This window comes from Lutjanus erythropterus, chromosome 19 (genome assembly GCF_056507025.1).
Source record: "Lutjanus erythropterus isolate fLutEry1 chromosome 19, fLutEry1.hap2, whole genome shotgun sequence".
In the NCBI taxonomy this organism is placed as follows: Eukaryota; Metazoa; Chordata; class Actinopteri; order Lutjaniformes; family Lutjanidae; genus Lutjanus; species Lutjanus erythropterus.
The window spans coordinates 3,482,154-3,543,398 of NC_139335.1; the positions used below are offsets into that span (position 1 = coordinate 3,482,154).

The window sequence follows — 61,245 nt, forward strand, 5'->3', positions numbered from 1 at the left end:
TAAAATAAGGTAAATCACATAATTCATGTTCAAAATAATATTTTATTGATAATAAAAACAAGCAAGCAAAAGTTCGGGTGTCATTCTTAATCACTACATTCAAGTATAAAATCACCTTCACATGCATTTCCCTTAACATCCTTGAGATTGATTGCATCTATTGCAGTCACAACATGAAAAACAAACCCCCTCATGTTTCACTGAGCAATAAATTAACTAGAATAATGTGCTGTAATTCATGAAGAAAAGGAAAATAAACAGCATGTAGGTGTAGTTTCCCCTCTACAACATCACATAAGGCTGCCTGGAAAAGACGGCATCTCTAAAGGTCCATATTTAGCACTGTGTTGGTTTGGCATCAGATCAGTTTAACAAGAGTTTCACACATTTAGAAGGAGGGAAAAAGAAACTAAGAAGAGGCTTTTTCTTTTGTTCTTCTGGCACAAACCAAACAGCGTCTGTTAAATTACATTTGAACTAAACACTGTCACCCTCTGGTAATTATGAAACATTTCCTGGAATGCAGAGTCACGGGTCTTCCTCATGGATCTGGATCTAATTACGAGCACTTAGTGTATGATGAAGGAATAAGAAAACAAGACCAAACAGGAGAATGTCGGACAAATGTCAAATAAAAAAGAGGAGGAGGACTTCAGTTTCTCGATCATGTTTCCCTTTGAGCTGCTCTGCTCCCCCGGTCTGCTGAAGTGTCTTTAAATGGAAGTCAGCGGCTCGATGCTGCAGAATATCTGTCGTGAAACATTAATCTGAGGGTGGTGATTATCTTGTGACTGCAGCTGAACATGTGGGACAGACAGGGGAGGACAGCAGAGGACACACCTTCACATCAGAAGGCAGAAATATTATGACAGATGTGCGCAGCTGCAGGTGGCCGTTTTGTCAGTACTTCATGTAAGGATGAGGCTGGAGTTGTCACCAAATCCCACAAAAAGGCCAAAAACATTAATTTTATCATTTTCTCAATAAATTGATTAACAATTATTTGACAGAATGCGACAAAACTGTATTAAAATGAGGCACTGTAAGGCTGCAAAGATGTTCTAATCCACAAATCTGGTTCTCCAGATGTTTTTCTACATCATCATGATTTTTTTTTTTTCAGTGAAAAAGGGAAGTTTACTGCAAAAATTATCATTTTGTTTCATCAGTTTTGGTCTTTTTATGGGATTCTGTTGACAGGAGGAAAAATGTAGAATATCACCAGACTGATCCTTTAAGGGCAGCCTTGGTGATTTTTGAACCTGGACTCTATTTTCCTCATGGTTTTGCTCTTTTGAAATTGGTCCAGTTGACGTTTATGGACCACTCTGAACCGTCGAAGTGCGTCCAACAAAAGTGCCTGTTTTTTCCACCGACAGGCTCAGATTGTTATAATAAGTGTCTGGCAACATTATGGAAAAGATATCGTGATGTTAACGATTACGATCCTTTTTGTTCAACCAGAAACAGACGATTTGTGAAACATCTTTGTTTCATACAGATCCCTGAAAAAAATAACACATCATGATCATTTTAATGTGGTTTTCGATGAAAATGAGAATAATTCATATCGTAAAAATCATATTGCAATTACAATTACAGAATCAAAATGGTTCAGCCCTAAATCCTTTTGTTTGCTGCGCTGAATTTAGGAACCCGTCGCTTCCTGGTGGATTTTGCACATGTGCACCTCTCAGGAGAGATGGAAGGAACAGGAAGATGGCTCACTCTGCTACCTCCATCATGGAAAAACCATGTTCAGTTCAGATCCACAGCATTAAAGAAACAACAAACTGCTGACAACTAAATTCACTGGCAACTAGTTTTGTAATCTCTGCCTCAAAGATGATTTTGCAGCCTGTTTCATGGCTCACGGCTGCAGACGTTTCTCTCAGCAGTGGACCAGTTTCAAAACTTGTCGTCGCATCAGACACAAAAACACGGGATCACAGAGTCCAGGCTGAAAACCACCAAAGTTTACATTTAAGTCAGTGTTGGGGGAAAGTTTTGGGGGTAACGCTTCAATTTCCAGGTCCCATAATTTCATGATGATCAGGTGGTAATTACCAAGTGAGATATTTGAAATTTGTCATGAATTACGTCCAAATGTCATGGTTAATCATATGATAATTAGCAAGTACCATTTTCATGTAGTGGGTGGTAATTACAAAGCAACATATTTGAAATTTATCTGAATTTGCCTGCAAATTACCCCCAAAATTCATGGTAAGTATGCGATAATTTGCAAGAGTCAGAAATTTCAAATATATCATGTGGTAATTAGCACCTACTGAAAGTGGAAATTGAAGCGTTACCATTTTGGGCTAAAACCTGCAGCTCATTCACAATAAAGTCAGCATTACTCGTTAGGATCTCGTCCTACAGGCACCAGCAGAGGGATCAAGTGGATCCGTCTTTATGTCGTTCTTAGCAGGCCACGAATCAAAAGTGCTTCTTAATTGATCAACAAACCTCGGTCCGTCATGCCCCAGAGAAGTCAGTTTAAAGTATATTTTCATCATTTGTACTGATTAATGTGCACAAACTAATATAATAAGCGCCACAGTGAGGTATATCTGATGTGCACACGGTACCTCCTCTTTCCTTTTGATTTAGAACAGAGAAATGTTGACATTAATGTTTGGTTCCTGCAGCCGCTGCCGGGTAAAAACATACCACAATGGCAGGCTGGGATACGTTCACCGTCATCATCATCATCATCATCATCATCATCCCTGGGTGATTTTTCCAGCTGTAAGGGGGGGGTGACACACATCCAGCTGTGCCCTCCTCATCCTCAGCAGACGCAGGTCAGATGCTGTCATAGTCCGACTCTCGCCGGCTGGACTCGGCCATCCCCTCTGCCATGAAGAAGGTCAGCGAGCCCAGAAACCCCGTCACCACCAGGATGAGCAGCTGCCAGTGCAGCAGCAGGTAGTTACTGTAGAAGAAGGCCAGAGCGGCCATGATGGACTGCAGGGAGAAATACGACATTATGATGCGATCGAGAAAGAAATTTAAACTCAAATAACACTCAGAGGGACACTGGTCCTCTGGAGCTGAGAAGAGATTCATCTGCACTCCATCTATACTTTCTGTTAATCACAGCACAAATACAAAAAAAAAAAAAAAAAACAAATTTAAAAAAACCTCACCTGTATGAACTTGAAGACGGCGAAGGCAGGAGCGCTGTTGTCACGGAACATGAAGCCGATGATGCTGAGGAGCTGCGTGTTGAAGCAGCTGTCGCCTAAACCGAGCAGGAAGCTGCAGAGCAGCGCCACCCCAACACTGAGTAACACAGAGATTACAGTCAAAAATACATCAAATAATGCAAACAGGATTCGTTCAATCGTTGATTCATGAAAGATCCTGCAGGGGCCTGTTTCAGAGAGCGCAGTCCAAATGACTGTCTGTGGATCAGTGTCTTATATAGATTAGTCTGATTTAAACAGTGATTATTGCAGTAATGTTTTGTCTGTCTTTACATTGATGACAGACTGATTATAAAAACTTAAAGTCCTCCAGTACCAAACTAATATCTAACCGGGATTTCATGCGTCTGAAAACTTTCTTTGTTTCAATATGTGTTTTGATAAAAGCTCATACTCGAACACATTAATGCGACTGTATGAATGAGGAAATGAAACAGGTGTCTCAGCCAGTTTGATGAAGAAAACCTGAGAGAGAGCAGATCAATTAAACTCTGGGTCAGTAACTTTGGTAACTGTCTTTCTGAAACAGAAAACCCAGAGTTTCCTTCATCTCAGGCTTCACAAACCCAGGTCTGAACAGAACCTCTCGTCTGTTTCTGAGAGGCTGTGGCCTTTGTACCTCGGGCTGATGAAGGCCTGCAGATCTGTTCCTGCCTCCGGGGCGATCGGAGCGTCGCTGGCGATGTTCAGGAAAATCAGGTAAAAGGCCACGAAGTGCGTGATGAGCCCCAGCAGCACCACTGGGTTCCTACCAAACCGGTTGCACTTGTTTAGCATCCCAAACACGCCCCCTCCTGGACAGACAGAGCAGACAGACATTCGTGACATTCCTCAGATCATTTCCTCTCTGCAGAGTTTGAACCGTCACCTTCTTCAAAGTCACACTTTTAAAGAATCATTAAGGTGCATTTTCAGTCAGTGTTCAAATATTACTCTGCTATAAACAACCAAAATTATGTTTCGTGATTAAATTCTACAGAAACAGGCAACTAAAGGAAAACAGAACAAAGTTTCGTCTTTCAGAATGTGTCACCTGCCTGTCAGCAGACTCAGTATCCTGTCTCTGTATATAATCCATCTGCACGTTTTATTTCACTTTATACATTTATACAGTTAATTCTTTATCTCTAATGTTCAATATACTGTACACTTATATCTTACACTGTGAAATCATACCGTGCAATAAGATCTTCACACTGTGAAACCGTCCTGTAAAGTCTTGTTTCCTGTTCAGTTATTAGTTTTCACAGTGTACAGTTTCTATTATGTTTATTAGCATAATGCTACACACCATGTGTGCATTATATTTGTACAATTGTCCTGCACAGTTATGAAAGGTGTGTATAATGTTTATAGTTCTGTGTATAGTTTTTAATTAATCTTTTATATTTTACTCTCACAGTTAGGAGGTTTACTTTAAAATGTGTTCTGCTACAGTCTGATAATTATTTGTTAAAAATGTAGTCAGTAACATAATCCAAGTATCACAATAATCAAGTACTGTAACTTGATCATTTTCTGTTATTTCTGGATTACCTCAATATAAATTATGGTAAAAATGGTTTAGCCTAATAAAGTGTTTTTAGGGCTGCAATAATCGATTGATTGGTCATTTATTTTCTCTATTAATCAATAAGTTGTTATGTCCAGAATGTCCAAAATGACGTCCTCAAATGTCTTGTTTTGTCCATAACTCAAAAAATATTCAGTATACTGTCACTGAGGAGTAAAGAAACCAGAAAATTTGAGAATTTTGAGGAATTTGAGAAGCTGGATTCTGAGAATTTGGACATTTTTTCCTTAAAAAAAAACTACTACTAACAACTAATTGAATAATCAACTAATTGTTGCAGCTCTTTTGCAATGTCAACTGCCATCAAGACATTAGATTAAATTTCAAGTGAAGACCCTGAAGATGGAGATGAAGACAGGACCCTGCACCCAGGACTCACCTAAGATCTCGCCCACACCGATGCAGATGCCGGAGATGCCGATCAGACTCTTTGCGTCTTGTCCGAACCGCGTCATGGCTCCGATACACGTCCCGTACACGCCGCTGTAAAAAGTCAGCTCCAAGCCTGATGGAGCAGACAGAGCAGCAGTTAAATTCTCCACCTGCCATGACACACTTTGAAGGGTAACTTCCTATTTATCAGCCTGTGTTTTTTGACCGCAGAGTCTAAATGTATCACCAGGCACAGAGAAAAAAATTCCAAAAGATTCCAGATGTTGAAGAAAGATGGTCATTTTCGACTGCAGGAGTTTAAGAAGTGCATGGATAAAATAATGAAGGTGGAACTTTCACTTGCATTTGAGTATTGTAGTTGGGGAAATGAAATATAGCATTTACAAGATTTGGAGATAAACATTTGTGTTATACATTTGTGTTATAACATAATGTTGATCGTAAGCAAAGAAGTGATCATCAGGAAGTGTTTGACAGGACAGAACAGTTGTACTTCAGGTTGAGGACTGGGCTGAAAAGAAAGCTGTTTTTGTTTGAATGATTAAATCAAAGGCAACTTGTTTCATGGACTTCATGTTCTCATGATTGTTTTGATTGAATCCACCTGTGTGGGACGTGAAAACACGGCCACTGTGTACCAGTTGTATGATGAATGTTTCTAATTGTCCAATAAAAGAGTAAAAATAAAATAAATCTGTCACCACGTTAAAAAAAACCCTCTGAAGTCTCCGATCACGGCGAAGCATGTGAGTGGCTAAAGACGCTGCAGCATAAAAACGACGTCACGTCGGGCCTCGTGCAGCAACATTCACTTAAACTGTCTCTTCTACGAGAAGTCGATTAAAGATGCACCAAACACTAAAACAGGGCAGGCGTTGTGCTGTGTGCAAATAATCTGACACGTGTCAAACAGCTGGAGAGATGCGACCAAAAAAGGAGAACCAAGAAAAAGAAATTCAGCAGGACTGAAGACCACATGTTGAGATGCTGTTAGTGTCAGCAGAGAGACGCACGTGAGAGAATGAAAGAGGAAAAAATATGACTTGGGCTTGAATACATTTAGATTTATATATTTTTTTTAATCAAATGATTATTGGAAAGGGAAAATAAAATAAAAGCCTTTTGTTATTTTTTTACCAAATTATGAATTTTGTTATATTTTTGACTTTTCTGATAATTTTTTATTATTTTAAGGAGGTTTCTGAGCTCAGTGGACATCTTCAAATGACCGGTTTTGTCTGACCAACACTCTCAAACCAACCTCTGTATCTCCATGTAATTATATTTTTACAGGCAATATCATTTATATTTTATATTAGTATAGTCCAAGCTGAAAAATACCAAAGACTCCCTTTAAAACATTTTGTTTCCACCCACCTGTGTATCCTATGGAGATGCTCAGCAGCAACATCTCTTTGGTGACAAACATTTTACAAGCTTTGACTGCAAAAAAAAAGAAAAAAAAGAACAGATGTTATGAGACATGAGACAATTTGAGGGTTAAAAGATGAAGTGGAGGTCATTTTAGTAAACGTACCAAAAGCGTCCAGCGCCTGTGAGCTGAGGCTTCTGAGCGGCGAGCTGCGAAGAGGACGAAGAAAACTGTTAAAGACGTCAAGATACTGACGGAACTTTTGTCTTAAAACGCTCTGTCCCTCGACCTGTCACGCCATCGCTTTTTTTTTTTTTTTTCTTTCTGGGACTTTTTCACCTTCCAGCTCGTCCCTAAACTGGACTTGGTTGCCGTGGCGACTGTATCACAGCAGCTTGAGAGAGAAATGTAGAAAAGACTACAAAGGGCAGCGCTTACAGTTAAAGGTCACCTGTCTCGTCCTGCTGTGGGTGGGACGGCCAGGACAGACAACGCTTTTAAAGAAATACTTTCTTCCTTTTCTTTTCACAATCTATGGAGGGTTTTTTGTGGAAGTCTTGCATAAAAAAGTCAGATTATTCAGTGCTGATGATGAGAATATTGCAGAGAAGAGGCTGAAGCAGGAAGCTCTTAACAACAGCTCAACAGCTGTTACACATCTCTAATTAACCCTGTACGTCCTGACACTGGACCCTGCACTTTACTTTACTTTACTTTACTGGACTCTTTGACAAAGAAAAATCCAGATAATTTACATATATGATATTTTGTCTGTATTATATTTGATAGGTCAGAGGCATTTATGAAAATGTATGGACCGTTATATTTTTTATTTGAGAAACAAATGAATTTACTGTTCACTGCTTTTGAAAAATGTGGTTTGTTTATTAAATTCATAAAGTAACATTTTTATTTTCCCTTGTAGCTGATAAAAACAGCTTGACCATGCGAATTATGACTGCAAGGAATTGTTTTAGTGAAAAGCTAAAAAAAAACAACTAACGATTACTTTCATATTTGATTAATCTGTCGATTGATCATTTAATAGCAGTTTGTTTTAAAATGTCAGAAAATGGTGAGAAATGTCCATCAGTGTTTCCCAAAGCTTAAGACGACGTCCTCAAATGTTTGGTTTTACTCACAACACAAAGATATTCAGTTTACTGTCAGAGAGGAGTGAAGAAACCAGAAATTAGTCACATTAAAGAGGCTGGAATCTGAGAATTTTGTCTTTTTTTCTAAAAAAATAAATTACCAATTAGCCAATTATCAAAACAACTGTTGATTACCTGTTGTAGTTCTAATAATCATCATGTCTCAAAAAGTAATTTTTTAACAAGTGCTAACATGCTAATGATTGTTTGTAACATCTCAGTGATTATAAGAAAGCAGGCTGCATTTATAAAAACACATAAATATCTCAGTTTTATCTAAAGATCGTTTTCAGTCTTTAATTAGTTTAACTGACTGTGTTTGTGACTGTGGAAGGTATAATGCAAACTGAAGAGGTGGAAGTAACTTCATTACAAATACTCAAGTTACTGTAATTAAGTAGTTTCATTTTAAATTGAGGTAATCCAAAATGGAAAGTAATCAGGTTACATTACATTAATATTGTGGTACTTGGATTACATTAGACTACTTTTTTTTTAACAGGAAATTGGTGATTGTATCAGAATACGTTTTTAAAGTAACCCTTTAGGAGACAGATTTCGTCGGTGGACACTCACGCGGCCGTGGAGCAGCTGTCGGTGGACTCGGCCTGCAGCAGCGACTCGGACGCCTCAGAGGGAGCCGGTTCAGGGTCAGGCTTTCGGATCAGAAAGAAGAGGAAGCAACCCACCAGACTGATCACCGTGAGGGAGATGAACACCGTCTGACGGTCCTTGTCTGAGACACACGACATGAGTCACACGCTTAAAATGACACTCAGCATGAGAAGTCGGCACGGGAACTGGACTCTGTGACTAGAAATAAATACATGATACACGACGATGAGGCAGAGATTTGATGAGATGCAGCTTCTTCCCTACCTGTTATGTGAACGTGTCCATGCCAGGCACAGTATATGTACAGATTTCCAAAGAATAAACTGCAGAGAGAGGAGGGATGTTGAAAAAAATATAAATTAAACTGAAGATGTACATGAGACAAGACATTTCTACAAACACTGATCCCAAAAAAGTTAAATAAGATTTTTCTTTATTAGTCCCACAACGGGATCATTTTTGGTGTTACGGCAACAAAGTAGATAGTAAAAATATCAATAAAAGCATCGATAAAAAAAAAAAAATTAAGCGTTTTTTGTTTGGTAAGACATGATTTGTCTAAATTCTCAAGAATGGACGTGTTGCAAAAACAATAAAGTTTGTCAATTTGAACTTTAAATATTTTGTCTTTGTGCTGTATTCAACTGAATATATGATGAAAAGAATTTGCAAATCACTGCATTCTGTTAATTTATGTTTTACACGGCATCCAAACTGAAGACATACACCAAACAACACATTCCCACACTCAGAAGATTCACCTGAACTGCAGAAGCGCCCAAAATATCCCACTATTCCTTCCGATGGTGCTGTCAGTGGAGTTGATGGCGAGCACGTTTCCCTGCGCCGTCCACAAGACTAAAACACAACAACGAGGAAACATAAACACGGAGAAGACGTTTTCTCGAGGTAGAAACGGTCGTGAGGTTATGTCTCGTTACCTGCTGCCGCTACTCCAACAAACACAGACGCCGTGTAGAAGCTCCAGGTGTACGGGTGGATGAACATAGCGATGTAGGCGCTGTAGAGAACGAGGTAAAGAGACGTTAGAAGACTGAATCTGCGTGAAAAGGACGGGACAGAGGCCGTGTTTGTCGATGTGGGTTTACCTGTACAACAGACCACTGAAAAACATTGACAGCTGCGGTCCAATGACGGTCACCACTGAAGGGGCGATCAGGTTGGAGGCAGAGAAAACTCCATAGATGATGGCCATGCTGCGAGTGACAGATCCCAGGACAGTTATTAATGCAGCACAAAATAAAGCACTGGTTCTCAACCTGAGGTGCGGGCATCACAGGGGGCCCTCAAGACTTTGTCTGCTCTCAGGTCCTCAAACACAGACTTACATGTTCAAGTAAAATCACAATTTCAGGGTTTGTTCACCTTTTCCAAAGTAAAATTCAAGCACTTTCAAGGGTCATTTTCAAGTTTTTCCAGCACCTTACATTTGTGGTACAACACATGTGAATATACTAAATGATTATTTCACATTAAATCAGATTTTATTGTACTTTTATCAACCAGAATTATGATTTGTGATAGAATGCTACAGACGGGCAAATTAAAGGAAAAGTTCCATGTTTCAAAATGTGTCTGACTTGTCGTCATAGTTGCATGCTAAAAACTGATCAATCATTAATAATCAATAAGATATAAAACACACATTTTTCTCTCATTTATTTCTCTTTATTATTGTAAGTTTGATTTATGTAAAAGAATTTATTTATTTATTTATCTAATGAACGACTCCACCAGAGAAAAGAATGTCAAATGAGGCACAATTAATCCAATTTTTAAACTACCAATTAATTATCAATTAATATATGTATAAATGCTCAAATTTTTATTGAGCAATTAATCAGTCAATGATTAATCATGAAGTTCCTACACAATCTGGTTCAGCAAATATCTGACTTATTTTATTTCTTTATTTAAAAAGCTAACTAATTCACTCGGCAGCAATCTATTATGAAAATAATGGGATTACATTTTCAAGCACTTTATCCAAAATCCAAGCACCTTTCAAACCTTGAAAACACTGCATTAAAAATCAAGTGTTTTCAAGGATACCCAACACCTTTGCAGACATGCAATTTATTCACAAGTCTGTTTACAAAACTTTTTATAAAGTTATATTTCTTTGTCTGTGATTAAAAATAGCAGGCTACTTAGTCGTCCACAACTCTGTGATAATGAATCACTGTTATTTGTTTGGTCGGGATGAGTGTGTATCAGCTGCTCTGTGAGGCTGTTAAAAGAAAAAATGTTCAACTTAAACTAGAACAGAGACATTTAGCAAAAGGTAAAGGTTCTATTAATTAATTTAATTTTTTTTTTTTTCATTTTGAACAAGCTTTGGAATGAATCACTTTGGTTGTATGAGGCACCTGTCATGTATTACTTACAGTAAATGAAGGTCAGAAGGCGACACGCTCAGATGGACGATGCCAGGGCCGTTTAATACACTGACGTACCTCATGCAATCACACTTTTAAAAAAAAAACTGAACTGTCCCTTTAAGGTGATATCTCCTGGAAGCCTGACTGACTGCTGCAAACTGAACTCTGGAAAACTCTGCTGCCTAAAATGGTTTATCTCAAATTGAATTATCCTTCAATGATTTCTGAGTGTGACAGATTTGATTATAGAACATGCCATGAGGTCTGTACCAATGCTGAGCAAGTCTGTGTCTAAAGTCTATAAATCCACAACATCTGCCCAGATAAAAAAAGAAATATTTACCTAAATTATAAATTTTTATGTGGCTGTAAGGAAACCCTAGATTTACCTTGTGTATCCGCTCCCATGGAACTCGGTGCTGTTGAAGCTCTTGATAACTGTTTGCTGTAAACATGAAGACAGAGGTTAGAGTTACTTATGAATTCATATGTGATCAGTGTAGAATGTGCTTCGGTGAATCCCACCTACCTCTATATTCCCACACGTTTGGAAAGCAGTGAACATGAACATAAAGCCGAAGCCGAGGATAATGATGTTCAGCAGCCTCTTCCCCTCTGGACTCATTTTGCCAGATGTGTGTGAATTCCTCGAGGATGTAATTACGAAAAGAATCTACTAGAGAGAAAAGCACATCTGAAAATAGAAGGGAAGTGGAAATCAGAACATTGATGCACTCACAGCAACTGTTGTTTCTTTCTGTCTTTTTAGCAAACTTCATTCAAAAATCGGTTGTTTTATCACAGACAAACATGCCGTTAGACGACTGCGACAAGTCCATCCATCCATTTTAAAGGATAGCAAATGACTCCAAGTAAAAGTTAGACTGCCTTAAAAGAAGTGCAGTTTTGTTAATGACTTCCCTGCAAAATTATGAAGTGGATTATTTGGATTACCATTAGACCCAAGTGTGTGTTCTATAAAATATTATGACTAATTACAAGCAAAAGAGGGTATAATTGACATATTTTTAAAAGGGGCCTGTTATGGTGCTCATGGTTTATCTCTTCATGCCAAACTTCATTCAAAAATTTGTTGTTTTCTCACAAACACATACGCCTTTAAAAGACTGTGACAAGTCCGAAATGCTGCCCTACATTTATTATTGGAGAGCACACGCTTATCATTTCGGCACAAAACAGATCAACAACTTCATTTCAAAAACTAGAACTTTCAGAATAATGTCTCATTGCGCGCGGTTTGGTGGGTAAAAGCCCATGATGGTCTAAATTAAATTAAAACTGCCTAAAAGTGAGTGTTGATTGGTGATTGAATTGCCTGCCGAATAATAAAGTGGAGCATCTGGATTGTCATAAGACAAATGACGATATAATTGAAGGATATTTAATTGGGATTTGTTTTGGTATTCATTTCGTAAATTTCGTTTAAATTTCATTGAAATGTGCGATATTCAAGCGACATTACTGCACTCACTGCAACCCTCACTGTAACCAAACTTTATTCAAAAAGCTGTTGTTTTATCACAAACACAGACGCCCTTAAAAGACTGTGACAAGTCTTACATGATTCCCGATATTTATGATCGGACAGCGCACACTGATCATTTCGGCATGAACTACATCTACACAACGACAACTTCAAGAATTTCTTCTCACTGCGCGCCGCAACCTCTCTCTGTATGTTTGGGTGGATTTAAAGCTAACGACGGTCTAACTAAAAGTTAGATTACCTTAAAAGAATTGTAGTTTGATGAATGAATCACCCGCCGATTCATAAAGTGAGTCGTTTGCACTATCATAAGATCAAAAGTTGTGTTCTAATAAATATTACCGCTGACTATAAGCAAAAGAGGATACAATTGACGGACTTATAAAGGGGGGGTTGTTTTGGGGTTTTATTTCCTAAACCGGAGATAGAGCAAAAGATCAGGACAATGGCTGATCACAAGACACGGAGACGTCTTTTTGTATTAAGAAAACAATCGTAGGGTTGACAAAGCAAACAACTTACCAAAGCCGCTGAAGCTGTGTAGCTAACCCTTTGGCTGCTCCTCTTTGTGCTCCTCTTATGTTGCTAATAACATAGTTCGCTCTTTGTGGAATTCCCGAGTTCTTTAGTCATGTATGTTCTCCGTGTGGTTCCTAAACGAACTATAACATGGTTGTTTTGGTCGGGTAAATCAGGTTCTCAACGCCGGTAAAGGACTTGCTCCAAACTATAAGAGGATGTCATGTGAATCAGTCAGCTGACTCTCCGGGCTCAGAGCTGCGGGTCTTCTTCTTCTTCACTGCTTCTTTTTTTTTTTGGCGGATTGTACTGCCACCTACAGCACCAGAGGAAGTACAGCACGCTCTGCTTTACTTTAGTCTTACATAGCCGAATAAAATACGATAAATAAATAAACGACACAGAAACAAATAAACAAAACAAAACACACAATATACTGTTAGAAAATCCGGCTATATTATATATATAATAACGCCTATATATTTTTGATTTTTTTTAAAATAAAAATCTCTTCATGTTTTAGAAATAAAATTTATTTCATTTCAAATTTATTATTCATTTATTTTTTATTAAATAAAACACTCTTTATTGTTCTGACTATTTATTTCAATTCTTTATAATTATTTTATTGTATTTTCTTACAGACAGCCATAATCATAATTATTTCATTGTTTTACATTATATGTTTACCAGTGTGGACCATATGAAGAGTATGAGGATCCAAATAAATAAATAAATAAATAAATAAATAAATAAAACCCATACTACAAGCTCTTGTTTAAATTAGTTTTACTGGCCTAATAAAATACAATAAATCAAAACAAACCAGAAAAAAATGTTATGATAGACATTGTTACTAAGATATGTATAACCTGTATAAATTTTTGATTTTTTTTTTTTTTTTTTAAATAGAAATATTTTTTAGTTTAATATCCATTTTTCCTTTTACCCATTTTTCGCAAGATTCAGATTTAGTTTAGTATTTCTTCAGCCAACCTTTGCATGTCTATACCACTTTGAAGTGAAATGTTTTCATTGTCAAATCTTCATCTTCAAGTGACCATAAACATGAAGTTGAAGTATTTCATCATACAATGAAAATACTTGCGCCCCGAATTTATAACTTCTGTATATTTTTGATTATTCTTGTAAAACACGTTTTATTTTTCTGACTGTTCATTTTGTTGATTCATAAAATTTCTATTTGTGCTAATGTGTGGACCCCATGAACAATGGCTACTACCTTTGAAGTGGCTTATAGGGATGCAAATGAATATATATATTTTTTTACTTGTACCCACCCACAAGTACCTCTTCATCAAACCTGCTGTATATGACTTTAAAATGTTTTTACCCTCTTTTTAATGAAGTGCCTATTCACACTATTCCATGTACTGTTCACACAGCATTATTGACAATAGAGTTTACTTGGAACTTAGAATAATTTTGTTTTGAGTAAAATCTTCACTTCCAAGTGACCAGAGACATGTTAGGCAGAAATATATCATACAATGGAGATACTTGTACACCTTAAGTACCTCAAAATGGTACGTTACCAGATCTACACACTTGAAACAAAGTCTAGTGTTGCAGAGACCAAACAGTTGCTGTAAACAAGTGAAACCACCCACACATGCACAAAAAACAGGACATGCTTATCAACTACAGAAATTTTATTAAACCAAATGAGGATTTTGCAAAACAGGCTTGCTCTCAGTCATCACCTTCAGTCACAGGAGCACAGTATGACCTGGCCATGGCTTTGATCTTTACTGCATTTACTTTAGTATCATTACATCTTAACGCATGGTTATAAATTATTGCATTAGAGTACTGTAAATTAAAAGATTCAAGTGTCCATAACCACAGGCCACATTACAGGCCTCACTCAGACCACCATTCAACACCCGTTTGGCTGTAATACTTGAACTGGCAGCAAAAGAAATTCAGAAAATTGCGCCATTAAATAAGAACAAAAAACTCAAATTAGCAGGACGGGATGGTGGAGGTGGTCAGTATTTAACTCCCTCACTGCTCTGCAGCCTGAGAGCGGGCAGCTGGGCGTGTAAACAATGCAGTGTGGGATGTTGAAGCAGACTGAAGAGGGAAGTCACTCGTGTTGGCAATAGAGATCCCCCTCTTCCCTCCTCCCCCTGCCCTGTCACTCGCTTCTGCCATTAACACTGATCTCTCTGTACACACCCAGCCCCCACCCCAATCCCCAGGACACCACTCCACTCCAACATAGGGACACTCATTGTTTTATTGAAACACCTTGAAGTACAAAACAAAAACGTTACACAAAACGGTGCCCGCTTATCGTGGCACAAGAACCTAAAAAGAAAAAATTAAAAGGAAATAAACAAGGGGTAAGGAAGGAGGAAGTGTGTGTGGGAGGGTCATCACCACTCATCCCTGATGTTGTGTGGAGCTGCAGTGGTGCGTCTTTGTGAGAGCAAGCCTGCCCCCTGGTGTCGTAGGAGGGCGATGGTGTTACAGAGTCTCATGTTTGTCAGAGGTAATTCACGTGTTAGCTAATAGGAGCTGGTGGGGCTGCAAGGGGGGAGAGGAAGAGCAACAGCAGCACATAGGAGGAGGGGGAGGAGAGGGTGGGGGTGGGGGTGGGGGTGGGGGGGGTTTAATGGCCTTCAAGGAGAGAAGGGGAGAGGGCTGCTAGCAGCTTCTAGAAGCCGTGGACTTTGAGCTGCTCCTCCCTGGCCATGTCAAACTGCAAAAGAAGAAATAAGAGATCAATTAATTTGTGCCTCAGACACAGCAGTAAAGTATTCACAAGTGTTAGCCAAATATTTTAAAAAAATGGCTTACCTCCATGATGAAGTGGCAGATATTCTTACGCTGGTCTCCCTGAAGCTGGATCACTTCACCATACTCTGGATGCTCAATCACTGTCCCATTGCAAGCGAACCTCTGTTAGGGTCACAAAAAGCAAAACAAGGAGTCAGTGCAGACAGGGCCAGAAAACAGGGATACAGCTGGCAGGAAGCCACAAAATAAAATAAAAAAAGCACCACTGACTACAACACTTTACGGTATCCCAGAAGAGCATAAAAACCACATCAAAGTCAGACCACACCCAATGAGCATACCTTTTTGAAGGCCTTGACTAGCTTCTTCTTGTCATAATCGGCAGCAATGCCCTGGACAGTGGTGAGGGTCTTCCTGCCGTTCCGTTGTTGGATTCTTATGTGGATGTAGTCGTCTGTCCCGGAAGGGAGGCGGTCATCACCCTTAATTGCATCAGCAAAGGGGTCTAATGTGGAGAGAGGGAGAAGAATAAAACAAAGCTGAAAAAAACAAATTATAAACTGCTAACCTATCTAAATCAAGTTTTATTATTAATTGAAATGTAGGATAACGTTATTTGGTATTCAGAAGTATAATTGTGGGGTTGCTCGATGGGAGGAAGACTAAATTTCTGTACGACTAATTGTTGATAAATCAGTTGTTTCTTTTTCTTTATAAGTTATTTAACTGTTTGGAATAAATAAAACTGTGCCCCATTCAATCCTGTGCCCCCTATTCTTGTCAGATCAGCTGATCATCTTCCCTCTGTTGTCATCTGGCAGATCTCTTTGGAAGGATCATATTTCAGACGACGAACTGCGCAGGCGTACATACGAAGTACACAGCTTAACAGCTTAGGACCAGCGTCAACTAGCTGCTGCTAAGCGTTTGCCTTAAGCCATCCGGGGGAAAAAAAAAGAAAAACGGCAGACGTGACACGGCAACTTCTGTTTGCACTGACTGAGTCAAAGCTTATGGTTCAGTTTAACTATGAAAATAACATGAATGCAGTCTTTTTCAAGCAGTGATACGATCCTCCTCTGATCGCAGACAGATGTGAAGAATAAGCTAACGATTTAGCAGAAGAGTGAAGGCCTGATGGCGACCGTTTTGGCCGTTAGCACAGGCCTGCTAATGACTAAAATCATCACGTCCAGACTGACACATTTATATACCAAAAATCTGACTGCGAGTTACACGAGCTACACGAAATCCATGAAATAAAGAGATTTACTGCATCGTTTACAGTCAAGTCTTCTACTAAGGAGATAAAACGTCGAAGTAAGTCAGAAGCTAACCGTTAGCCGTTTCGCTAACAGCCGCCCTTCCCCCACCTCGTCTCACCCTCGTTCGGTCTAATACACATATATATATACATATATAGATAAAAAACGACTTACCAAAAGTTTGGAGGTTCTGGATACCGGACATACGATAAGATTTGATTTCCTTTCGTAAGATAACTTGGTTAGCGAGCGGTTCGTCGGCTAACTGTCACTGTTTTTGTCGTTTCGAGGTTTGGCCTTTTCTTCACGGGGACGTCGCTCAGCTCCGCTTCGACAGCTCTTCACAAAATGGAGTCCGATGAGCTCGTAGGACTGAAAAACAAGGCTTTATAGCTCCGCCCCGAAACTGACGTCAGGACGTCGCTGACGTTGGAATGGGACGTCGTCAGCAGCCAAGCCCTGTTTCTCAAATTTACTGGAAGGGTGACGTCAACAGGAAAATTACCAACATATATTTGTTTTTTTTGTTGTTTTTTTTATTAAATGGGAAAGCACAAAAAAATTTACGTATATTTTTTGTATTTACAGTGTTTTTGACAGTAAAACATATTTATACAGTCAAACAACAAGCGGGGGGGGGGCACATTAAAACAGAATATAAAGACATTTTAAAAAGCAAACAGATAATAACAAATAATAAAATAAATAATAAAAACGAATATTGAAGGCACAAATTGCAAATTACTTTTCAGGCAACGCATACCCTTACAGAATTTAATGCTTTGGACAGGCTATATAGTTCGAAATCATTATAAGAAAAAAAAGTAAAAGGTGGCTTTTGGCTATTAAATTTGCACTTAAATTCGGTAAATACTGAAGTAGTGTATTTTGTTACTTTATATTAATGTAACAAATGCACAAAACGGAATGATGATCCTTCTTTTATACTTTTATCTGGGTAAATTATCCTCTCACATTCATTTAGTGCCTGACTATCAATTTTGTGTAATTCATTATTTTTCAATAAGAATATATATAATAATCATTTTTTTCCTAAAACAAACTTACCCAAAATATAAAAAACATAAAAAAAAAACAACAACACTTAAACGTAGAATCCAAAGGATTTGTCCGAGCTTTTCAAACACACCAGGAATATTAGAAGTTTATTGTTGAGTATCTTTGCCAGAAGGTCAAATACCGGCATTTTGCGTTGGTAAAGCATCCTGAGCAGCAAAATAATGAAAAGCTAAGGAAATACAGTCTCTGCAGATACAGACACCTCCACAGTCTGACAGTGGGTCATAGATGATGACTGAAAATGATTTGTTTTTGTTTCTGAGTTTATACTTTTTTGTTGCATATTACCTCATGGTTGATGTCCATGTGCACATGAGCCACCATCTTGGATTTTGATATATTTTTTGAATGTTGTCATTAAGTCACATGACCTGAGTGCCTGACCCATCCCCCCTTAGTGTTCCTGATGGTATGTAATGAGACCCCTTCCCCCACAGTGTTTCAAATGACTCCCCCAGGACACAGAAACCATTCAAGGTCTGTAATGTAATTATAAAACCTATAAAACTTTAATATATAAAGAACAGACACAGAGACAATAGAACTGGTATAAAAACAGCCTTTCCCTGCCTGTCCAACTCAAAGCTGGGACACCTTTGTATTCTGCCACCTTTGTTGATAATTCTGGCAAATATGCAAAATTGCAAAGGCTTGTTTTTATGCCCATAGATCTGTTCTGACTTACAAGATTATGATTAGAAATTGTACTAAATTGGTCATTTTTTCTATTTTCAATCTTTTTGACAGTAAAAACACAATTATATAGTCAAACAAACAAGGGGGAAACCACTTTAAAATGGAACATAAATACAAAAAGTAAATAAATAACACAAATGATGACATAAATAATAGATAATAGAAAATGAATACTGAAGGCACAAGTTGTAAATTACTTTACAGGCAACACATACAGCCTTAACAGTCATATTTTACTTTTACTTAATTAGCATTACCTGTAGGGTATATTGCAACTTGATTTGAAATTGAGACTTAAAAAAATTGAAAAAATGTGTTTTAGCCTTTTTTCTTCTTAAAGTGCACAAGATTGATGCATTTTTTAAGTTATGTTTTTGGTGTTTCTTGCCTTTATTATGATAGGAAAGCTGAAAAGCAGATATGAAATGGGGTGAAGAGAACAGGGATGACATGCAGCAAAGGGCCACAGCTGGAAGTTGAACCAGCGGCTGCTGCAGAGGACCAACAGCCTCCGTTCATGGGGCGGACGCTCTACCAACTGAGCTACAGGGTCGCCCAATACTGATGCATTTAACTGTTAAATGCACGGCCTGTTGTCCACCTGTACTTCCTTATGTTTGTGATTATTTTGCTGTTCTGGTGCGTTCATGAACAGCTTGGACAAATCCTACTCATTCTACCTTCAAATTTGCTCTCAGCAGCAAAAGTGTCTTTTTTCCCAGAAATCATTACCCAGTTACTAAGGACAATCCTGCTCACAATGAGGTCTGTGGATTATCTTGAGTGACCAGGTCATGATTTCCGGAAAGAGAGACAAGTGTTGAGTTTCTCAAATGTGTCTTTCCCCCCAGTTTTTGGTGCTTTGAGCACCACAAGCCGAGTGCCATCTTGTTCAATTTTACTGGAGAGAAGGCAAGACATCTCTACAGCTGTTATCTCCTAAATTACCTAGATGGATAAACAGAATTACAAGCCAGAGGGAAAATATGCATTTTCGATTTCGGGAGGAACTGTTGCTTGAATAGAGTCCCAGATACACATCCACTGTCTTTAGAGTCCGAGGTTTTACTGTATTTTACCACCTGCGTGTGTGTAAATGTGCACACCAAAAACAAAACAGAGTAATAAGACATGAGGCAGTTGTAGACAAAACACCAAAATCTTTAATGAAAGTCACATTTGTCTTCAAGGACCATGTGGCAAAAACATTCCATTGTAAAAAGGGTGTGACACTGTAGTAACCGCCACCACTGGTAGTTCACAGGAGCATTCTGGAGAATACTGGACACATCCAAGCACTCAGCAGAGCAACACGCCACCTTAACAGCTAACCAGCAATACTCAACTGCTACACAACTGCGCCTAGTGCACAAAAAAACAAAACAAAACAAAACAAAACATACAAGCTGGATTAGGATCATAAAATTTAAAAAGAAACACCACATGTCCAGAGTCCTGTGAAATTAAACAAATGATTTAAGGAGATGAGCTTTTACCGTAAAATCCGTGATGACCTTTTACTGACCTGAAACATTCTTCTGACTGATAAAACTTTATCTTCAGTTTACATCAACAGTCATTTTATTGTAAATGCCATATCCAATAACATTTAAAGCTACTACAAGGAGCGTCTAAGTTTGTTGATTTTTGGAGCCACCGCCGTAACCATAAAATATAGTCAAAGTAAAACTACCAAGAGAAAAACCTCCTCCTGCTTCCCCCTAACACACATCTCACTGTAACTTCATCTGAAAAATTTAAACAAAGGCTTGTTTCCTTTGATTTAACAGACAATCTGATCCAGTGGCAGTTATATAATAGTAGAATACCTAAAAATCTTCTTCCTGATGGTGCTGTTTACTTATGCAGGTCATACAGAGGCATCAGGATTAATTAGAGAAAGTTTCATAACCACTTAAAAACTCCTTGTAGTAGCTTTAACACATTTATTGTAGTAGTTAAAATGACCAGCTGTCCCATTCAACAAATGACCCTGAGCTGCAGACGTCAAAGACCGTAATGAAGCAGGTACTGAGGGAACTGAGGGATTTCTGCAGTTTAATTAAATGGTTGCACTGATATGAAAACAATAATGTGAGAAAAACCTTTAAAAGATAAGAGTATATCGTGTCACTTTGGATCTCGTACTGAACAAGAACAAATGGGAGAAAAACAAGCCCCAACACTGAGTCCTATCTGACTGACTATTTGACTGAATCCAAGGAGAAATCTGGAATATATTTATCACAAAATGACCAGAAATATGTCATCAGAGATTAAAGAAACAAATTAAGTTGTAATACACGCTTCTGACACCATAGCCCTGAACATTTCTATTCCAGACTAGAATAACTGTTTCTGGTTTCGTGGTTCAAGTTAATTAGAGTTCAAATTTAAATTTAAAGAAATCATTAATAATCTTGTAGACGGAGTAGATGTTTATAACAGTTTCATTGAGTAAAATGTTAATGGCGTTTGGCAGGTGGGGAGACAGGCAGTCACTAAAGTCTATTTTCTATTTTCAAAGTGTATTTTTATGACTGAATGACTGGAGGAAAAATAGTGAAGTTGAAGGAGTATGATTTATGTAAAGACAATAAATAAACAAGTTTATCAATTTATCATTTATCATTTATTTGCTTATGCTGACCTTCATTTCACTAAAATTAAGATCTTTTTGATTTGTTGCTTCTCCAACTTTCTCCAGATAAAATGTGTTTGACTGCAGATATAATTGATTTTTAACCACGTGTCTGCGCGCCTAGCTTTAATTTCTGTGGACGTGCACAATCACAGCTCCAAACGCACACAGGAGGCGTGAGGCAGCCATGATGCGTATGTGAACACGTAGGTAAAAGCAAGTATCTCTCAGGCCAGGATAACTCATCAGGACTAACAGGAAAAAAAACCTAAGTTCAACAGGATATCGATATGGAAGAAAGTCATAAATTTACCATAAAGTGAGATGTATTAATAAGAGCTCGAGTGAAATAGTCAGTTGCAGCCCTTGAAATGTTCACACGAGAATAATCTCTTTTCCATAATAACCGTCTGCTGATGCTGCATGTGATTTGCGCCTAATTATCCCTCTTTCTCTTTAATCTACACACACTTATTGCTGACTGAGTCAGTTTGCGACCAAATTAATGTCACCATTAATAAAATACTCAATGTGAGGCTGAACAAAGCCAGACGCCAAAGAAAACTGGACTATAAACTCTTCTTGACTCAAGTCATGAGGAGAAGAACTTAAAGCAACGGAGGAAACTTAAACCACTAGTACAAAAATAAACATGAATATACTTGTATTTTATCCTGTTTAATTATTACAAAAGCAAGTTGGAACAGAAATTCCTCTCCGTTGAACTGGACTATTAAAATCATAAACATGTTATGAAGAAGAAATAAAATCACAGCACATTAAATGAAATGAAAAAAAGCCCTTTTGTAGCCAAATGAATAAAAACAAAGCAAAGCATGGAAGACACAATAATAACCTTTTACAGCAGGACACTGTTGCTTGTGTGGGATCCAGTCGTGGACTTCTGAAGTCACCTGAAAACTGTCAGAACAGAAGAGTTAGAACATTTTAGTTGATTTTTTCAATGCACTTTTTCAAGTGAACAATATGTCAACTTTAAGATGGCTTTATAGATGAAATATATATATGAATATACTCCTTTTTGGACATTATTTATTTCTGTTGAATGCTTGCTGCTAAGTTCATTTGTTAATTTTGTTTTGCATACTTGCATATTCTATTTTGTTTTCTTTTAAATAAAAAATATGTTTTCTTTAAAATAAACAAAACTGGAGCGGTCATTTTGAATTTTACTGTTAAATGTTTTTTTCCAAGTCTTATTTGTGCACTTAAGACTTTATTAGACAGTCAACAGGTGAGAGATGGCAGAAAATGACTGGGAGGAGTGATGCAGGGAATGACATACAACAAATGTCCTCAGTTAGATTCAAACCAGTGTAGACCTGCAACAATTAATTAATAGTATTCAAGTCATTTTTTAAGGAAAAAAAAAGTTCAAATTTCTCTGATTTCAGCTTATTAAACGGGAGTATTTTCTGGTTTGTTTACTCTTCTCTGTCAGTAAACTGAATATCTTTGGGTTGTGGACAAAGCAAACATTTTATGGACAAAACAACTAATCGATTATTTGAGAAAATGATCACCAGATTGATTGATAATTTAAAAAAATTGGTGGTTGCAGCCCTAAACCAGTGGTATTGCATTTCATGGTCAGCAGTGCACCTCGCTCCTCATGGTTTTGATGCAGTTTTTTAAGCTCAAAGCACAAACTCCTATTGACATGATTTACATTAAATAGGGGTGTCACGATTCTCCAAATCCACAATTCAAGTGCACTGAAACTTTTCCCCCCAGGCCAGAGTCCTGCACAGCTTCAGGTTTTGCAACCCCACCCACACCTGCATAGCTGAGATCCACACCCGACCCATTATCCGCAATTATCTCAGAGTGAAATCTGCACCTGCCCATACAATGAACATCAACCCTGCAACCTGCTGCACAGCTGTAATTAAATAAAATACACACAGTCGCTGACTTGTGTCATCAACAGCTGCAGCCCCTGCGCTCCTGATGCTGTTGATGCATTTCCATAGCAATGACGACAAGCCTACAAGCATCAAAGCCACTGAACATTATTCTCAGTTTCTGAGCGCAAAAATCCTCCCAAATGTCCGAATTGGCCTTTGGTGATGTATGGCTTTGCTGATAAAAACAACCGGGGTTGTGTGGGCCATCAGGGCAAACGCGCTGAGCAAGAGGGGCTGCTGTCTGCCAGGGCTGCAGCATCAACTAGTAGTGGGCAGCCGCATGACGCCTTAGAGGTAACAGTTAACTGGCATTGTGCAGGAATAAAATATTGCTAAACAGTTTAACCGACTTAAATTTCTGATGCCAACTTTTAATCATGTAGTCCACTAATCACAGACATTATCTTTTCCATTGATTTTTGACTTCTAATTGAAATTGTGACACTCCTAACATGAAAGAATATCACTTTTGAATTGGCAGTGTCTAAAGCCGAGTGTGGCAGAATATGAAAAGCATCCAGTATGATATATGGCCTTCTTATCCCGCAACATCTACCTGATTTTTAATAACCTTTTTAATTGGAAATGTGTCATATAGAACATGAGGTACAGGCAGAGACATGGAACTGAACAAACACAGTGGGACTGACATGGGAGCAAAGTTGGACAAACCTCAGTGCCTCTCAAGCAGCAGCACCTGGATGGGGACACGACCTGGAGGACAGTTTTATGTCCGGTGGCAGACACACAGACGTACCTCAACACCAAACCCCAACACTGACTGCCTCCACTGACTGCTGCACAGAAACCCTCGCCGGCAGCCGGCGGCCTCGCAGGCACCTTCTAACTGCTCATACTGCCTCAGCTCAGCTCAAACTCCTCTTTAGCAAACAGGATGCCGCAGCTTGGGGAGGAGAAATCCAGATTTGGTTCACCGTCAGAACTGTTCTTAAACATCTTGCTTAGTATTCAGAGAAAATTGTCAGCTTGTACACTGGGGAAGACAGAAAATGTAACAGATCCCAACCAATATGGGATGCAGATAGTAGCAGCCTAAGGATGTGCCAAAAATAATTTGCATGAATCATATTTGACTGCATTTGCAAAACAAAAAAAAAAATGCAGAAGTCAGTAGCAGCCCCTTTATAAAACAAAATAATATAATTAACAATGTAATATCATGACATATATTGTCACAGTCCAGTCTGGTATTTAGACATTTTTATAGTGATATTCAATATATTGTTACATCCCTACTGATTAATGTTTAGATCTTTTCTACGTAGATTATGCACCCATATGACTATGCAAAACCATTCAGAAGGTTGCTTTCTTAAAGGGATAGTTCACCCCAAAATTAAATATTACAATTATTGCATATTTTTCATCTTGCCTGCAGTGCTGTTTATCCATCACGATAGTTTTGGTGTGAGTTGCAGGGTTTTGGAGATATCAGCCATAGAGATGTCAGCCTTCCCTTTAATACAATGGAACTAGATGGCACCAGTCCTTTGTAGCTCAAAGAGACAAATAATACATTTAAACTCAACAGCAACATCTGTGTACAGAAATCATGACCCAGTTACTCAAAATAATCTTGACCTTGTTGTGAAAAGTTTCCGTTAGGGACTACTTTCTTTGTATGGTAGAATCTTCCAAATCTACTTTATTTCTGCAGTAGAAGTAGTTCCTGCATGAAACTGCTCAAAACAAGGTATGTGGATTATTTTGAGACATTGCTGTTGAGGTTATATTGGAGAGAAGGCAGACATCTCTACAGCTGATGTCTCCAAAACAATGCAACTCACATCAAAGTGATCCAGACTGACAAATAGCACTACAGGTAAGGAGGAAAATGTGTATTTTGAAATGAACATTAAGGAAATAAAGACAAAATAAGTGTAAACATATAAATAAACATCATCATCTGATCGCTGACTTTCTGAATGCTGACAGTCGGTTTGGGGCAGGTTGTAAATCAAGTAGTGCTGTCACAATACTGGAATTTCTAATTTCGATACAAGGCTTTGAAAAATATTTATATTTGAAACCAATTTCGATACCACAGGGAAAAACTGGCTCAACATTAGGGGCATAAAATTTTTTATTAAAAAGATAAACATAACAAGGCTATAAGACGACAACAGATAAAGCAAATGAGACGAAGACAGCACTGTGAATTAGTGAGAGAAGGTGGGACTACATGGGCACTGCAGCATCATGTGTCAACTCGCTGTCAGAGAGAAGATGGAGCGAGAAAAAAAATAGTCTGGTCTATTTGTAAAATAGTCTAGTCTATCTGTACTGGGCTCATATCTGCTGGGCTCTAAAAAGGAAAAGTTCAAGAACTCAAATCTGCAGGGAAAAAAACTCCACAGTGCATCTTTACCAGGGCAAAAAATACTGTCTTCATTTATGAACTGATATTATGTGAAACTTTTTTTTTTGTTTTAACAGCTACATGGTCTAAATTTAAAATGTTCTTCAACGTGATGTCAGAGTGGCTGCTGGACTGACTGCTAAAGGGGACAACCTCATCAGCTAGAGCTAAATTTAAACTAGCCTGTCTCCCACCCTGGTACTGACAACTTTAACAAAGACACCGGAAACGAAACTTTAATAACATCTTGTCAAACTCACCTGCCGCTGTTGCGCCGAGCTCTACGGGGATTCGCCTCCATTTTCTGCTGCCGACTTGGGCTGGCTTTTAGACCTTGACCTTGACCCTCTTTTGGAAGAAGGGGTGCGGCTTCTGGACTGGGACCTGGACCTGGACCGGGACTGGGACTTGGCCGTGGTTTTCTTGCTCCTGGGAGACTGGGACTTGGATCGGGAGTAGGAGCGGGACCTGGATTTGCTGTAGCGGGATCGGCTTCGGGAACGAGAGCGGCTCCTGCTGCGGGACCTGCTGCGCCTTCTGTGTCTCGGGCTGGGGGAATAGCTGCATACATTCAGTGGGGTGAGTTTTCATCGACAGAGTAACAACAGCTGAGGAAACATCATCTGTAACAACGGAACTACACCAGCACTGGGCTAAATCCATCGCCAGCTGCTTTTTTTTGGGGTGATACTTGTTATTATACTTTGCTAATGTAATGGTCTGCAGAGCGACAGCTGCTCTGCAAGGCGCTCTCATCCTGCAGCACTCTCATCCTGCAGCACAGGGCACACGCACTGAGCCAGAGACATTTAACGAGGTGAAATAAGGATTTATTCAAACCAAACCACAATTGGTGATTGTTGGAAGAGTGGACAGACTAACAAAGACAGTTTTAGTAAGTTTTACATAGTGTTCTGCTGAGTTTGAAGTGTGTTTAACTAGGAGTTTACAGGTATATTTGTTTTTGAATGTAGTGAGTGTATGCAGCGTACATAACGTAGTGAACTCGCCGCTCACACACATCTCCCAGCCGAGGCCTAAGAGGATGGGAGGAGGTGGGAGGCAGGGCTGCACAATCAATCGAAATTTTATTAAAATTGCAATATGGCTTTCTGCAATCTTAGAAGGCAAAATGTGTGTCAAAAAAAGTTTTAAATTAATGAATGTTGTGAAGCAGAGATGTCCTGCTGTACAAATCAGATTCTACAGACTAAAAAAAACCAAACATTTAATATCTAATATCTATCTAATATTGCAAATCATATCTTAACTGCAATATCAGTCAAAATAACTACAATTAGATATTCTTTCAAAATCATTCAGCCCTAACTGTGATATGAGTCAAGGAATTGTGATAGATTTGATATATTTTTATATCATGATGTTGCGTAAGTGTTGCCTTTTCCTGGTTTTAAAGGCTGCATATGGTAAAGTGATGTAATTTTCTGAACTTTCTCTATCTAGTCATTATATCCACATTACTGATGATTATCAAAAAAAATCTCATTGGGTTAATTTTTTGTGAAAGCACCATTAATATTGTTGCAATATAGAAGCATTCAGTCAAAAATTTCCAATTTCTAAAAATGTATTTTAATGATACATAAACTGAAGAACTGGAACAGTCTCCGGTTTTCATTTCAGAAATCTGAAATCACCTTTATGAGGAAGGGCTCCCAGAATAGACATATTTTTTACATGGAGTCTGGTTACAGACTGCGCCCACACAACTAAAAGGGGCGATATAATATTCCTTCAGTCTTAATAACACTGCTGAGAGGCATCAACCTACCAGAGCTGCGTACTCACACTGTCAATTTATCTGACATCGCTGTGGGTGTTCTGTGTTTTTCAGCAGAGCATCAGATCAATAACAGAACAATTAGGGATTTATTCCAAACAGACACTGTGACAACTAATTATATAATCCCATTCTGGAGTAATATGATAAAGAATGTGCCTTCAAGAAAAGTATGTAATGTTCAAATTAATTGTAAAATCTTTCCATAACAGATGCAAACAGAACATTGAGGCTGTGCTCATTTTGTAAAAAAGGTTTCACATTTGTTTTGAAATTGTTCTCGTACAGAGACGTTTTGGTCAGACACTCTAGAGTTCATCCAAATATATTTCATTTCAGATTTTTGTTCTGTTCTTTGGTGTGTTTGACTTTAAAATGGAAAATGAGGAAAAATATTTTATAATAAATCCTGTGTTTTTACTTGCTAAATGATGATAAACTGTTTACTGATTAATCATTAATATCCCTATTTGCAACTACACGTCATCATTGTGACTCAGACTGATATCAAAACATGTTTGACGTTGATGTTGGACGCAGGACAAATTATCGGTTGACACAATCAGTATCGACTAAAACTACAATTATTGACTGCTCATTAATCAATTATCTTGATTGACACTTTTCATCATTTTCTGACACAAACAACTATTAATCAAGAAAATAGTCAACTGATTAAGTGACTAAGAAAATAACGGTGAGTTGCAGCCCTAGCATCAACATTAGCTGAAAATATTGGCTATAATAATATCTGACTTGACATATTGCCGAAGCATTTCATTTGAATTCTTTTGCAAAATGCTCAACAACAGCTCAACTTTATTTGTGACATTTTGTGATGAACTTTAAAGTCAGAACTGTTCTTTGTTTTTATTACTGTCAGATCTGTGAAATACTAAATCATCCATGTTTACTCACATTGGACTTTCTTGCCTCAGGTCAACTTCTTTTTGAAACATGAAAATGTGAGATTATCGGTTGTCTTATCGGTCTCGGCCATGAGAAGCAGGGGATTATTGATTAGTGTATTGCTGAGAAAAGCCTCAGTGCTTTCCGCTTTATTTCCTCGATTATGATATTTTCAGTTTTTTGCGTGTGCTTTGTGTTTTATATCTGCGTATGTCTTTAATAAAGTTTTATTGAATAAAAAAAGTCAGTTTATTATCTTATTCTTACCTCCTGCTCCGGCGTCCATGGCCGCTGTACCTCCTCGGCGGCCCTCCTCCTCCTCCTCCTCCTCCTCTCCGTCCTCCGCCGTAGTGTGAGTCCGGGGGTCTGCCGTACCGGGCCATCTGGACCCGCAGCTCCCGGCCGTCCAGCAGCGCTCCGTCCATGGCGTCCATGGCGTCCTCGGCGTCGCGTTTGTCGTGGAAACGCACGAAGGCGAAGCCGCGACTCTCTTTGGTGTAGCGGTCTCTGGGTATGTAGACGTCCCCTACCCGGCCGTACTTCTCGAACACCCGTCGGAGTGTTTCCGGAGATGTTCGGTACGTCAAGTTGTCCACTTTGAGGGAAGTCATGCCGTCGACATCTGGAGGAGCCCGACCGTAATTCATGATGGTCGCTCGTGTGCGAGGCCTTCACAACAGTTTAAATTCTGACCACGACAGAGCCGATTAGTTTGTTCAAGTCCACTCACACAGACACGTGGGTGGAATTTAACCAGAATCGCCGCGACTGCGGGGTGTTTAAAGCTGCACACCCGCAAAAATTACGATTTCTTCCAGGACAACACGTCGTCTTCAACCGCCACAAACCAGTGAGGTGAACTTTTTCTTCTACTGAAGAAATAAGACGCTTCTCAGTGTTATGTTCGCCGCATCGGCGCCCCCTAGTGGAATCACGTCAGTTCAGTTTCTTTTCTTTTTTCTTTTAAAATCTTTTGTCTTTATTATTTTTGTTCAAAAGGACTGCCTTCACTTCAGTTTGTTTCCCACCACCTTTTAAGAGGAAACATAAGAACATACCAACTATTTTAAACTTAAGAACAGGTTACCTCTCTTTACCAATTCCACCTAAAGCGAAAAAAGTTCATAACGAGATTATAACATCTCACATCAAATTAAGATTACGATGTTTGTACTTTCTGTAATTCAAACATTGAAACTATTTAAAATATGGAACATCTCTATGACCTTTTGGGAGGCCCCTCAGTGTTGGATAACCATCAAAATATTCCGATTTTAACATATATAAATATAAAATATAACGTTACGTATCCAAATGGATTATAAAAAGGTTGGGAGTGATAATTTCATCATTAAAGCAAGTTATGTCATACATAAATGTCGTTTCGTAAAAGCAATGCCTGTATTTGCTGCTTACTCAAGATAATACTATGTAAAATATATATAACTGAAATAAAGTGTCTCTAAGAAAATCTGATTGACCACTTGTGCATTTTGTTTGTTTTTCTTGTATTATTTTTTCTATATTCATTTAATTATTATTTATTGTTGGCCTGTAATTTTAATTTTGTTTAATATTGCTGCCCCTCACTTAGTTACGTTGTGAAGTATATTAATTTGAATATGACACGTTCCTTTTATTATTATTATTATTATTATTATTATTATTATTATTATTATTATTAGTAGTAGTAGTAGTAGTAGTAGTAGTAGTAGTAGCAGTAGTATTTGTTTTAAACACGAACTAGTTACTTATCGCCCGGTAGTGTTCGTATTTTGTCCCTTCTAGGGACCCTTCTGAATCCATGGCAACGCAACTAGCTGCCGCCATAGCTAATCCCGTTTGTTTTCAGTTGCTGCAGGCGGCAAAATCTACTCTTTTTCTGCAATTAACCATAAAAAAAAGAAAAATATGTCTTAACGTCACTTAAACTGGCGTCTGTATTTCTTACTCAGGACGTGTTTATGAACGTACAGGAGCACACGGAGCGGTAAGATGTTAGCAGAATTAGCTGCCGTTAAACTAAACTGTCTCGCCCTGTAACGTTTACTGTTAAATTTCTTTGTTTAGTGGTAGTTAAGACACTGGTGTAATCTTCAATGATAATTTTATTTTAATATTTTGTAAATTTTCGTGAGCATGTAATACAGTTCTTACTGTTACCAGCTAACTTACTTGTGTACTACACCTAGTTAGCCCAGTAACATTTCGGAAACTTAATTTAGTTACTCTTTGCATTTTGTTATTTCTACCTTCATGGAATAAACGATCTGAGTTACTTTTTCATGACTGAAAGCCAGAGATAACCTTTTATTTTCTTGCTCCAGTTGCAATGAGTTATCCAGTAGAGGTACTTGCTTATTTTAGTGCTTATTTTAATACCTAAAGAACAGTAATTAGCCTAGATCCTTTTCTTAAGTCAAAGCTCTAATATAACAATATAATATTACTCCATTACAACTAAAAGTCCTGCATTCTTATTATTTTAATTGTGTGTTCGATTATTGCATAACAAATATTTGATGAAGATTCTGACATGCAACTAATAACTACAGCTGTTAAAGGGACAGTTCACCCCCAAATTGAAAATACATATTTTCCTTCTTACCTGCAGTGCTAGTTTTTCATCTAGATAATTTTGATGTGAGTTGCAGACTTCTGGAGATATTTGCTGTACAAATGTCTTTTTTCTCTCCAATATAATGGGACTAGATGGTACTAGGTTTCTCAAGCTCGAAGCGCCAAAAAAATACATTTGAAAAATTCAACAACAGTGTCTCTTTCCAGAAATCCTGGCCTGGTTATTTAAGATCATTCACAGACCTTTATGTGAGCAATTTCATATAGGAACTATTTTCTTCACACCAAAACAATCTAGATGGACAAATAGCACTACAAGTAAGGAGAAAAATATGTTTTTGATTCGTGGTGACCTGTTCCTTTAAGTAAATGTAGTGTAGAAACACAATATAGCTAAAAATGGAGGTACACATATTGCATGATTGTACTTAGGTACAGTACTTGAGTAAATAGACTTTCTTTGCACTATTGGCTGTATGAAACATAAAGTTTTAACATAACTCATTCATAACTTGTGGTGCATGGAAACAAGTTGATGAGACAGAAAACAATCATGCAATTTCAATCTTGCATACGGTATGTATCTGAAAGTTCAGAGAAGAAAATAAAGAGCCTAAATAATTCTGACTCTGGTTGATCTGTTTTTTTTTTTCTTCTCAGATATGATGTGAGCCTTGCGACGGTTAAAGGTGTCTTCTCAGAAACACACAATGCAGGTAAGCAAGAATGCTTTTACCTGGGGGACCATAAATGAAAACTCTACGCAGCTCTACTCTGTTCTACGTACAGAAGTTAAATATTTTGATGTTCCTGGTCCTCAGGTGTTGCCTATTTGGGGGCTTGCCATCCCTCTCCCAGCAGTGCTGATGATAACTTTGAGTCTCTACATGGTCGTCCTGGGGATCGGCCTGTGGATCCGATTCTGCCTCAAGGTTTGTGCTGCTGGCCCAGTTACATTATTACAGTTTGTAAAATAATAAAATGTGTTGTTTCACTAGACACTAAATTTAGAAGCACAGATGTAAGGAAAAGTAAATAGGAAAGAGAACTTTGACCTCTGCTGATTAATATTCATGCAGGGTGTATATTCTATCACAAAACATAACTTTGGTTGTTTATAGCTTAATAATTTCTGATTTAATGTGATGAAAAAGTGAAATAATAAATTTGAGTATATGTATTTAACTTACCACAGCTGTCAGGTGTTTGAAAAGCTTGAAAATGCACCTAGAATATTCTTGAAAAGTGCTTGGTGGTGAACTGAGGTGGGCATGTCTTCCTGAGACACATCTACTCATTTTTCACCACACACAGTAACACTGATCCTGATTTCTGTTTTATCTCCCAAAGGACCGCTGTTCTTCAGAGTGTGGTGATTGCTGTCCTAACATTTCAATATGTGAGCAGTGCCTCAGACTGGCAGAAGTGTGTAACTGTAGTCTGCCGACCATGGAAACATGTTGGCCCAAATCGTGCCCTTCGTCTTCTGTAAGTAACCTCCAAACCTCCAGCCAAATCATGTGTCATCGACACTGCAGCAGAGCATCACATCCATTTCTGAGGCAGATATTTGTTCAGTTTCATTCCACTCTGCTATGAATAGAATAGAACGTTCTTGTTCCACCAGAGCAGGACTCTTATCTTTGTCTCATTAAGTGGCACAGACTTAAAATCACTGTGCTGCAACCACAAAGATTAATTTAATCTAACATTAGCTCTAATCAGTTTAGCACATCTGGGTTTAAAATGAATACAACCAGACTTAGAGTTAAGCAGAACTCTGTTGCACAATTTAAAAACTAATCTCAGAAAGCAAAGTAGAAATTAAGTAAAGTTCAATCAATATTGAGACACCTGCTTTTCCAAATTAAAATAAATAAATACATTTAAAAAAATCTGAGTGTTGTTAGGAGCTATTTAGTTTAAAAGAAGGGAAAATCTGTATTCATGGACAAAATGTTAATTGTTTGCAAGGTAGCTAAAAAGGAAAAGTATATATATTGTTTGCTAACCATCTGAAACAATTTTAAAGTTAAATTACTTGCTAGCTAGCTAAAAAGAAAAACTGTTGCATTCATTGCCAGCTAGTGAAAAGTTTTTTTTAGCTAGCCTTGTTAGCCTACTCATGATGTTCAGCTAAGAACTGTTGTTCAGTCCATCTCTAAAAGGCAGCAGTTTTAAATGCTGAACCTCCTCAAGTTAATACTGGTTAATATTTTAAAGTGGAGTTTAAAGTGAAAAGGTGCAGCAGAATTACATATGATCTAGGTTTAGAGTTAAAACTAAAGACTTAAAGGTTTAGAGAGATGTTTAAATGTAATTTTTATTCATCTTAAGCTATTAGTTTAAACATTTGGTGCAGCATAATTTAAAGTTAAACTATAATTTAATTGGCTTTAAAAATTAATTCTTGTTGGTGCAACCCAGCCTTACAATTTAAACAAATGTGTATGCTTTGAAAAACCAAGCACTTTCTCTCCATTTTGGTCTCTTAATCCAAAAAACTAGTACCGAAACGTCGCAAATAATCAACATATTGCAAGTTCGACAGTGTGCGGGAGTTCTTTTTCAATTTTTTGTTCTTCTCTCTCCAACGCACCTGTCTTTTTTAATAGATGTGCGAAGTGTTTCCTTAGTCTCTCTTAATCCACATTAAGCTGATTGATTCCACCTAAACTCGGTCTGCAGAAACCGTCTCTCTAATTCACCTAGTAACACAAGTCTCTAGTTTGGGCAGGAGCCTGTCAATGTCTCACAAAAAAAGTCTGAACTGCTTTTGCTTCTCAGTGGTTGTGTAGGTGTGTTATCACCAACTCTCTTACATGTCCGGTCACACTTCACAGGCGATGTCACTACACTGCAGGATGTTTCTTTCTGTTGTAAAAGTTTCTATTTGCAAAAAGCTCAATGTAGAAAGTTAAAATCCACCATTTCGTTGAACTCTTGTGTCTGATATGTTTTGCCACAGTGTGTCAAATGGGACTGTGCCTGCACCTGTCAGCCTCCTGAGTGTGACTCCTGTAACTGTCTCTGCTTCGAGATCAGGATCAAGTAGAAGAAGAGGATGGTCAGGAGCGCACTCATGCCATGATTTTTCTTAATGTATGCCTTCATAAGAGAGTTTACAGTGGAGAGATAACAGGGAAAAGAACGGAGAGTCATGGAGAATGACATGCAGCAGAGCTCTCCAGTGGAGGTGTTCTCCAGTTCTTGGTGAGCTCCTCTGGACCTCCTGTCTTTGAGTTCTTGCTGAGCGTCATTATCATTAATGGTTTTTTTTAGCCCTTTTTCACCAAGTTAGCTCTGGTTCTTGAACCTGTTCCATTCAAGATTCATGGAACCACAGTGCTGTCTACTGAACCAGCCTGCATTTCCAGCAGTTTTAAAGGAAACATTGTAATCAAACATGCGTCATCAAGGGAGGGCACTGCACAACCTTCAGAGTATGATTGTAGATCAAGAAAAACCTGCTATTTTGTGTGCCAACTGGAAGCACAAACCAGACCAAAACCACACCTTTTACCTTTAAAGCTACTACAAGGAGTTATTAACTAGTTATAAAACAATCTCAACTGAATACTGATGCCTCTATATGACCTACACAGGCAAATGAGACCTTTTTTATTTACAGGTATTCTTAATGTCTTACTTTGGGTAGGATTGACATCAGATGAAATGAGTTTGTATTCACATTTTCACAGACAAACTTACAGTGAGTTGTACATTAACCAGTTAAAAAGGTGCAGGAGGAGATTTTTATTTAGATAATTTTGTTTTTGATGTTATATTTTGTGGTTGTCACAGTGGAGACTTTTGTCCACAAGGGGTCTCCAAAATCAATAAATTATGAAAGCTCCTTGTAGCTTTCAGCAAGACTGAAAATGATTACTGCCACCAAATGGCTTCATGTGTTATTTTAAATGTCATTAACAGAACAGAGTCTCCTCAGTGTCAGCAGGTATTTTCTGTTAGTGTTCATTATGTTTAAATTTGACTGTTTCTTACCAAATAATTCAAAGTGTGTGCGATATGAATAAAATCTTATATCACTGTATGTTATTTTGTATTTAAAACAGTGCGATCCAACTGATGCTGTTGCTTACATCACATGCAGTTAGGACACAGTGTTAGATACCATTGTACATTAGGATGCCCCCTATAAATTTTCTTGATTATTTATTCTTATAAGAATATAACATACATTATACAAAGTACAACTTTGTTGTTACCTCTATATTTAAAAAGGGAGTGTTTTCCAGTGCAGTTAGTCACTGGGATGCAGAAATCACTATTAACAAAAGTTTTGGACGAATGTATATATCCTCACAATCTGTACTGTCATATCTCCCACTCGTAGTATTCAGTAGTTGTACTGAACAGTGTCTTTAAATGACTTTAAACAACAATTGCAGCTCCATGATTGACTGACTCCACTGACTGTTTAACACTTAACTTTGAACATCTTGTATGATATCTTTTATTTTTGATAAAATGGTGAAATGTATGACTGTAAAATGTTCTTTAATTTACTTTAAATCTTACTCCAGTGTGAAGTCTGGTCATTTTTCCTTCTTAAAGGTATTTACTTATATAAGATAAGTACTTGTGTTAAAAAGGATTATTACACAGAATTTGAAATAGTGGTTTTCCATTTCATTAAAGGTGCAGCACGAGACTCAAGACAAACTTAAAGATACCTATGTAAAAGTGAAAGAAGATAACGTTACCTTTAAAATCCTTGTTATACATTGAGTTAACAGCACTTATTAAAGTAGGGATAAGTGGGCTACATGTAGAATAAGTTTGGGGTTTTATAAGAAAGGTGAGAAACACTGCTGCAAATCATTTATGCAAAATGTGTCAGACAGCAGAGTACAGAGCCACAATTCTGACCCACAGAGACGTCATGTCACTGTGAGAGCAGGTAACACGGAGCCTCACTGTTCCTCCACACTAATCAAAACCACAGCACTCTTCATATGAAACAGAGCAGCAGATCAGCTTACTGCAGAAATACTGATATTTTAAACAGTTTTAAAGTTTCTTCACAGATTCTCATTTAGGCTACAAGATCTCATTTACACATGAGACTCTTAATCCGAAGAAGTGGCAAGTTCTTTTCCAGAAAGATGGATTTTTCTTCTCTGCAGCCTGCTTCTGACTGACTTCAGCCTCTTCCACAAGTCCTGGTTCTTTTGAAATTGAGTTTTCTGGGTCCTGTGACACAGCAGAGGACTCGCCCTTCTCATGCTGGCAAACCTGGTTGTTCAGCTCTTCAATGAGCTGGTCAGATTCCGCGTGGAAGGTTCGACTGTCTTTTTCCTTAGCCTGGAGCACGTATACGTGCAGCTTAAGCTCTTTGATGAGCTGGTCTGATTCTGTGTGTAAGGTTTGACTGTCCTTTTCCTTAGCCTGGAGTTGGCATATCTGTAGCTTAAGGTCTCTGATTAACTGATCTGATTCTGTTTGTAAGGTCTGAGTGGCTTTTTCCTTATCCTTAAACTAGCATAACTCTCGCTTCAAGTCTTGAATCAGCTGGTCCGATTCTTTGCGGAAGGTCTGATTGTCTTCTTCCCTAGCCTGGAGTTGGCATAACTGTTGCTTCAGCTCTTTCTGATTTTCTTGGTCCTTGTGCATCAAATACTCCTCCTTGTTCTTTTGGTGAGACAACTGTACCTGCGTTTGTTCCAGTTGTTGTTGAAGATGGACCTTTTGATCATACAGCTCTAGACTTCTAACTAATTCTTTCTGCAACTCAGCTTTCTGCTCCTGTCTACAGGCCCTTTCTTTATCGAGCTGCCCGGTCAGATGCTCAATCTGGTCCCACACTTCAAAGTCGTAGTTGTCTTTTTCCCTGGTGTTGCAGAGCTCAGCATTCCTCTCCTCTGCTTTTTGAAGCTGAGTTTTCATCTCCTCCACCTGTTTGGCAAGGGTGTCATTGTCAGTCAAGAGCTCCTCAAAGTCTTTCTCAAGTTTCTGATTTTTCTTGCTCTCTCTCTCCAGATTGGTGGAGAGCTCAGCATTCCTCTCCTCTGCTTTTTGGAGCTGAGTGTACATCTCTTCTACTCTTTTAAGAAGGGTCCCGTTACAGACGTAAATCTTAAGCGCTGCCTGATTTTGGTGCTCCATACTCTCCATATGCTTCTCCACGATCTCCTGTTGAATCTTCATTTTTTCCTGTTGTTGTTTAAGATAAGCATTTTGTTCGTCCAGCTTGTCAACTTTAAGTTTTTCTTCCACAAAGTCTTCTTCCAGCTTCTTTATCCAGCTCCTTTCTTTTTGGAGCTGTTTGGTTAGATACTCAATGTAGTTCCACATTTCTTCAAAATTGCTCTCTTCTTCTGCGAGCTGAGCTTCCAGCTTGTTCACCTGATTGGTAAGATCCTCCTTGGAAGCCATATCTTTTTGTCCAGAGTTCATTTGTTCATTTGTTGGTGTGAGTTTTCTTGGAATTTATTGATTGAAATATAAGTATCAAACAGCAGAGTTAAAGAAAATGTACACGTAAAAAATGACAAAATTAATATTTTACACATTCTGGTTTGTGAAAGCTTTTATTAAATTGTGTAATGTTTTAAAAATGGATCCATCAGTTTGAATTTATCATTAGTTTCTTTGACCACTTGAACTCTGTGTTTGTAAGTCCTGTAGTCACTGCATCTATAGACTGTGATCACTTTGATTGACTCTTTGACTCTTTGACTTTAGTTCATGGGCCACATACAACCCAATAAGTGGGCTAAACCAGTAAAACCACTGCATAATAACCAACACCAATTTCTTCTCTTTTTTCTAGCATTAAAAGTACATTCTCAAAATGTTCACAGTTAATGAATCATCCATTCACTGTCCGTGTAGCTGCTGCATTCATCCATCACAAGTTTAACTCTTTGTAGTTTATGTACTAGAGAAAGAAAAAATGCATATATTCTTTGGTTCATGTCTTTAATTTTGCAGATATTAACCAAAACAACATTAATGTGCTGCTTTTCAGAAGTAAATCTGAGAGCAGTGGCACACATGCAGAATCACAGGATAAAGGAAAATGTCACAGAATCACGATAACAAACATTCAATTTAAAGCAGGTTAAAATCGACACTTAACATTTAAACCAAATAATTATCCATGTAAAGTGCAGGTTAAGTAATTTTTTTAGAGCAAATACTCTGTGTTCAGACTGTCCTGATAAAAATGAACATTATGGTACAGTAGCTCTGTGATAGTATGAGGTAGACGATGGACAGGCTGATCATTGATCCACAGACCCCTACAGTAAAATATGGTTCTTTAAGTTTGTTTTTCAATCCAATCCAACCCTGTTCTGAAAATTTACAAAATAATTACTATATATATACACACATTACAAAGATTTCACACATTTCAAGATTGTATGGATTAAAAAAATCATAATAAAACAGGTGCAAATATCTTTATGATCCATGTAGCTTCAAAAACCATAAACATCACTTCATGGTTTGTTGTTGGTGTTAGGACTACATTCATACATTTGTTCAGTGCAGCTAAAAAACTTCATTTTACAGCCATATTTTACACCCCTCTTTTCAAACTGAAGGCAGTCAGTGTCCAGAAAAAACACAAAGAAAAAGAAAGTAAAGCTTGTGAGGGCTGTGACCAGATAATAGAGATGAATCATGTTGTATTGTTGGGACAGAGCAGTGGAGTGGGCTCAAGCTTAGTGTCCTTTAAAGTAAACAAAACAAAACAAAACACAATCTTCCTCAGTACAGAAACACAGCAATTTCCTGGAGGATCAATAATCAATAGTTATGTTCACCTTTGTTGCTTTGCCAACAACTTTTTTCCAGTAGACTTACATTGTGAAAGAAGTGGCTGCAAACGATCAAACTTCAGTCAACCTGGTTCAGTAACATCTGGAAAGTCTAAAAGAGTCGTGTGATTAAATCATTTCACTCCATTCAAGTTGGTGTAAATTAAACTGGAAAATAGCTGCTTAGCTGAAGGAAGACTTTAATGAGTTTGCGGTTTGGCTTCATTTTTTTTATGACTGATAAAACTAAGACTATAAACTAAGTAAACTGTATCAGAAAATCACAGCAGGGTTTCCCAAACTTTGTGTTAGCTTATGGCTGATGTCTTTTAAAACTCATGACAACACCGTAACTAAAGTTAAAGGAAAGTAAAGAAAAAACAACTTCTAAATATATTTCTTTGCTTTTATTAATATAATGATAAAAGCATTTTAAATGATATATACACATTATAAATAATACATATAATAACAATAGGCCTAATTCTATTCTATTTTTTTAATAATTATTACTTTTTGGTATTTGCTTCATCTTTGCTTCAGTTTGCTGGGGTCCACCCTGTTTTCCATCCCGATAAAAAGGTTGCAGTGCCTTTTCTCAACCTTGTTAATTAATCTCTCGACTGCTTTAATGAGTGGAAATAAAAACTTTTCAGATGTCAGCATCAACTTTGATAAAATATTTTGGAGGTGAAGCAAGTGTGCAAAACTTTGCTTAAATAGAAGTGAGTGTTTTCATGTAAGTCCTGTCTGCTGTCGCACGGAGCAGAGTAGGACGTCCTCATTTAAGGAAATTAAGGATGTGTGTCATGTAATAAAGTCTGTGTCTTTTAGTCTGTGAGGATGCAGATAGGCCCTTCTCCGCTTTCCAAGTTAGAGCAACAACCCCTCAAAACATCTGTGCACATCCCTGACACTCAAAACGGTCGGTTTGCAGACTGAAGAGTGCATGATTCTTGCACGTTGCTCACAACATACATTGTCTGGGTGAGAAAATGAACAGAACTGTTACTGTAGGAGCCCTGAATGTCTAACATAACCCTGCCAACCTCACTGCTCTCTTCCTAGTGCTCACTAACAGGGGCACAATCAAGTCAAAGATTAGTTAATGCAGCTTTAAGCCTAAATTGTCTCTCATGTTCAAAGTTATTTACAGTCATTTGTGCTTTTACATCATGTAAATCACTATTTACAGATCCAGTTTCTATAAGAAGAGGTGGAGACATGTAGAGAAGATGAGGAGATGGAGAAAGAAGATGAAGGGCGTGTGAGCAGGAGCTCCCCCCATCGCCTCCTGGGTGGGAGCGACGGTGGTGCTGTTGGTGTTGTTGGAGGCGGGTGGAGATAAGAACGTCCCCACTGTTTGAGCCAGAAAGGTCTGAAAGCGGCTCAGTTTGTCGAAGGAGTTCATTGAGGCTGCTCGTGTACTATTGGTGGAGTTGGTATTGCTGGTTTCAACTGTTAACACTGCAGCCTGGAACCAGAAGCCGTCCAGCTTACACATCAGTGGGCCTCCAGAATCACCCTGAACAAACAAGCAAAAGAGATATTCAAGTCCAAGTGCAAAGTGCAAAGACCTAAATTGCTTTTGATTATTATTAGAATTTTTAAAATTGCATTTTTTAAGGGGCTATATGTGCAGGAAAACTCACATAGGTGTGGGAAAATGGCTCCACATGAGCCTCCTTTAGTGACTATTGAACTGTAATTTGAGAATGATTGTGATGGGGCCGCCATTTCTTTTTTGCAAGCACCGCCCAAATTTGCATGTGTTGCTCAGCACTACGTGACACGTTTCGTTGCTCCGATTGTCTTTCTCAGTGGCCGAGGCATTTTGGTAAGCACCCAATGACGGCGCAAACTTTGCACCAAGGAAAACTTTGCACCTCCATTTTTAGCATGTTCCGTGTTTTCTGCAACTGACATACTTCAATTTACTGACATCACATTTATAGGTGAGGTAAGTGACACTAGGTTTGTGTTGTGGTGGGTGCCAGTCATTTCCTGACGTTAGCGCACTCCATTTCTAGGCTAATGTTAGCTGGTGTTGCACCCTGTTGATGGTGTACAGGAGCTGAAGTGAAGACACTATAAAGCCTTCTGCCACAGGCTGTTTTCTTTACTCACTTGCTCCAGTGTAAAGGGTCCTGTACAAATGCTCTCATTCGTTGTCGTGTTCCCACAATCCACCACCGAGGTCTGGAACTCCTGCAGAACTTGTTCCTCTGAAGTTGGAAAAATGTAAAAAATGAGAATGAGACGTAAAACATCTGAATGCAAACAAAGTGCGATGACCTAAATGTTGAATGTGAAGAGTTGAAGAGGTGAGATGCAGAGAGGTTGCGTTCCTGTGGACTCACCCCCTCCTCGCCCGGAGCTCCAGCCGGCAGCCCAGCACGTCGAGCCCACAGTGAAGGTTCGTCCGTTGTCCAGGCAGATGGGCTGGATGTAGTCGGACAGGGTGGGCTGTGTTGCCAGATGCAGCACTGCTACATTAGACCCATTGAGATTGCTCTGAGTGATATTTGTCACATTCAGTGTCACCTCAAAGGGGTTGGATCCATTCTGTTTCAAACGACCCAAAACTACAGTCCATTCAGACGCCACTGGAGAACTGTGGGAGATAAAATGAACTGAATTAGAACTTCATAACATCTGATTGGTTTAGAACAAGGGCAGATTTCTTGGACTGTTTCTCAAAGGACATTATAAGTTTACCCAGTTATCCAGGCTGACTTTTCCTCTAGACATATTGTCCCCAGGAAACAGGAAACAAAAAAAGGTAACTGTGTTCTATTACAGTTACAAAAACGTAAGAAAAAAACTTAAGATAACTTTAGCTGCATAGGCCAACCGCTAACTTCAGCTACACAGATAACTGCTAGCTACACAGGCTAAGTGCTAACTTTAATTACACAGACTAAACGCTAACTTTAGCTACACAGGCCAACTGATAACAAATTGCTACTGTTAGAGGTAATCCAAAACTAACAGAAAATATTCAAGAAACATTACTTTAATATTGTCGTATGTGGATTAGGTTAGTGACTACATTTTGGGTTTTTTTTACAGGTAATTAATAATAGTATCAGAATACATTTTTAAAGTAACCCTCCCAAACCTGATTGTCTCTAGCAATAATTTTGATAAAAACAAGAACCATTGTTGTCTGTCAGTGTCTAGTCAATTAGTGAGATTCAGTATTGTGGCAAAGCACCAGACGAATTATAAATTATTGTAAAATAATGTCTCACAGTGGATTGGTCCACTGTCTACCTATAGCTAGGGGTCTCTTTTTATTGCCAAAATATTTAATATCTGAATTATGTCATTAGCAACATATATAGTGAGGTATTTGGACCAAACAAATCTATATACACAAATCTTGTATTCACTGCATTATCAATTACATTGTAAATTATTCCCTTTAGTCTTGTGATCTTAGTCAGCACTTCTCTGGCAGCAACACACCGTCTCTCTCCCCTACTTCAGTTTAGAAAACATTAAACACCTTGAGAAGCAGTCAGCGTTGCTCAACACGGCATCCACGGCCACCAGAGTCCCACCACACACTTGAGTTCCATTCTGATGTAGACTCGCCATCCATGGCCACACACCAGCTGTCGCCACAGAGTTTCCTCCCAAAAGACGTGAATTCAGTGGGGCTTGTCCACAGACCACAGCTGGAGAGATAAGCAAACGCTAGACAGTCAAAGATTTTTTTTATTTTTTTTTTTGAAGTGTACAGCTTTGTGGACTTGGACCTTATACTGTACATCCATCATTATCAAACCTTGTTCAAATCCACAGTGCTGTATTTTAAATTATAGCAGAGAACCCAAAAGGTGAAATCCACTCATTCTTTACTCAAGTAGAAGAATAGATACTTGTGCAAAAGTCGAAGTACTGCTTCAACTTCTTATTGTTTCGTCTTGTCAGTCTTTTACATTGTTTTCATCTTTTATATAATTTCAGTCTTGTTGCATGTTTTATGTCATTTTCATCTTGTTGTCATTTTCATCTTATTACATCTTTTACATTGTCTTTTTGTGTTTGGTTATGTCTGAAGTGCGTTATATGCACTGATGGATACACCAAGGAATCATCTTAAAATTTCCTAAGTGGAAATTTCAGATAAACAGTGTCAGTCTTTACAAAGTCTGGACATGGCAGGGACTCACGTTTGGGTGTGGTTGTTTCAGGGAGGGTGGTTGGTGCTGGTGGCAGGCCAGGACAGTTGACGCTGAGGTCACCGTCAGTCCCTGTAGACGTGAAGACGACGAAGCCTGGCCGGTTGGTGGTGATATGGCTCTCGATCCAGGCCCTATACTGGGACACTCTGGTGTAGACTCCTGGGAAATTAGGCTGGGCACAACCTTGGCCAAAACTCACGATTCCCTCCTGGATCCAGCGACCACCCTGCTTGCTCACCATTGGACCGCCTGAATCGCCCTGCAAGGAGAGAAACGTTCAGGAGCAGGAACCTTTGCAGGAGGTCAGTTCTGACACAAACACGGGCCTAAAAATGATTACCTGACAGGAGTCCTTCCCTCCTTCACGTAAGCCAGCGCAGATCATGTTGTCTGTGATTCTGTTTACTCCATAGTCACACTTACACTGCCTGTTCCCCACAATCGGCACCTCCACCTCCATTAGGTTTTGTGGCGAAGGAAGGGGCACTAAAGAGACACATATTCAGTTTAAGAAACAACACAAGTGACACAATAAGGCCAAGTATTTACTTGCCAAGTAACAATGAATTTCAAGAGCAATATCACCATCATAACCAAGTTACAACAGCCAATTGTGCAAGCAAATAACATAAAACTCCCCAAAACCTTGACATATTAATCAACACAATGAATATTGATGAATATTGAAGAGTTCCATGCTGTATAGGCAGATAAATTGAGAATACCAGGGCTTAAATAGCTAAGACAATGTGCCAGAATGAGGCCTGAGACAACCAGCCCTGGCCCCTGTATGTTTTAACATTATGTAGTAGGAGGGTTGAGCCACTAGATGGAGACACAGACTGTGTAATCCCATTAAGGCAGTCTTTTGACCCACCTCCAGCTGCCTTTCCCCACAGCTGGAGGTTGAGAAATCCACTCAAGAACAATGGATTATCCATCAATGTTGAGCGTTAGTGTTTGATTAGTGTCAATATGACCTCTGAACACAAAACAGCAAAGATAAGATATGATTTATGAATATGTGTGCTTTGCTTTGGCTGCTTAGTCACGTGAGTTTTGGTTATAGAATGACGAGCAGCACACACTGGAAGCTTTCACAAGTGCTACCCCCTGCAGGAGACAGTCAATAAAGCACACATCTGAAAGTACAACCAACGTTGCAGGAAAGAAACTAAACTATAAACCACAGAGGTTCAGTTAGAAGCTACAAAATTACTGAGAGCTGAACACCCTGACACCTATGAGCAATTTAGAGTCACCAGTTAACCTATAAACCTGCATGGCTTTGGACTGAGAGCAGAAGCCGGGACAACCGGAGAAAACCCACACAGAGAACATACAAACTCCTGCCCCGCCCAGCTGTCTTTGAACTCAGAAACTTCCACTAACCACTGCACCACCATGACGCCAACAATAGCACTGTACCAAACAGCAAAATCAATATACAACTATTGATTCAGATTCAAATCAGATGCATTAAAGATTTTCAATTGAGCTCAAATTAGTCTTGGACTGAGACAAAGTATAAGAGTAAAGTATGAGAAATTCTCATATTGGTCTTAAACTGAGCTGATTTATGTCTTGGAGACACAAGCTAATCAAAGACATGATATTATTTTGAATTTTTCTTTTCTTCTGGGAAGGTTGTCAGGTATACCTCTAGAGGTATCACCAGAGCAAACTCCAAGGAAACACTTGCACTGTTGGGTGTAATATCAAATATTCAAACTTATTTACAAAACAGTGTGTTTGCAAATGCTAAAGACAAATATGATAGAAGGCTTTGTTGCTGCCGTGGTTAAGAAGGATCAACATTTCTGCGTTGAAACATCTGAGAAAACCATCATCGTAGTCACAGTGTCTCTGAAAATAAATGTACTACGGTTGTTTTCTGACCCACCTCCACTTCCGATGTTGCCCCAGCCGGTGACCCAGGCATCAGTGCCGTTGAAGAAGGTGCTGCTTGGGGCTGCCAGGCAGACGGGCAGGACGAAGTTGGTGAAACTGACTGTGGAGGACAGCCTCAGGAGGCAAATGTCATTGTCAAAAGTCACAGAGTTATAGTCGGGATTTCTGATGACCTGCGTTACACTCCGAGACACCTCATTGGTGTTGACTCCCTGTTGACTCTGGCGACCCAGATACACAATCAGATTGTTTGTGCTGGTGCTGAGGTGAACAGAAGAGAAACAAATCAGTGCAAAGGCGTGAAAAGCAGAGCTGTTATCAAGTACAGTCAAGACCAAGTCTAGTCTAGTTTGTATGGAGCCTGATAGATGTGGCAACAGAGAGGTATTGTTCACACAAGTTGGTAATTTGTATCTTCATTATAATATAAATCATTCTCTTGACTTACTCCTCCATGTGCTCAGTATACTTATACAATATACATAGCTTCAATTTAATTACATTAGTTGTACCTTCAAATTAATTATTTTCCTTTAAGTCATCTTTGCATAGAGATCTCCAGAACTAAAGCTGAATTTTTATTAGCCAAGATGATATTTTTTTCCTTTTTCTCCCAGTGTACTGCAGTTTCCCATTGGAAAAGGCTAATAAAAAGCAGTGGAAAATATTCGAAATAAAGCATATACTCACATTTGTACACGTGTGTTATCATAGATGTACAAATGTGCCTGCTGGCCATGACAGAGAATGCAGGTTTAAGGCACTTGTGCTCACCTTGGGAAGCAGTGAGCAGCAGACAGGATCCATTCGTTGTTAATGAGGGTTCCTCCGCAGAAGTGGGCCCCGTTTCTGTGCAGACTGACCTGCCAGGGCCAGCTGCCTGGAGGGGCCGCCTGTCCTCCAACGATCCTGGTGTTGAGCGGAGGTTTGCCGCACACTGAGGAGAGACAGACAGTAAATCCTCTCCCCTCCCTGGATTACCAGTGTGGTGTCACTGCGCGCTCCTACAGGATGATTAACCTCAGCTGTTTGTTGAGGATTGTGATGCTGGGATGCTCTCAGGTGTGGCTCATCCAACGTTTCCAACTGTTCTCATTTCATAATTAGTCTAGACGAGAGATACTCAACTTGCTTTGCCTGAGGCCACTTTTACAACACGACAGGAAACCTTCCAATAATTTATAGTTAATTAATTAGTTGTATTATACATTAGATAAAATAGACAATAACAGGCTCATAACTCATCTTTCTTTGAAACTGAATATTTTCAAATAAATTCACTTGTTGCAAAGACAATATTTTAATGCCTTAAAGAGATAGTTCACCTGATAATGAAAATTGAATCATTATTTACTCATCCTCATGCAGAAGGTCCAGCTAAGTTACTTTTTTGTCCACAAAACACCGCCGGAGTTTCACAGGAAAACAAACTCTCCCAAAATGTTTAAGTCAATGGTGACCAGTTTTCAAACAAAAATAAAACAACGCAAAAAACTTAAAATGCCTCCATACTGCTTATCTGGTGCCAAGTTGACTTGAAAGATGTGTTTCACACCAGTCATTCCCAGAAAAGTGCATTATCTAAATATAAAAGATTAAAGGTCAGCACACCTTTCTTTTAGTTTATTTAAAAATGTGTTGGGCTCAAGACTCAAAAATGTATCACAGAAGTTGCATTGAAATGTTGAGTTGTCTCAACTTTTCTTCAAAGGTTTGTTTTCTTGATAAGAGGAAATAAAAACAACGAGATGGCCTGCAGTTCTTCCTCTGAAACTCCAGCAGTGTTTTGTGGACAAAAAAACTGAACCCGACCTGATTTGGCCCACAGGCTGCAAGTTTTCAAGTATCACTGGCCTTGATGTTTCACTGCGTCTTCTTTCTGTCTTAAGCGGTCTTTGACAGCAGATACTAATATAATGAAATTATAAACAAACACAAGAAGACAAAATGTAAACAGAGAAAATTTAACTTACCATCTTCCTGTGACCGAGACTCTGAAAAACAGAAAACAAACAAAAAGAAAAACAGTTGAGACAACAATCACATTTGGACATTTCACCAACCCCAAAAAAGCGTTAACGAACAGCTCGGATAAATCCCACTGATTCTACCTTTAATAAAATTAAAGGACGCTGGGTAAAAAACAGACCCACCCAAAATGACCTTTTGCACTCGACCTAATACTAACATATAAAGTTTAAGAACATGCAGGTTGTTTTGAGTGTCAACACTGGAATCACTTCACTGAAAAAACACAATGTACACATGCAGCTAAACAAAAAAAGGTGACAGCGTCTGTAGACTCAGCATAACATCTCATTAGTACTTTACAAAATGTATAAATAAAATGCATTTGCTGCTTTTAAAAGGTCATAAAACACCTTGCATTTGACTGACATTAATGACTGGTGAAGCCAGAGTCATTTTTCAGTGAGTGGGTGTTGACATTCTCTGCGTGTCTTTGCAGCCTTTTTACTCCGTGTCCTGTTGTTGTAACAGCGTCGCGTCTTCTGTCCCATCAGACTGGTTTTACTGCCTCGTCTGAGACGTTTGTTAACACGCTTCACAGCTTCAGCCTCAGTGGTTATTTCTTATTTATGGTTATTTCTCTCAAAGTACATCCTCTGTTTTTTTGGGGTTTTTTTTGTTTTGTAACCACCATTGTTTCATGATGACAGACACGGGAGGGAGGCGTTCACTGACTCTGATGTCTCAGGTCTGATTAGTCGGTTGATTAATCCTGTCACATGTTTATCCATATGTCTGGACCTGTTTTTCAATGGCTTCCTGCAATTATTTTTTTATTATTGATTAATTTGTTGATTTGATTTCTTTCTGCTCCTTTTGTATTATTTCAATATAAAACATGAAGAAATTGCCCGATATAGTGTTTTCAGGCTATCTAGCTATCTATCTATTTTCTCAATTAATCTATTAGTTGTTTGCTCCATGAAATGTTAGAAAAATGTTGATCAAAGTTCAGGAGGAGGAAAGAAACCAGAAAATATTCACATTTAAGAAGATGAAATCAGAGAATTCAAAGCTCACCTCACAAAGGTGCAGATTGTGTGCATTTTTCTTAACCAATGAAAAAGCAAACAATTGGTTATTAGTTAATGTTTTAGATACAAAACACGTTGTTGTTTTTTTTCATTTTCATTTTTTAAGTTGGTTATATTCTTAAAGGCAATTAATAATTAATCATTAACATCCTTACTCTAAACCTGTGCTGCTGCAGTTTTTTGTTATCTTGGTTTTCATTGGCTCGTTTGCGATCAGATCACGTTATTGGCTACAAAAACGCAGATGAAAGGTTTGGATATTAATTCAAATTGTACTCAGTACTCAATTATGATTATGAAAGCAACTAAGTACACTATACTGAGTAAAAGTACAGACTTGAAAATATCCTCAAAAAAGTGCCCAAAGAAATACAGTAACTTGTAATTTGTAATTAGTTACTTCCAGCCCTGGCTGTTCCACTGTCTGAAGGTAACGTCCAGACAAACAAACTTAAGAAAAGAGTTCACTTTTTAATATTTTTCAAATTTCAAATGGCGTGCATTTTAAACTGTTGAGGCAAATAAATGTTGTCCATTAATCCTGTAATGAAGTTTATTAAATATTTAATCTATAAACCTCTTTTTCATTCCTTACCATTATGGCACAGTGTTGCTTTAAGGCAGTGCCATAAAAAAAAAATATATCTTCAGTTTTCTGTAAATGATGTTTGCTTGGTCTGTTTTATGACAAAAGACGTTACAATTTTATTTTTACTAACTGGCATCATAATAGATACCACAGAGAGTTAGTCTGAGTCATTAACAGGAACTTTAGTCTCTGTTGCGGACAGATTAGATTACAGATAAGAACAACTGTAACTGGTCCTAAAGGATGTTTGATGTGACTGTACCGACGCGCTGCCTGTGACACCAGACCGCTGACATCACCGCTCAGAGGAACGTTCAGGTTTCAGGTTAACATGGAGCCACACCTCATTAAAGCCCTGATTGGAAAACATTTGGAAATTTGTTGATGGAACAATTAATAATCCAGGAGCAGAATGAGGCCACTTCCATATCACAGCAACTCCTTTTATTTCTGAATGTCGGTCAAGTTGTGGAAAACGATGACTCAGCCTGGGAGATTTGTGTAGATTAAAACCTGACTGGTCAGCTCTCGTCCAGTTTATACCATCAAGGCTTAGAATTAAAACACTATTAGAGATGCGTGATACTGGATTTTTGCCTGTTTTCGATATTTTCCAGCTGACTCTGATATATGCGCAAATTTTTTTCCACATGATCAAGTCAAGAAAAATCAAATCTCTTCCGTTGTGGATTAACATATGATCTTATTGCGATGTTCCACAGGCAGACGCAGACATGAATTGCAGCGATAAATTGTAAAAATTACCTCTTTAGTTGTTTGGATTGGCTGAATGTCACACCAAACCATATATTCCTTCAAATAACTTATCAATAATTTAATTTTGACAAGTCAGAATTGAAATTTAGACACCTAGAAATCCATTTATGATGTCTGTATTGTGGATAACTACAATCATTGTTTTGATTAGTGAGAAGTGAGTTCTAGATATCATTGATTAGAACTTCAGCTGATCAGAATGACATGATGGATACTTGGAATCATAATATCTCCAAACTGAATTGAAGATAAGCCTTTCTGTAACTGGATTTAATAGAAGCCAAATGATACAAGTTGAGTATAAATAAATCACAGATACCTACTTTTTTTTTTTCAATTATGTGTACATTTTGAGTAGTGAGAAATGAACCGTTGAGATCTTTAACTAGAATTGCTACATGATAAATAAAAGTACATGATAGATATGTTGGTTTGGAATTCTAATTCTAATTGATGCTGATGATTAAATGTTAAAAGGGTTTCCCAAAGAGAGAGGGGACATAAACAAAGCTTCATATACATCATCGTGTGGTGAAACAAAATTGTTAATCAGTCCCACCTTTAAATCTGCACATAGAAACCAGATGTGTGTGTGTGTGTGTGAAGTTCAGACGTCTCAAATGGAAGGTTATGGACATGTGTTTCCAAAAAAAAGTAATATAATTCAAATTAGAACTAACAAGTGTTTTTGTTTGTTTGTGACTCATGTTGAGGAACAGCTCTTCTGTTAATTGCAGGTTGACAAATTACACCTTGATTTTCAATACTGAAGTTGTTTTGAATCCAGTGGTTGCAAGTGGAAAATTCTCCAAATTCTGGACAAAAATCATGACTACATCCTTTAAAAGTGTGATTGAGTTCATCAGTTTTTGTGTATAATCCTAAAGCAGATGTTTACAGATGTTGTGATTTATGGTGATTGACAGTTACAGGTCATTAATGCAGACACTGACTGACAGAAGTTATTCCAGCTGCTTCCTGAACTCTTTTAAAATTATTATCTGCTGAAGAGAAAATGATGTTGTCGTTTCACTTTTATGCCTCCAGACAAAGTCGTAAATGAAGACGCGAGTTCAGCGCAAAAAAAGTTGGATTTACGGTTTTCTGAAGCTCCGAAATCAAAGGTGGAAATTAATGTAGAGTACATTTATCCCAGCACAGTTTAAGAGTTTGAGTGATTTTTATTTTGGGGAGAGTATTTTTCTTTTTCTCTACAACATTTCAGACATTAATATAATATTTTTTATTCCACTGGATTTATTTTATGACAATAGTTGCTGCTTACTTTGCAGAATAATTTTATTTTTCAATTATATCTTTATCTATTGTCATCATTTAACAAGGATAAAGTAAAATAATAATAATAATAATAATAATAATAATAATGACTAAAGGAGAAAAAGAAAAAGAAAAGAAAAAACACACAATATAGTTGGTTTTGAATAATAATAAATGAGAAAATAAAATAATTGTACTGTGTACTGTTCAGAATATGTTTGAACAAATCTCAAATCTTGAGTTTTGTACTTTTGCACTTTAAAGAGTTTTACAGAATTCACTGAACCTGGATTTTTCCTACTTTATTTTTCAGTCCTCTACAAGATTTGTCATAATATTTAAATTCAGATTTTATCGCTACAATTTTACATAAATGTGAATTTTGAGTGCAGGATTTGTGCTGCAAATGTAACGACTGCTCCTAGTTATTTAAAAGTTAGTTCCTCCTCAGTGTGTTTTGATCTCATGCAGCAGATCAGCAGATCTCAAACATGATTGGCTCAGGTGTGTGGAGTGAGGAGGGTCCTTACCTGGTGTCAGGAGAGTCAGCAGCAGCAGCGTCACCGCAAAGATCATGTTGTAGAGAGCCATGACTGTCTAAGTCCATATCATCGGACCTGCGCCGACATAAATAACCTCGTTCTCTCCTCCCCCTGCCTCTCTGTCTCTCCCTCCAACACAAACGCACACCTCTCTCTACCTCTCTGACAAACAATGTTACCTGTCCAGGGACACGCCCATCTTCTCACCACAAATGATCTGCTTCATCTCTTGCCAAACATGTCACCATGTCAGTGATAAGTACATTTGCTCAAGTATTGTTCTCAAGTGCAATCATGAGGTGCTTGTGCAGTATTTCCATATAGTTCAGCTCCATTTTCACTCTCATGATGTAGGTTTAGATTTACTCATGACATTTCTGTATTAGACTTTCAGGTCTAATGTAATGTAATATTGCAAGTTAGACAGAGTTCTTTTGCAAATTTTGGTGCAGTCGTCTCTCTCCCACACACCTGTCTTTCATTTATTTTTTAATTATTCCAAGGACACGTATGAGTGGGTGTCTGGTGTATTTTCTGTCTTGTAAGGGGTCTCTAGCTCAGAAAAACCCTCCGTGCAAAACTCCTGTTTTTCCCAGGTTTCTTGCACGTTTCAGGGCCGCCTCCCAGCGCCGTCCCATTTTGTTGTTTCTCCGAGGAAAACTGAAGCACAGTCTACTCACAAAATCCTCAAACTGCATGCAGTTTCAACCCATTTGTCACTGCTGCCAACCGGAGAGAGCTGAGTTTTACGGCCGCAAAATCTGTTCTTCCTGCATCCAGTGATGTTGTTGATGTTGAGGAAAAACCCACAGGTTATTTCAATTTGGATTTCTAGTCTCCACCTCTGGGTAGCTGGGACGTGTGTGAGTAATGTGGACATGAGCATCAGAAGTTCCCAGTAAGATACAACTTACAACGCACGTAGCGCTACAAAGGCTCTGGGAAAACGGGGCCCAGAACAGTTTTATATTTGCTAGTCACCCAGTGGCGCTGCCTTTTACAAAGTCTGTAGAATAACATGATTTTTTAAAGAAAAAAACTGTCAAAATTTTCTAATTTCAGCTTCTTAAATGTGAATATTTTTTTGTTTCTTTGCTCCTCTCTGACAGGAAACTGAATATCTTTGGGTTGTGGACAAAACGAGACATTTGAAGACCTCATCTTTAGATTTGGGACACACTGATCAACATTTTTCACCACTTTCTGGTTTTTACCTGACTTTTACTTATAATGGAGTACTTTACTGTTTTAGTACTTTTTCTTAAAGGACCCATCTAGTGGTGAGTTTGCACACTGCAAACACTTCTCTTGCCAAGTATGTAGGAGAGCCTCGAAACACAAGTAAAAACTGAAAGGCCGCATCTGAAGACAGTGTTCGGTTTGTCCACTCTAAGCTACTGTAGAGACATGGCGGTGCAACATGGCGGCCTCCATGGAAGAGGACCCGCTCCCTCCGTGGATATAAACGTCTCATTCTAGGGCAGGCATGTCCAAACTGTTCCATAAAGGGCTGAGTGGCTGCAGGGTTTTTTTTTCTAACCAATCAACAGCACACCTGATTCGACTAATCAGCTGTTTGAAGACTGAAATCAGTTGATGAAATGAGTCGAGCCTGGTGAACAATTCTTATTTTCCAAGTGATTATACGCTAATGAAAACATAACATATATTATTCTTCTGGCATATTCTCCCAATAAATCCAACACAAACTAAGTCACAAGTTACTAAAACAGTAAATTAAACAGTAAAATAGATAAGAACAGGAAAACAAGAAACACGTGGCAATAAGAATATGGGACATGATGTTGCTGAGTCACTATAAAGAGTCTGAAAACTTCCTCGTCTTTAGAATTCAAAAATTCCACTTGATGCTTCAGTGGTTCTGTTTATTTACTTAAGATTCATTTGATCTGCACATGACGACACACTTAGTTGAAATAAACAATGAAGGATGGTTATGAAACACTTCCGGTTTATTACTGATGGTTCTTTATGACCGACGCGAGTTAACGGGACCATCAGTGAGAACACTGCCTGTTCCTATAACACGGTTCTTGTTCATGTCTGCAACCAGGTCAGATTCTCCTTAGAATCAAATGAAACAAGTCACATGTTCCTTCACTCTTAGAAATAAAGGTGCTCACTAGAACCATAAAGGTTCTACAGCTTGTCCCCAGAGGAGAACCCTTTTTGGTTCTTGTTGGACCCTTTTATAAAGGTTTCATGTGGAACCATCTCAGAGAGTTCTACCTAGAACCAAACATAAATGGTTACACCGGGAACCATCTGCAAAAGGTTCTGCCCAGAACCACCTATGAGAGGTTCCACAGAGAACCTTTTCATATGTCCAAGGGGTTAAATGTAGAGCCCTTTTTATATTCTAAGTGTTTTATCTAGAACACACTGAGGTGGGTTCTGCCAAGAACCTTTTTATATATCCAAGGGTTTAATCTAGAGCCCAGACACAGGGTTCTACTGAGAACCTCTTTATATTCCCATGATTTTATCTCAAACTCATTCAAGTGGTTCTGCCAGCAGTTCTTCAGGATTTCAATAATCTTTGAAGAACTCTCTCTGAAAATTGTTCTTAATGGAAGAAGAAAAGGTCTTACAAAGAACCCTTAACAAACCCTTTCTTTAAAGTAGGGTTCTTCAAAAGCAAAAGGTTGGAGCGTCCAGAACAAAAGTCTGACTTTGTGAAGACGGGATCAGGAGGTGAAGCTTTAACAGACTGTTATGAAACAAATCTCACTGGACAACATTCCTGCATCTCTGCACAAATCTGGTTGGATTTGATTTGACCTCCTGTCAGACATCTTTAACCTTCTTTCTTTCTTTCTTTCTTTCTTTCTTTCTTTCTTTCTTTCTTCCTTCTTACAGGTATATTTTTAATCTTTCAGTACAACTCACATGGACTACTTTATTGCTAATACTAACTAATAATTTTCTAGACAAATTTCCTCTTTCACACAAACGTGTTGAAACAACTTATTGATAATGTGGTTACCATCTAATTACTGAGGACTGTTTGATAACGCAGTGATTAATGTTTAAATCAGTCACTGAGTCAGACATGAAACTCTGCCCATGAGGAAGAAACCGAAGGAAACTGATTGGATTATTTGGAATTTGAAGTAAACAAGTTCTGTAGTGAGTGAGATAAAAACCTGCACACCTACTAAAGTATCTTAAAAAAAACACAACACAATTATTATTATTTCCCCTATTTATAGTGTTTCTATTTTTCATTTTTATATTCTTTTGCTTAAATTGTTCCCTCATGCATGCTTCTTTATATTTTTGCAATCCACTTTGCTGCTGTACCATAATCTTATCTTATCTTAACAGTACTACAGAAGACGACTGTACAATAATAAAGCTTAATGGATGCGTGCAGGAGAAAAAGGAAGCCAAAGTCCCTGCTGACACAAAAAAAATCATAATGACAAAAAAAATCAAGTGAATTAAGAATAAACAAACTTCAGTCAACCACAAACTTTGTTTTACATGAGACATGTTGAGTTGGATGCAGTAAATGTGCAAAAGGAAATTAAAGTTTTATTTAAAAGCTAAAATGTTTAAGTTTTTGTTCGTCATATTGAGGAATTATGTTGATTAGTGCCATTATGGCAGTCACAGATATTTTTAAAAAGCCGAGGATCTGCAGCTGCATCAATCCAGGCTGAAGTAATTCAGATGAAAACACGTTCACAGCTTTCTTCAACAGAAGGTCGATCACAGATTTACTGACGCTGAAATGGAAATGGAAGATACATGCTGTGTAGTTTTAGCTCCTAACCACTGCTCTTAACTAAAACTGTCAGAATTATTTTATCATTTCTGAGGTTACTTGTCATTTGCACAAACCAACTATTGCTAGATTTTAAAATATATGAGATAAAAATGTGTATAAGGTGATGTACTACACATGTGAGAAAGACATGGACACCATGTAGTTCACATATTTTGTCGCAGGTCTGTATCAGAAAAATTGTAAGAATTGTAACTGACGCAGACCGAGTTACTAGTCTACATATGGTCACGTGCATTTTTTGAGGACCCTGAAAATCAACCAGCGACGTCCTACGAGGACACACCACATTCTGCAAAAGTGACATCAGCGTCGGTTATTTCACATATTTGAGATTTCTGTGTCTGTGTTTTGGTCGGGGACTTTTCTCGCCGGTGTGAAGTGGGCGGGGTTTCAGCTAGGAAGAGGTGACATCACATATTTCCACACATCAATCACACTTAAATGATATTTGAATCACAACCTTTTGACAGTTGTATGTGTTTATTTATGTTACCAGTTGTTGAATCTGATCTAATCACACCCACACACAAACAACTTTTTCAAACTTTCACTTTGATTCTCACAAAGATTTCATATTATAGAAATTTAAAAATAAAGTTGTCGGGTTTTAAAAGTTTATTTAAATAAGAAAACTCACTGACTAAAAAAAAGTCAAACTCTGTGGGAAAAAAATCCCAATTAAAAAAAAGAATTGCGGTCAGACCAGACTTTCAACTCCGCTTTCAGAAATTTCAGATAATAAAACAGCTTCTAAATCTTCCACATGAGTCATCATGAAGGTTTGAAGGGAAACTACACCACAGATCTGTTGTTGGAGGTGACGCAGAGCGGCTGAACCAAGCTGATCTATCAACCTGCACTGACAGCAGGACAGAGATGCTGAGGAGTGATGTCTGCTCAGGAATGAACTGGTCAAACTGCATCTGGCCTCCCGACAACAAATCCACTGGTTGAACTGAGCTTATTTTACTGGCCCCAAAAGATCTTCGGTTCACTCACTAACTTAGAGAAAAATAAAAGCTGAAAAAATGCTGAACAAGGGAATTTTTGGTTATTGGGCTAAAGAAAAGGCCGATATTTGCTCTTCTAGTTTGCAGAACATCAGTAAAACTCACATTAAGAGTGCTGTGATGACACCGCTGCTGTCTGTCTGTCAGCCAGAGTCAGTTTCATCAGATAGTGACTGTTTTGGAACAAGAGGAACTATGAATACCTAACAGCACGAGGGACAATATGTCACGGTGCACGGACTGTAATCTCTGTGGTAAATGTGTCTCTCAGATAAGATTAACTCTAAATCTGAACAAGACCCACAAGTGTCCAAAAATAGTAGATACATCAGGCTGATCTGAGATGCTGCTGTAGATGGTACTGCACTTTCTGGTACTTTCCTGTCACTTTAGATCATATTTTGGCAAATTTAAAGCACCATCCTGTATTTAACATGCACATATCATCATGCACAACCACTGTCAATATAAGCCAGGAACACTATACATGCTGTATATAGTATACGGTATATGTATATAGTATAAACACACACACATACGTATCAGCACAACAATAAAACTACCTGCCTAATACTGTAATAATGCATAGGTCTCCCTCTGCACAGATATAGAAACATAGTAGATACTGCGTTTGCGATGACATGCATCTGCCTGTCGACTGACGTATATTTTATACAGAGGTGGGAAGTAACTAAATACAAATACTTCATTGTACTTGAATAGATTTTTCAAGTATCTGTAGTTTACTTATTGAGACAAAGGACATTAAAGACAAAAAAAGTAACAGGATAAAAAAAATGTAAAAGGCGTAACAAGATGAAAAACAATGTAAAATATGTAACAAGACAAAAGAGACATAAAACAAAAAAGAAGATGAAAAATCTGTATCAATTCAAAAAAACAACCTAAAAGATGTACCAAGTTGGAAAATGACGTAAAATACACGACAAGAAAAACAAAAACACAATAGGATGAAAAAGATAAAGTTCAGTTAAAGTTAAGTATAAAAAACACATTAAATCTTCTGTAATTGAATGACAATAAAATATGAAAACTACAACTAGTAGTAATTTTTAAAAGCACTATTGTTTTTTTTTCATTTGATGTAATGGTGCAGCCATTAAAAAGGCATAGACTTGGCTGTGATCTATTTTGGACACATGCCATAACTGTACATGTTCAACATAATGGCTATGGGAATTTTTCAGAGGCATCAAGGATGTGTTTTTTTTTTTTTTTCCAGGAACACACACCGTGTTTACCCACGAAGGAAAACTGGATCTGCCGGTTAGAGACCGCAAACGGTCTGCTGCACTGACAGAGACATACAAGTGTTGACCTCAAGAATATGTGAAGGTATGCAGAAATGCACAGTCATGGTGGAAACCACACAGCACCAGAAAATGACTTCAGGGCAACAAAAGAAAAACAATGCAGAGCCAGATAAACGAGTGAGATGATTGTATGATAAATTGTTTTGTTTATTTTCCAAAGGTACTGCACCTCACAAGCTATTAAAGGCCCTACAGGTGTGTATTTTGATCCAACATGAGGATTCAAAGTTTTTTCTTTCTATTAAGAACCAGACATTTATTGCAGATCTGTTGAATTACACTACATTGATGTGCAGAGGAGCCACGCATTCTTTACTCAACTAGAAGTGCAGATTCTTGTGTAAAAAAAAAAGTACTGATTCAGCTTCTTTACTGCAGTTAAAGTGAAAAAATACAGACTCTGAAATGTAATCGGAGTATAAAAGTCTTTTACATAGTTTTTCATCTTGCTACATTTTTTTCTTCTTTTACTTCTTTTTTCTTTTCTTGTTTTGTCTTTTAAGTTGTTTGACTTGTTACGTCTCATTATATCTTTTACATCTTGTTACGTCTTTTTCATCTTTTACATAATTTTCATCTCATTATGTCTTTTGTCTTTTTTTTTTGTTACATTCTTTCTTCTTTTACATCATTTACGACTTGTTTCCTCTTTGAAGTAATTTCTCTTATGTCTCATTATATCTTTTGCATCTTATGTCTTTTTCATTTTTTATGTCATTTTCATCTTGTTACATCTTTTGTCTTTTTTTGTCTTCTTAGAATTTTAAAATATCATTACATCTTTTATATCTTACGTAAATTGTTTCTTGTTACATCTTTTTCACCTTTCATCATTTATGCCTTGTTATGTCTTTTATTGTGTCTCCGTCTTTTCTTATCTACTTACATCTTTTTTGTCACTTCATGTCTGTCGTGTGATATGCACTGATGGAATCATCTTTTCTATGTGTAATTTTTTTCATTCATGTAGGCTGAAGTCAGTCTTGACGTTGGAAAACAGCGTGCAATGACAAATGATCAAAATAATCAATTCCCCTCACATGTATCAAAACTAAAGTAACAACCCTGTTTTGAAAATGTAAGGAGTAGAAAGGACAGATATTTGTGTTCTAATGTAAAAGTAAAAGTAAAATGTCAGAAAAATAAATACTAAAGTACAGATACCTGAAAACCCTACTTAAGTACAGTAACAAAGTATTTGTACTTAGTTACTTCCCACCTCTGGGGACGTGTGCAAGCAACCTTGAGTGTAGATGATAATTCATCTGCTCACACATCTGAATTGTGACATATACAACCATACAAAGTACAATTAAACAGTAATATTTAGTCTCTACATTTAACCCTTCCTGGTATTAGGAGCAGCCGGCACACAGGAACGGCTCCAGTTTCTTTCAATAATTTCATGTATCTGAAACTCTGTCATCAATTTCTGTATTTAATGTGACTCTGGTGTTCTGGTCTGTCCATCCTGAGAGAGGGAACTCTCCTCTGAGTCTCCCTGAGGTTTTTTCTCTATTGTTTTTCCCTGTTGGAGGAGTTTTACTTCACTCTTTCTACACACACTTTATAGACTGTAAAGTGCTCTGAGGCAAATTTGTTGATTTGTGATGTTGGGCTACATAAATAAAAAAAGACTTAAAAACCTAAAGATCTTTAGTTTACTAGAGCAAATAAAAGCTGAAAATGTTGCAACAAGCAAATGTTTGGTAATTGTGCTTGAAAAATGAGGGCTTAATGAACTGCTAAAAACTTTTCTTGGCTTAAACTTTCTTTTCTGTGGCTAATTACAATGTCAATATATGCCAAAATGTCAGTGAACCTTATGTAAGAGCATTGTGATGATTAGGCTGCAGTGCCAGTAACGGCCAGCTCTCAAACTGGTTTTGATCTTGGATACTTAAAGTTGTGATGTTACAGCTCAGCGATCAGCGCCGTCAGCCTGGATTCATGTGTGCTGCCTGTTTGCAATCGTGGAGTCATGGAGCAACATGCAAATCCTGTGTGGAGTTTGGATTTGGAGAGTTTTCCTCATGATTTTACTACAGGTGTCGATCGACAGTTTAAACACAAGCAGCCACTGTTGATCATGATACTTTTTATTTCATTGGATGGGTAAAAACAGTGTTCCTTAGATCCTGCTCCTAGTAGCCATTAGCAGAACTGCAGCTTTAAGACACTATAAAGGTGATTATAGGGATCTTAAAATATTGTTAAAACCCTGTTTCCTAGCCTGACCTGTTTAACTAAAGTGGATTTGTGACATGTTCTTTGGGAAACAGCTGTACCCACTTCTTGTTCTTCCTCTTCTGTGAACTTTAAGCATGTCAAGTTTAAACAGGAGCGGCATTCCATTAAACAGGTTTATCAAAAGTGAAACTCCTACTAGAAGGAAACCATAACTGCGCCAGAAACGACTCCGATCACGAGAACATGTTTGACAGGTGGATCTGAAAGACTCAAGATCTTCAGCATTTCTGAGAATCACAAGGACTTAAAGTCGACCTCTTTAATGATCCAGTTATCAAACAAAACAGAAACTTTCAAAACTACCACGATGGCAACACAAACGCAACTGCTGGATGTAGCACGTGGATTTAAGTCCTCGTCAGCACTTTTTGCACAACCAAATATAAAATACGTCAATAAGAGTCAGACACACTGTTTGGTTTTAATCAACACTTTCATTTGAAAACCAGCACATGCACAATACAACAACTCATAAATAATAAATACTATAAGAGTTTTGTCTCAACAAAAACATCTTAAATGTATCTGCAGACACATGAGGCCTCATTTACGAAAGTTCATCACAATCTTGAGATCTTTTCCCATCTGGTGAGGTACTGGTTTGCACAGGTGTGATTCTGGCATGAGTTCACTTAGTTGCACAAAGTTGCATGAAAATCACTGATGGTAAAAAGCAAAAATGATTTTTATTTTGTTTCTTTTACATCAAACACTTGCAGGAGTGGATTCAGTTCAGTCTCTGTTTTCAAACCTGCACACAAACTGTAAAAGAAAAGAGTCATCAGGCATCACGTGAGAACATTTTTATATTTTTACCAAAACCTGTCTGACTTTTATCTGTCAAGCTTGTTGGTGAAACTCTCTTTAACTGCAGCTTGACTCAACTTGATGAATACCGTCTGTTCAAGGATAGCAGCTGCTGCATTTGTGAGATTTGATCATCAGCATTATCAAACTGATCAAACTGAGGCGACTTGTTTTGCTCCCTTTAAGGGCAAGTTTCATTCATAAAAATGTTAATGAAGAGAATAAAAAGAATTTCACAGTGCAGAGCTTCAAGTCCTGCTGTCAGAAATCAGCAGAAGAAAACAGCGAATGGTTTGACATGAAGTGAGACGCTGACAGAAGGTTTCGCAAAAGCAAAGTGGTGCATAATTTACGTCGGAAATGGTCAATGGGACTGATGCTTACGCTGCAACAATTAGTCACTTAATTTAATAGTTGAGCAACTTGAATTTGAGATTCACCTTAAAGGATTCTTTAAATAAATCATTTGTTTGTTTTTTTTCACTCATCACTGCTTATGACAACAGTAGCTACACACTTACAATAGAGCCTTGTAGTGGAAACTACATGAGTCATCAGACTCGTTTTTAAATCCTCTGGTCGCTAAACTTCGAAGTGGAAACAAAGACAAAGGCGGTCAAAGTGTCAGTTTGTCAGTCATAATTCACTGTTAGTCTTTGCACTGTGTAAAGTGCAGCAGGTCAAAAGAAAACACAAAGTAGCTCCGATGGTGACGGCAAAAATTTGTGTCTTTCACCTTGAATGATCTCTGACAAAGGTTACAGAATCTTCTGAATTTATTAATTTTTTCCTGAGGACCCACTATTTAAAAATGACAAACCATTGCAGCCTAATTCACCTCAGGCCTTCCCTAAATATTGGAAAGAGTTTATTTGTGCATAAAAGACAGTTCATGATCATTCTTACTGCCTTTTCCACGTCACTGTATATTATCTTGACATATTATTGAAAACATGTAAACATGCTGAAACTTTAGAAATGAGAAATAAATTCATTTAAAACAATAAACATTTTAAATGCTTTATAAAAGGTGTACTGCAGATATAAATGTTAAATTTTCAGAAATTCTTCCATAATCTTTTATTTATTTGG

At 38.0% G+C, this 61,245-nt stretch overlaps 5 protein-coding genes across 9 annotated transcripts; 1 reads left to right on the forward strand and 4 right to left on the reverse strand.

The window, feature by feature from the left end:
* Positions 1-1,573: 1,573 nt before the first annotated feature.
* Positions 1,574-13,013, reverse strand: mfsd11 (major facilitator superfamily domain containing 11). Of its 2 annotated transcripts, XM_084743361.1 has the most exons (14): positions 12,754-13,012; positions 11,254-11,418; positions 11,114-11,169; positions 9,432-9,539; positions 9,264-9,343; positions 9,084-9,180; positions 8,587-8,645; positions 8,284-8,443; positions 6,719-6,762; positions 6,559-6,624; positions 5,168-5,293; positions 3,835-4,009; positions 3,156-3,291; positions 1,574-2,973 (listed from the first exon to the last, which is right to left on the reverse strand). In XM_084743361.1, exons 2-14 carry the CDS (start codon positions 11,347-11,349, stop codon positions 2,812-2,814), a joined length of 1,365 nt encoding a protein of 454 aa, XP_084599487.1. In that variant the 5' UTR covers positions 11,350-11,418; positions 12,754-13,012; the 3' UTR covers positions 1,574-2,811. The 2 variants fall into 2 exon arrangements, with proteins under 2 accessions (XP_084599487.1, XP_084599488.1); XM_084743362.1 differs by lacking the exon at positions 9,432-9,539 and having other exon boundaries at positions 9,264-9,382; positions 12,754-13,013.
* A 1,982-nt stretch (positions 13,014-14,995) lies between these two features.
* Positions 14,996-17,140, reverse strand: eif1 (eukaryotic translation initiation factor 1). Its single transcript, XM_084743363.1, has 4 exons — positions 16,956-17,140; positions 15,858-16,021; positions 15,577-15,678; positions 14,996-15,478 (listed from the first exon to the last, which is right to left on the reverse strand). The coding sequence occupies exons 1-4, from the start codon at positions 16,984-16,986 to the stop codon at positions 15,434-15,436; spliced, it is 342 nt and encodes a 113-aa protein (XP_084599489.1). The 5' UTR covers positions 16,987-17,140; the 3' UTR covers positions 14,996-15,433.
* A 2,557-nt stretch (positions 17,141-19,697) lies between these two features.
* Positions 19,698-29,105, reverse strand: srsf2b (serine and arginine rich splicing factor 2b). Of its 4 annotated transcripts, XR_014772412.1 has the most exons (4): positions 28,484-29,104; positions 25,767-26,067; positions 22,055-22,119; positions 19,698-19,919 (listed from the first exon to the last, which is right to left on the reverse strand). XR_014772412.1 is itself a non-coding variant. In XM_084743840.1 (3 exons), exons 1-2 carry the CDS (start codon positions 28,861-28,863, stop codon positions 25,788-25,790), a joined length of 648 nt encoding a protein of 215 aa, XP_084599966.1. In that variant the 5' UTR covers positions 28,864-29,105; the 3' UTR covers positions 21,848-22,119; positions 25,767-25,787. The 4 variants fall into 4 exon arrangements, 3 of the variants coding, with proteins under 3 accessions (XP_084599966.1, XP_084599964.1, XP_084599965.1); XM_084743840.1 differs by lacking the exon at positions 19,698-19,919 and having other exon boundaries at positions 21,848-22,119; positions 25,767-26,055; positions 28,484-29,105; XM_084743838.1 differs by lacking the exon at positions 19,698-19,919 and having other exon boundaries at positions 21,848-22,119; positions 28,484-29,103.
* Positions 29,106-30,007: 902 nt separating this feature from the next.
* Positions 30,008-34,850, forward strand: LOC146309077 (uncharacterized). Its single transcript, XM_084744290.1, has 5 exons — positions 30,008-30,206; positions 31,457-31,512; positions 31,618-31,728; positions 32,147-32,284; positions 33,765-34,850. The coding sequence occupies exons 2-5, from the start codon at positions 31,507-31,509 to the stop codon at positions 33,849-33,851; spliced, it is 342 nt and encodes a 113-aa protein (XP_084600416.1). The 5' UTR covers positions 30,008-30,206; positions 31,457-31,506; the 3' UTR covers positions 33,852-34,850.
* A 4,536-nt stretch (positions 34,851-39,386) lies between these two features.
* On the reverse strand, positions 39,387-51,053 carry LOC146309078 (polyserase-2). The gene is made up of 10 exons (XM_084744121.1): positions 50,927-51,053; positions 46,664-46,684; positions 45,465-45,627; positions 44,683-44,951; positions 43,120-43,265; positions 42,768-43,038; positions 42,098-42,269; positions 40,947-41,200; positions 40,714-40,811; positions 39,387-40,111 (listed from the first exon to the last, which is right to left on the reverse strand). Exons 1-10 carry the CDS (start codon positions 50,985-50,987, stop codon positions 39,791-39,793), a joined length of 1,776 nt encoding a protein of 591 aa, XP_084600247.1. The 5' UTR covers positions 50,988-51,053; the 3' UTR covers positions 39,387-39,790.
* Between the last annotated feature and the right edge of the window lie 10,192 nt (positions 51,054-61,245).

What these genes read in the sequence shown, in the direction of transcription:
- eif1 (XM_084743363.1), bottom strand. Translation starts at nt 16,986, where the DNA reads ATGTCCGGTATCCAGAACCTCCAAACTTTTG. An exon ending in CCAGAACCTCCAAACTTTTG is followed by an intron (nt 16,022 to 16,955) that starts GTAAGTCGTTTT and finishes TCTCCACATTAG; the next exon opens with ACCCCTTTGCTGATGCAATT. An exon ending in TCTGCCACTTCATCATGGAG is followed by an intron (nt 15,479 to 15,576) that starts GTAAGCCATTTT and finishes CTTCTTTTGCAG; the next exon opens with TTTGACATGGCCAGGGAGGA.
- LOC146309078 (XM_084744121.1), bottom strand. Translation starts at nt 50,987, where the DNA reads ATGGCTCTCTACAACATGATCTTTGCGGTGACGCTGCTGCTGCTGACT. An exon ending in GCTGACTCTCCTGACACCAG is followed by an intron (nt 46,685 to 50,926) that starts GTAAGGACCCTC and finishes TCTGTTTTTCAG; the next exon opens with AGTCTCGGTCACAGGAAGAT. An exon ending in AACGCTGACTGCTTCTCAAG is followed by an intron (nt 41,201 to 42,097) that starts GTGTTTAATGTT and finishes TATCTCCCACAG; the next exon opens with TTCTCCAGTGGCGTCTGAAT.
- LOC146309077 (XM_084744290.1), top strand. An exon ending in GGATCCGATTCTGCCTCAAG is followed by an intron (nt 31,729 to 32,146) that starts GTTTGTGCTGCT and finishes TATCTCCCAAAG; the next exon opens with GACCGCTGTTCTTCAGAGTG. An exon ending in AATCGTGCCCTTCGTCTTCT is followed by an intron (nt 32,285 to 33,764) that starts GTAAGTAACCTC and finishes GTTTTGCCACAG; the next exon opens with TGTGTCAAATGGGACTGTGC.
- srsf2b (XM_084743838.1), bottom strand. Translation starts at nt 28,863, where the DNA reads ATGAATTACGGTCGGGCTCCTCCAGATGTCGACGGCATGACTTCCCTC. An exon ending in CATGGACGCCGGAGCAGGAG is followed by an intron (nt 26,068 to 28,483) that starts GTAAGAATAAGA and finishes GAATGTATGCAG; the next exon opens with CTATTCCCCCAGCCCGAGAC.
- mfsd11 (XM_084743361.1), bottom strand. Translation starts at nt 11,349, where the DNA reads ATGAGTCCAGAGGGGAAGAGGCTGCTGAACATCATTATCCTCGGCTTC. An exon ending in CAGGCCTTCATCAGCCCGAG is followed by an intron (nt 3,292 to 3,834) that starts GTACAAAGGCCA and finishes TGTGTTACTCAG; the next exon opens with TGTTGGGGTGGCGCTGCTCT. An exon ending in CCGTCTTCAAGTTCATACAG is followed by an intron (nt 2,974 to 3,155) that starts GTGAGGTTTTTT and finishes TTCTCCCTGCAG; the next exon opens with TCCATCATGGCCGCTCTGGC.